Source organism: Muntiacus reevesi, chromosome 5 (genome assembly GCF_963930625.1).
Source record: "Muntiacus reevesi chromosome 5, mMunRee1.1, whole genome shotgun sequence".
NCBI classification, from domain to species: domain Eukaryota; kingdom Metazoa; phylum Chordata; class Mammalia; order Artiodactyla; family Cervidae; genus Muntiacus; species Muntiacus reevesi.
In genome coordinates, this window is record NC_089253.1 from 52,570,128 (window position 1) to 52,635,279 (window position 65,152).

General features: G+C 49.8%; 1 protein-coding gene and 1 pseudogene across 1 annotated transcript; one reads left to right on the plus strand and one right to left on the minus strand.

Annotated features, from left to right (window-relative positions):
• Positions 1–14,246: 14,246 nt before the first annotated feature.
• Positions 14,247–36,828, minus strand: SLC26A9 (solute carrier family 26 member 9). Its single transcript, XM_065936689.1, has 20 exons — positions 36,704–36,828; positions 33,878–34,017; positions 33,661–33,771; positions 32,863–33,038; positions 31,129–31,293; positions 30,186–30,338; positions 29,776–29,858; positions 28,669–28,816; positions 28,317–28,430; positions 28,038–28,115; positions 27,410–27,505; positions 22,036–22,142; positions 21,225–21,294; positions 21,014–21,106; positions 20,762–20,875; positions 19,837–20,106; positions 18,719–18,773; positions 16,991–17,136; positions 15,547–15,618; positions 14,247–14,379 (listed from the first exon to the last, which is right to left on the minus strand). Exons 1-20 carry the CDS (start codon positions 36,826–36,828, stop codon positions 14,332–14,334), a joined length of 2,364 nt encoding a protein of 787 aa, XP_065792761.1. The 3' UTR covers positions 14,247–14,331.
• LOC136170187 (small nucleolar RNA U3) lies at positions 31,967–32,060 on the plus strand (annotated as a pseudogene).
• Positions 36,829–65,152: the final 28,324 nt, after the last annotated feature.

Here is a 65,152-nt window from a genome sequence, read left to right on the forward strand (position 1 = left end):
GTGTGGAGCACCAGGCGGCCCGGGTCCCCATGGCTATTGTCACAGCAACGCGTCGCGGCTCTTGGGGCAGGCCTGAGTCCGAGGGGGGGAAGTGAGGGCCTGCCCGCGCCTAAAGGACCCTCAAGGAAGGCCCTGGGACAGACTCCCCGGAGTTGAACAAAACGCCTTCAGTTGAAGGAAACCGGGTGGGAAAGCTGCCGGGGAGCAAACTAGCTAGACCCTGCTCCTTCGCAATGGCTAGGGCAGATTTCCCGGCGACGCCAGGCCGCGTCTGTTCTCTCTTCATCCTATTTTGCCTTTGTTATCACAGGCAGATGCCTCGCAGACTTCTCTTTTCTGGTGCCCACTCAGCTTTAATTTAAGACGGCTTCACAGACGTGACAGATGCCAAAGGTGAAGCCCGTAAACAGTCCCTCCACAACTAACACCTTCTCCCACGTTTTCTCCGCCCCCGGAGCGAGCGGCGCGCGGGACTGGGGGAGGCGAGCTCCCGCCGCGGCCTCGCCTCGTCCCCTGAAATGATCTTTTTAAAGTGGACATTGACAGAATTTTTATTAAAAGTAGTTTAATTCTTACCAAACTGAATTTTTTTTTTTTTGACCAAGTTGCTGGGCTTGTGGGATCTCAGGTCCCCAACCAAGGATTGAACCCTGCATGGCAGTGAACGCCCGGAAATCCTAACCAGCAGGCCACCAGGGAACTCCCCCCAAATTTAAAAATTTTAATTGTCAACTCAATATACATTTATGCTCCTGTGAACTCTTTGGAAAACACAGGAAAGAGAAAGAAAAAAAAATCAGGTGCCATCCCAATATCCAAAGATATTAACTCATAATATTTTGATGTTGCCCAACTTTTTCCTACGCTCACAAATACTCACACATGAAATATGTATCTGCTTTAAAATGAAACATATAGCCAGAGTTCTATATTTTGCTTCTTTCTTTTGACATTATCATAAGTATTACCCTGTCCTTAAATATTCTTTAAATTCTCTTATCATGGAATATTTAAAAGTTAATGACTGTATGCAATGACTGTGTAAAAGCAAATAATCACGCAACTGTGACCTCCCCAATGATCAATAACACTGAAGGTGTGTATGTGACCCATTGCCTCTATCCCTCAATTCCTGCCCAAGTAACCACTACTTGAGATCGTGTGTGTCTATGTGTGTGCTTTAAATAGTTCTACCATATGTGTGGGCCCTGACATATATGTATATGTATGAGAGGAGAGTTTGGTTTTGCTTGCTTTCATAAAAATGATAGCATAGTCCTATGAAAAGTTTTTTCACTCAAAATTTTGTTTGTGCTATTTATTTATACTGTTATATCTAGCTGTGGTCTATTCACATTCACAATGCATGATATTGCATTCTGTGAACATGCAAACATCTATTGTACTTGTCTCTTGGGCTACAGGTGAAAGAGATTCTCTGGGGTATATCCCAAAGTGGAAATGTTGGGTTGGATTGTATGAGGGTATTCAACTGGAAATTCTGAATCATTTTCCAAGGCTACTGAACGAGTTTATATTCCCATCATTGAGCTGCGTATAGTATATAAGTTCCTGTTGCTTCACTTTCTCGCCAGCACCAGACACTTCAGATGAATAATTTTGCCTGTTTTGTGGCTGGAAAGTGATATCTCATTGTGGTATTAATTTGTACTTCCCGGTTTATTAAGGAGTTTAAGTATCTGTTCGTATGTTTATTTGCTATTTGTGTTTTCCAAACAAAATGGCTGTTTGCTTCTTTTGCCTATTTTTGTTTTGAGTTGTTTTCCTTCTTATTGACTCTTCAGAGTATCTAAATATTGTGGATAGTAATATTCTGTTGGTTATATTTATGTTGCAAATATTTATGTCCATTTGTGTCTTGTATTTTCACTTTCTTTACATTCTTTTGATGAACTGAAGTCTAATTTTAATGTAGGTGAATTTATCAATCTTTTTTGTTTTCTTGTTTAATATCATTTCCTATTTAAGGTTATAAATATATTTTGATATGCTATCTTTTTAAACTTTTGCCTTTTATGTCAAAGATCTTAATCCATCTGGAATTGGTTTTCTATAAATGGTGTGAGGTCAGGTCTAATTTTGCTTTTCTCCAACTAGATAGCAGTTTTTCTGGGATCATTCATTAAACAGTCTATCCTTTCCTCAGTGATCTACAAGGACAACTTTCCCATTTACTAAGTTTTCAGTATGAATGAGTCCATTACTGGGCTTTCTATATTGTGCCATTGACTTTGTTTATTCCTATGTTAATATGACTGTCTTAATTACTATAACTTTAAAATGTTTCTCAACATCTGGTGGAGCATGTTTCTCCTTTAGCCTGTTAATGTAATCAATTATATTTATAAGTTGAAAAAATGTAAACCACCCTGACATTCCTAGGATAAACTCAACTTTGATAAACCCACTGCTGTATCTTCTTTTAGAATTTTTGCAATTCTATTTTTAAGTGTGATTGGTCTGTAATTTTTTTTTTTTTTAATTTGGTATCAAGTGTACAGTAGAAATCTAGTTAGAGGATACTGCAGTGATTTCTAGCTGCCCTATATTTGTTTCTCCTTCCTTCTAAGTAATAAGAACCCTGATGAGCTCAACACATTGACACCCCAATAAAAAATCAAATTTCCCAGACCCACCCTTGTAGCTAGGTTTGCCATGTGACTAAATTTGGAGAATGAAGGATAAGTAGATACTCTCTGCTTAAATCACTTTCTCCAGTTTCACATGTGATGGTTGGCAGCTCCAGCAGGCATGCTGGACCATAAGGATCTGTTTTTATGGGGAGGGAAGGAGGTAGAGAGAGAGGGGGAGAGAGTGGGGGCAGTGCGGAGAGAGAAGAAAGAGGAGAAGGGGAGGGAAGGGGAAAGAAAGGGAAATCTGAGCTTGACTTTCCTTCCATTTGTTTTATTTGTTTGTTTTTTGCATTTTCTGGAAGAGTGTTTATAAAGTAGGATCAAATATCTAAGATATTTTTCTAATAATTCTAAAAAATAGAATAATTTGGACCTGGTGTTTTCTCTGTGGGAAGATTTTAAACTGATGATTTCACTTAATAGTTACAGGATTTTTCAGCTTTCTACTGTTTTCTTGATTCCATTTTTGGTATATTATATTTACTAGCAATTTATTCATTTCATTTAAGTTTTCAACTTTATATTAGCTAAGAGTTTAAACTCTGGAGCCAGATTGTCTGAGTTAAATTCCAAGGTCTTCAACATTCATTGAGTTGTGCTGATGATCTTGGGAAATTCACTTAATCTTTCTGAGCCTCAGTTTCCTCATCTGTAAAATGGAGATGCCAACAGTATGTACCTCTTAGAGTTGTTGGGGAGATTAAATTAGTTTATGTACATGAAGACGAGCACATGGCACATAGTAATCGTTGAAGGGGTGTGAGCAGTTCTTACTGTCTCCTTTCTTTTGTTTTTTTTACATTTGTTTGTTTTCCAGCTGCTATAGTTGAATATTTGACTCATTAATTTTTGTCTTTTTTCTTTTCTGATAAAAGCATTTAGAGCTATAAAATTACTACGATGCACTCTTCCCTGTGTACCATGGGTTTTGATATGTAGCATTTTCACTGTTGTTTAGGTCTAAGTGTTTTAAAGTTTCCATATAATTTCTTCTTTGACTATGAGTTTTTCAGAACTGTTTTTAAAATTTTAAAAAATGGCTCACCTTGGAACGTCCCTGTGGCAAGCACCAAGGACCCTGAGGGCTGGAGGGTAGCTGAGCAGCTGTGCATTGTTGGGGGCAGGGCCATTATGGCTCCCACAGGCCAGGAATCCGCCCGGGAATCTCTGTGCTGGGTGCACTAGGGGTCTCAGCCACCCTGGACTTCACAGACGGCCCCTCTTCCCAAAGCCGTTGATGGAGCTTCTCTGGGATTGTTTGCCAAACCCCACGGTAGACTCCAAGGGTCCAAGACCATTTCCATTGAGCACACTTTTCTTTTCTGTAGGAACTTTTGGTTTTGTTTTGTTTTGTTTTTTTAACCAGCACCACACCATGCTTCCGAAGGCCACGTCTTGTCTTTCCTGGATCACTACAGTGAAGTATTACAGTTGTACAGTTCCCAATCTGGCCTTGGCTTGCTCAGATAAAACTTTGTATGTATTTTGTAAGGCATAGATTCTATATTGTAATGATGTCCTATGCAAAAAGAAAAAAAAATTAACGAAACTGTAAATTTTATTGTTTTAACGTGTATGCATGTTTAGTGACGTTTACATTTTGAAATAAAATTTATGATTCATTAAAAAAAAAGAAAAATGCATACCTTTCTGTTCCCTTTTTGTAACTGATTTTTAACTACAATGCAGTGTCACAAAATGAGGAATGATACCTATGTTTGAAATTTGTTGAGAATTGCTGTAGGGCCTAGTATATGAACAATTTTTGTAAATATTTCATATGTTCTTAAGAAGTGTAAATTTTAGTCGTTGTGTGCAGAATTCTATGTATGTTCACTAAATCAAGATTGTTTATTTTACTGCTTAACTCTTTCATACCTAACTTTTAAAAAATCTGTATGAGTTACCAACAGTATATCGAAATCTTCCATTGTGTTGCTGGATTTGCCATTTTTTCCAGTTTTTAAAATATCAATTTTGCTCTATTTATTTTGAGACTTTTATTGGGTGCATTCAAATTTAGAACTGTTGAAAATTTTATCATGACATAATGGTCTTCTTTATGCTTCATGGTCTCCTTGTCTTAAAGCCAGTTTTTTGCAATTAATATAGCTACCTCATTCTTTTGGTTAATATTTGTCTTGTATATGTTTTCTTTCATTTTTGTGTCCCTATGTTTAACAGGGGCTCTGAATTTAATTTTTAATCTAATCAGACAATTCCTTTTACTAGTGAGATTAGTTATATTTTTTTGTGATTTCTTGTGTATTTGGGCTTATTTTTATCTTCTTTTTATTAGCACCACTTTTTCTATGCTTCTTTCCTGCCATGTACTGGCTTTTAAAACAGCTGATTAAATTTTCATCGTGTGGGTTTTTTTTATTATCCTATTCTCCTCTGCCTCACTGGTTTGGACATTATATTCTTTTCTATCTTATGATTTATTATTGAAATGTTATATTCATACTTAATAAATTTGAATTTAATACCATAACTCTTTTCCTCTGAAAAATAAGAAGACATTTGAACACTTTAACTCTGGTTGCCTTCTCTTTATATGCTCTTGTAGTTCGTTATTTTAACTTTTAAATTTATTTTAAAAAATAATCTAGTTATTGCTATTATTATTATATAGACATTTCTTTATATTTACCAATATGTTTACCAGTTTCCTTGTTTAATCTTTCTTCTTGAATCTCAAACCTTACTTCTGGAATAATTTTTATTTTTCCCAATATTCATCCTTTTGAAGCTACTTGATTGAAAGTTGTGACAGTCAACTCTCTCAATTGTTGTCTATTTGAAAATATCTTTATTTTATACTCATTCTTGCAAGATAATTTTGAGTATACAATTTTAAGTTGATGGTTATTTTAACACTTTGAAGACATTAATTTACTGTTTTCTGGCTTCCATTTTTTTCTGTTGAGAAGTTGTCTGACAATGTAATTATTGATGCTTTGTAGTGAACTGCTTTCATTCTGGCTCCTTTTAAGAACTTCTCTTTGCTTTTAGGGTTCTTAAGTTTCACTACAAGGTGTTTAGAATTTCTTTTTTTAAATTAATGTGTACAATTCAATATGTTCACAGAATGTGCAACCATTACCACAGTCAATTTTAGAACATTTTCATCACCCCCTAAAGAAACCCTGTACCTTTTGACCATCATCCCCTAATTCCGTTCACCTTCCTTCCTAGACCTAAGCAATCACTAATTTACTTTCTGTCTCTATATACCTACCTATTCTGGACATTTCATGTAAATGGAACAATATAATATGTGATCTTTTGTGTCTGGTTTCTTTCATTCAACATAGTTTTCAAGGTTCACCCACATTATAGCCTGTATTAGTACCTCATTCCTTTTTCTGTCCAAATAATATCACATTATATGAGTATACCACATTTTATTTATTCATCTTTCATCTATTGGTGGACATGTGGATTTTCACTGTTTGACTGTTGTGAATAATGTTAGTATAAGCCTTCGTATATATTAAAGAATAGTTGATTTACAGTGTTGTGCCAATCTGCTGCACAGTGAAGTGACTCATTTATACATGTGTAAACAACAAGATACTAATGCATAGCACAGGGAATTATAGTCAATATCCTGTGATAAACCATAATGGAAAAGAATATTAAGAATGTATATATGTGGATAATTCATTGTGGGTTTGATTTGCATTTCCCAGGTGGCAAATGATGTTGATGATGTTGACATGTGCTTATTGACCATTTGTATATCTTCCTTGGAGAAATGTCTATTAGAATATTTTGAGTTGCAAGTGTTTTTTAATGTTCTAGATACAAGTCCCTGCTACCAGATGTATGATTTGCAATAGTTTATCCCGTTCTGCGGGTTGTCTTTTTACCTTCTTGACGGTGTCTTTTGAAGCACAGAAGTTTTAAATTGTGATGAATTCAATGTACCTATTTTTTTCTTTTATTGTTCTTTTATTGTGCATTTGGTGTCCTATCTAAGAATATTTTGCCAAATCCTAGGTCATGAAAATTTACCTCTGTGTTTTTTATAATATCTTATATCTATATTCTTTTAATAGCTATTTCTTGAATAGATATTTCTTAATTTGCTGTTTTCCCTTTTAGGACCATCTATAGAGGCTTAAATTAAGAAAAAAAATGTTACCAGGTTCACAGGGGAGCTGGTCAATGTAGTGCCTCACACCGTCATGACAGACATTGATTTTTCTCGATCCTTTTGTGATAAAAATGTGAAAAAAATTATAAAGCATATTTTCGAATACTAAAGCCAGAATTATGTTTAATGATAAAAAGTAGAAACTTTAGCATTAAAGTCAGAGAATAAGAGAAGGATGTCTACTTTCACCTCTATTATTTAATATCGTTTTTGCAGGAACTAGTCAAGACAAATAAATAAGAGAAAGAGATTAGAGGTATAAAGGTTTGAAAAGGAGATAAAATTATAATTGTTTGTAGACATAGTATGTATTGCTGGCAAACTTGAAATATTCAATAGCCAAACTACCACAGAGCTATTAATATTGTAAGAATTCAGCAGGTACTCTGGGTACAAAGTTAATATACAGAAATCAGTAGCAAACATCGACCAGCTAGAAAATACAAGATTACATTATATAAAAAAAAGGTTAAAAAAAAAAACTAGGAATAAACTTGAGAAATGTGTAATATCTATACGAGAAAACACTACTTAAATTATCAAAAGGAGATCTAAATAGGAAAGAATATGACATCCTTAAATAAAAAAGCTATATCATAAAAATGTTGTAGGTGGGGACTAACCTTTCCAGATGTTAAAAAATCTACTACAAATCCTCTGTAATTATCTTCTGTCTATCTATCTAGAGGAAATGGCAACCCACTCCAGGATTCTTTCCCAGAAAATCCCTTAAACAAAGGAACCTGGTAGGCTACAGTCCGTAGGATCACAAAGAGTTGGACATGACTGAATCACTGGCAAGAACACCTGAGATCTATCTATCTAGTATTGGTACAGTCACAGTTATTGTTTTTGGTGGTTTAAAATCTGTCTTGTGTTTATTTTGGTGCCCCAATTACCCTACATTTGGTTAGTAGAAGGTGCTTGAATCTGATTCCTGTGTCCTTGTGATATGCGTCCATCATTTTGGGGGAACAATTTCTTGCCTTCTGGCCCAGAAAGTTGTTTCAGATTCATTTCGTCCCTACCCTGCCCTGGCTCTGTAACCAGTCATTGCTCTGAGGGGCCCTGGTCCCTCTTACTAGTGAATTGTACCAGGACCATGTTTAGGAATGCATAGTCTTAAAATACTCCATTCCATGGTAGAATGGGGAGATCATCTTATAGAATTAAAAAATCGAGATATAATTGATGTATAACCATTTATTAGTTTTAGGTATACAATATAATGATTTGGTATTTGTTTATATTGTGGAACAATGACCACAATAAGTCTAGTTAACATAGAAGTTTTGACACTTCTTCCCCAAAGACTGCTAAAGCCATGTTGTAGTTTTACAACTAATGGTAAAAATGTGTTTTAAAGGTAGGTTAAAGAAATGCATCTGATTTAGATGCTGCTTATATGCCACTCAAAACTCTATTTAGAGGTAATAGTTCTGAGCAGTCTTACCTGCTGACCTCTCCTGGAGCCAAGTACATCTCTTCCTTCCTGCCCTGGGGGTCTCCCTGATGCCACAGCAAAGGGCCCCTCGGGACTGCTCTGTGCTCACGTCCTTGCAATCCACATAGATCACCCTTGACCAAGAGAAGATGGGAACGATGGTTCAACGTTTCTCCAGGTCAGTTTGGAGGCGCACTTTGCAGGGCTCCAGGAGGTTGGGGCCCCAGTTACCCTCTGTATGGGCTACCACGGTAACTCATTTTTTTGTGGGTTTTCCCTCCCTGCCTGTTTCACTCCTTCTATCTTTCACTGCTGCTCCCTGGGGTCACTTCTCAAATACCTGTGTGGAAGCTTTTGTCTCATGTTCTACTTTTAATGGTTAGGTTGAGACGGTATCATTAAAAATACATATAAAATTCAGAAGGGAGGGATGCCCATTGCCAACTTACTCAGATCTTGAAGGGCATTTAAATAGCTTAGTGAGGCAAGATTAGTTTATTTTATTTTATTTTATTTTATTTATTTATTTTTTTTTGTTGGGTATTTCTTTTTTTTTTTTTTTTTTTTTTAATATTATTTTATTAGTTGGAGGCCAATCACTTTACAACATTTCAGTGGGTTTTGTCATACATTGACATGAATCAGCCATATAGTTACATGTATTCCCCATCCCGATCCCCCCTCCCACCTCCCTCCCCACCCGACTCCTCAGGGTCCTCCCAGTGCACCAGGCCCGAGCACCTGACTCATGTATCCCACCTGGGCTGGTGGTCCGTTTCACCATAGATAATATACATGCTGTTCTTTCAAAACATCCCACCCTCACGTTCTCCCCCAGAGTTCAAAAGTCTGTTCTGTATTTCTGTGTCTCTTTTTCTGTTTTGCATATAGGGTTATCGCCACCATCTATCTAAATTCCGTATATATGTGTTAGTATACTGTAATGTTCTTTATCTTTCTGACTTACTTCACTCTGTATAATGGGCTCCAGTTTCATCCATCTCATTAGAACTGATTCAAATGAATTCTTTTTAACGGCTGAGTAATATTCCATGGTGTATATGTACCACAGCTTCCTTATCCATTCATCTGCTGATGGGCATCTAGGTTGCTTCCATGTCCTGGCTATTATAAACAGTGCTGCGATGAACATTGGGGTGCACGTGTCTCTTTCAGATCTGGATTCCTCAGTGTGTATGCCCAGAAGTGGTATTGCTGGGTCATATGGCAGTTCTATTTCCAGTTTTTTAAGAAATCTCCACACTGTTTTCCATAGTGGCTGTACTAGTTTGCATTCCCACCAACAGTGTAAGAGGGTTCCCTTTTCTCCACACCCTCTCCAGCATTTATTGCTTGTAGACTTTTGGATAGCAGCCATCCTGACTGGCGTGTAATGGTACCTCATTGTGGTTTTGATTTGCATTTCTCTGATGATGAGTGATGTTGAGCATCTTTTCATGTGTTTGTTAGCCATCTGTATGTCTTCTTTGGAGAAATGTCTGTTTAGTTCTTTGGCCCATTTTTTGATTGGGTCGTTTATTTTTCTGGAATTGAGCTTCAGGAGTTGCTTGTATATTTTTGAGATTAATCCTTTGTCTGTTTCCTCATTTGTTATTATTTTCTCCCAATCTGAGGGCTGTCTTTTCACCTTACTTATAGTTTCCTTTGTTGTGCAAAAGCTTTTAATTTTCATTAAGTCCCATTTGTTTATTTTTGCTTTTATTTCCAATATTCTGGGAGGTGGGTCATAGAAGATCTTGCTGTGATTTATGTCGGAGAGTGTTTTGCCTATGTTCTCCTCTAGGAGTTTTATAGTTTCTGGTCTTACATTTAGATCTTTAATCCATTTTGAGTTTATTTTTGTGTATGGTGTTAGGAAGTGTTCTAGTTTCATTCTTTTACAAGTGGTTAACCAGTTTTCCCAGCACCACTTGTTAAAGAGATTGTCTTTTTTCCATTGTATATCCTTGCCTCCTTTGTCAAAGATAAGCTGTCCATAGGTTCGTGGATTTATCTCTGGGCTTTCTATTCTGTTCCATTGATCTATATTTCTGTCTTTGTGCCAGTACCATACTGTCTTGATGACTGTGGCTTTGTAGTAGAGTCTGAAGTCAGGCAGGTTGATTCCTCCAGTTCCATTCTTCTTTCTCAAGATTACTTTGGCTATTCGAGGTTTTTTGTATTTCCATACAAATTGTGAAATTATTTGTTCTAATTCTGTGAAAAATACCGTTGGTAGCTTGATAGGGATTGCATTGAATCTATAGACTGCTTTGGGTAGAATAGCCATTTTGACAATATTGATTCTTCCAATCCATGAACACGGTATGTTTCTCCAACTGTTTGTGTCCTCTTTGATTTCTTTCATCAGTGTTTTATAGTTTTCTATGTATAGGTCTTTTGTTTCTTTAGGTAGATATACTCCTAAGTATTTTATTCTTTTTGTTGCAATGGTGAATGGTATTGTTTCTTTAATTTCTCTTTCTGTTTTTTCATTGTTAGTGTATAGGAATGCAAGGGATTTCTGTGTGTTAATTTTATATCCTGCAACTTTACTATATTCATTAATTAGCTCTAGTAATTTTCTGGTAGAGTCTTTAGGGTTTTCTATGTAGAGGATCATGTCATCTGCAAACAGCGAGAGTTTCACTTCTTCTTTTCCTATCTGGATTCCTTTTATGTCTTTTTCTGCTCTGATTGCTGTGGCCAAAACTTCCAACACTATGTTGAATAGTAGTGGTGAGAGTGGGCATCCTTGTCTTGTTCCTGATTTCAGAGGAAATGCTTTCAATTTTTCACCATTGAGGGTGATGCTTGCTGTGGGTTTGTCATATATAGCTTTTATTATGTTGAGGTATGTTCCTTCTATTCCTGCTTTCTGGAGAGTTTTAATCATAAATGAGTGTTGAATTTTGTCAAAGGCTTTCTCTGCATCTATTGAGATAATCATATGTTTTTTATCTTTCAATTTGTTAATGTGGTGTATTACGTTGATCGATTTGCGGATATTAAAGAATCCTTGCATTCCTGGGATAAAGCCCACTTGGTCATGGTGTATGATTTTTTTAATATGTTGTTGGATTCTGTTTGCTAGAATTTTGTTAAGGATTTTTGCATCTATGTTCATCAGTGATATTGGCCTGTAGTTTTCTGATTAGTTTATTTTAGATACATAATTGTTTTGGAACTCAATGGCTTCTCTGCCTCTGCACCGTATCCTCTTCCTGCTTCACCTATTCTCCCTTTTCTAGCTCTCTTGATGTCTTTGTTTCCATACGTTTATCCTGGTCATCTTCCTTCCTTCTTTGCTTTGTCTTATCTCTAGTCTTCCATCTCTTGCCACTTCATCCTATTTCTGTCTCCAGACAGAAGGAGTCTTTGCTCTTTTTCCGTGATTCCTCTTATTTCCTACAGTTAGCAAACAAAGTTCTGGATCAGCCAAGCTTGTTGGAGTCCTTTGGTCTTTTGCTCCCTGCATTGTCTCACAAATAGGGGAGGGAAATGTGGGATTAGGCTGTGTGCTGGGGACTCTGAAAGCTTTGCTGAGTATTGATAGGATTGGCCCTTTCGAGAGACATCTCATGAATGCTGAAGAATTAGCACGTGAAACAGTGGAAGTCTGACTTCCTTGATAGCCACAGAAACCACAAAGTTGGCTCTGGGAACTGTCTTGAATTGGAGGATCCCTTACACCAGGCATTTCACCCTATCTCTGTTCTTCAGCTGTATCATGGGAGTTTATTCATTCCCAGGAGTGGAAAACCAGACCCCAGAGAGGAGCTGGGAGACTCAAGGAGAAGTCTTAGCTTTCCGTTTCTTTCCCCCGGGGGCCTGGGCAAAGCAAGGCCGCCTCTTCCTGGAGGTGACTTGTTTGTCTCTCTGTAAAACCACCTGAACACATGCATTTGTTCACATTTCAAAACCACTTTATTAGCAAAATGAACAAAAGGAGAATGGCGTTTAAATTAAATAAATTACACAAATATCTCAAGAGTCCTGGTTCCCGGGAACCACATCAGTATCCCTAAGAACATTCAGAAGTTTTGAAATCCTGGATGCTTTCACTACCTTCCCTCCTTCCCTGCCTCAGTCACGCTTGGTGAGTGGTCTGTGTGAGCTTGTGTTCTCGCCAAGGCATTCCAGCAGTGAGTTCTCTTCTGGCTGTCTCTCTGCACCCCAGGTGTTTCCCACCTTACCTCCGCCGTGGACTCAGGTAGTACTTACACTCTTGGACGTGGTGCAGGACCCCTCCCTGAGCCCCCACTCGAGGCCACTGTGCGCCAGCAATCCCCTTTAGGTCTGGGGCTGGCCTGGGGGTTTGTGGTCACTTCAGCAAGTCCTCAAGGGTTCTAGACACTTGATTCCCAAGGCACCTGTGACTTGGGATGTCCTGAGACTCTGTGATCTTTCCCCCACCTCTTGGGCCTGAGCTGGACTCTGCTGGAGGTGGAGCAGGGGAGGTTGACTTTTCATTGGCCACGGTTCTTGTCCTCTCGAAATTTGGCACTTCGGGTGCTGGGCACAGTGAATCCCAGATAACATTGGCCTCTGCCTTCCAAGTTTTGAGTTCCATTGGCAGCCAGATGGCATAATGAATTCACAGAGAAGCAGTGCTTGTAGGCCAAGAATCTGTTGGCTCTTCACCAGCACCCCCTCCTTTAACTCTGTAAAGACTTGCTCGCTGACCAGCTCACGCTTAACAGACACACAATGCAGGTCAGGCTGAAATTAGGAATTCGACGTTTTTCCAGGCTGGGCCAGCCCAACCCTTTGGGCAGGGATCATTCATTGAAGGAGCTCAGGAGACACAGTGGGCAGAGGCCAAGGTGTTTTCTGTGCTCTTCCATGGAAAATTTCCCAAAACACCTGCACATGGAACCTATTTATTTTCAAGTCAATAGTGGGTTTCTTCTATGTTTTTTTTTATAAATATGGAGAACTTAACCCCTCTTCTCATCTTTCCTAGAAGGAAGTGGCCTCAGATCCTGAATTTGTCACGGGATCCCTGTGGGGGAAGACTCAGTCTGCATCAGCCCTTCTCCACGCCGGGCACCCAGTTGGGATATGACCTTGGAGCCATCTTCCCTCACATGACTGAACCACTCAGGCCTCGAGCTGAGAAGGGAGGGTTAAAACCATCGGCGCTTTGCCAGAGAAGAGGACAGACAGACTTCTCCAGTGGGGGAGGCGTTTCTAAGGTCGGGGAGCTGTCAGGGCTTGGGCCCACCAGTTGGCCCTGGACTGATGGAGCATCCTTTCCCTCCATGTCTCCAGAGCAGGGATTGCCCAAAGCTTTTGTGCGGAGTAACTGGTATCTGTTGCTAGGCTGCCAGAGGATTCTGCCAGCTATCCCCTGTTCCTCCTGGGTTTCTACCTGGTCTCAAGTAGAGGGGAGCAGCCCTCGAGGGCAGGGGGATTGAAAACGTTTCAGGAGGCTGCCCCTGGGGAGGTAGTTCTGGTGGCTGCTCCCCAGGCTAGAGTCTGATGTGCCAAATAGCAGTGGGGGTCTCAGCAGCCTTGAGAGAAGGAGAAAGGGGGCATAGTCGCCAAGACAGAGATTCCTGGGTGGCTGGAGCCCATGGACCCAGGAGTACAGAGCTGCTGGGACGGACTTGGGGCAGCGGGAGGGGATGAGCCACAGAGTCATGGACCGGTTTGTCCCTGTGTCCTGTGACAGCCTGACACCGAGGCGTGCGGGTCTCGGGGCACTCTCGAAGCTTGCACGCTATGTCAGCACAGCTTTCCCTCCATTCCTGAGTCAGTCTTGAAGCCTGGCAGTCAAGGGTCCCCTCAGCTGCCACAGGCAGGGTGTGGGCGGGTGCAGAGCAGCCAGCAGGAGGCATGGTCATTGCGGGTTGGGGCCCCGTGGGTCAGTAGGAGTGTGAAGAGGTGTCTCTGCCTGCTGCTGAGACCGGCTAGCTCTAGAGGTGCCTGGGGGAACGTCAGAGTGAGAGACGTGGAGGACGCAGAGGCACCCAAGTTCCGGCAGAGGTGTTCTCGGCTCTCCACTCCCGGCGATCCCAGGCTCATCCTTCACGGGGTCCGAGGGGCTCTGGAGGCAGCCTGGGCCCTCACAGGGCAGTCAGGGTCTCTGCATGAAACATGCTTCCGAACATCTCCTGCAGCGGCCACAGGAAGCGGGGGTGGGGGAGAGAGCGTTAGATCTGAGTAGTCACAACTGCCGGGTGACCCTACGAAACCCTGGCCAGTAAGAGGCGTTATGAGGGAGTGAGGGTGAGTGTTGTGCATGTGTGGGTGTGAACAGTGGAGGGGCAGGGTCAGCCTAAGAGGTGAACTGGTATAGAGGTGACGAGAGAAGAAACTTGAAATCTAGTTTTGAATCACCTCTGCTGTGCTGTGTGACTGTCACAGGCCCCTCCCTCCTTTTTTTGCTCTCCTTTCTTCATTAGATCAGGTGACGATTGAGATCAGACAAGTTCTAAAGTCATTTCTTGCTCCGACAAGCTATTTTGTCCTAGCCAGGTGTTTGGAATGGGCTGGAGATTCTGTGGGGGCCCAGAAATCAGTGTGCCAAGTCTTTGCGGCCCTGGCTCTATTCCCTAATGCCTGCTGCATGCCACCAGGACTCCCAGAGATGGGCTCAGAGGACCATTGGAACGCATGCCCAAAAAGATTGGGAAGAGGCACCAAGTGAGTTGTTCTTTCTAATAGACCCAGAGCTGGACTTCTCTAAAGGTTTGGTTTCTTTTAACTCAGGGCATTGGGGGTAGGGCTACTTTTCATGTCAGGACCATAGCATTCTATATGAAGTACATGCCACATCTGCATGTCTCTGAAGGGCTGCCCACCGGCAGTAGTATTTGCACCCCTGGAATTCATCTGATCTGATGTGTGCCCACCCTGGGACAGTGTCAGGCAAGTAGTAGACACACCATCAATACCAGTTGAATTAACAAAAGAACAAAAGCATCCCTCACTAATCTTGTTAGGTGGATGGGACAGGCATTCCTTGTATTTCCCTTATTTTACAATGATAAACACTGGGGGCCCGGTGGTATCACATGGCTTGCCCAAGATCATGTGGCCAGTGCTTGGAGAGTTAAGAATAGATGTTGTTTCTCTAGGACTTGATCCAGTGACTCTCCCTTCCCCCATAATGCCTTTCAAGGAGTAAGAATTAAGATCTGCTATTAAAAGAAAGGTGAGAAAGAAACATTATTGCCTTCAAGGTGACTGTTCTGGCTTCTGGCGGGAGAGCGCAGCCAACACTTTGGGTGGGACAGAGTCTCCTTCCTTCCCCTTCTGACCCCCGCTAGTCAGCTCACCTGCTCTAAATCCCAGTAGCTGGGGCTGTCCTCCTCCGGCTCATACAGAGAAAGCTCAGGGTCCACGGGTGCCTGGGTGGGGGAAACCAGTGCAGAGTGAGCTGCAGTGACTGAAAGATGGGCTGGCACAAATGACAGGGGTGGGGGGCATCTTGTGTTCTGACGCCTAACTTGGCCTCTTGTCCTTGCCCTCCCCTCCCTCATTTGCCTCTCAAAACACAGCACAGTCGTGGTTTCCCTCTTCCTCATAGACAGGCATGCATCAGCGTCGGCTCCCTTGGCAGGCACTTCAGAAGCAGGAAAGGCTTACCTAGCTTACCTAGCTGCCTGACCTGGGGAGTCCATCTCCCTTCTCTGTAAAAGTAGGATGATCACAATCACTTTGCTGGCTCTCTGCCTTACCACGCTGTTGAAAACAGTGTGTGTGTGTGTGCATAACTTACAGATATGAATATATTCTGTAACATGTAAATATATATTTGGTATAACATACATCTGTAAGAATACTTAAACTGTAAAAACGGCATTATCTGTGCAGTTACGATGATGAGGGTTTTCCCAGAATCCCCCTCTCTTTGCTCTGCTGGCAAAGGGCAGAAGGCCAGGAAGGCCACTGTTCTCACAGTTGCCTCTGTGTGGCGGGCGGGTGCCTGGCCCTGTGTTTCCCTGGACAGGCTTTCTGCACCCAGAACAGATGGCTCCAGCTTCATCAGTCTCAAAATGCAAAGAGCAAATGGTTGCTCTAGGGCCAGAAAAGCCTTTCTTATGATCCCCTGATGATAGAAGGGGCTTGCATCATGGACTAGGGCACAGAGGCTTGGCAGCCCGAGGGTCGAAAATGAGCGGGCAGGGCAGCTTGGAAGATGGGGCTGTCTGGGGAGGCCTGGGCAGGGACCCCAACGGGATGGGCTTTTTCTGCCTCCCCAGCTTTCTGGAGTGTTATTTGTAGCTCATTTGCATACCATTTACTGAGCTAGTAAATTAAATGTCAAGAAGCTGAGACAAAACTCTGATCCACACTCTTCATCCGTCACCAGCCTGAAATCTCTAAGCTTGACTAAATTAAAACTGGCAGGCTTACTCCCCTCCCTTCTCCAAAACGTCTTGTTTCTAGGGAAGGAATACGTTGGTTGAGCCATGTCAGAGTACCAGGCATAACCTACTGTGCTTCAGGTGTTTGTCTGATCTCAAAATTGATAATAATAAAGATTCTGTAATATACAAAGCTCTTTCAAGTGTCACAAAAGATATAACTATCAGTTAATCCTGAAACCAAAACAAAAGAAAGATCCTGTGAGGTAGATAATGTTACATTAAGGCACCCATTCCACAGATAAGAAAACAGATTCAGGAAAGTTAATTGATAGAATAGGTGTTGGAACCCAAACCGTCCTGTTATTTCAACGCCCTGGGGCCTAGGATTCCCCAGGTGCAGAGATCTTACCCCTTGGAAGTCGTGTCCTGGGGCCACTTCCCTGGCCTGTGCCTGGGCAAAAAGGACCGCGTCATGTATGCTGGGAAAGACGTGGCTGCGCTCTAGACACCCGTCTTCAAAGAGGCCTCCCTGGCTGATGTCATTGTACACCTGGGCTGCAAGGAGGGAAAGGTCACCTTCAAAAGTCGATGCCACTGTGGCCTGGAGCTGGGGGTGGGGGAGATGGAGGGAGGGCCTTGGGGTTGAGCCCTCGCTGCGTCCGGGGGCCCGGGCCTTGGTCTTGCAGTACCAGTTCTGGACAGCAGAGGGTAACGTGAGCTTGAGGATGCTGGACCTTCAACCCCGGGCAGAAGGAAACAGCTTGATTCAGGGAGTTGGTCCTTTGTGGTGAGGGAAGGCCGAAATCGTGGGCCAGTTCTGTCCCCTGAGGGTCCGTTCTTGCCCCTGCTCACCTAGACCTTTCCTGCAGAGTCCGGTGTTGGCAGAGCCTTACTCCTCCCCAACCCTGGAGCACACACACTGCAGAACCGTGCGGACTCTGCCTGAGCGGGGCTTGCACAGTCCGGCGCTGAGGCTGGCTGGTCCTGCCGGAAGGCGCTGGCCCTCTGAGGGAAGCGCGGCGTGCAGACGCGTGCCTCTCCCTTTCTCCGGCGCGTCTATGTGCTCTTGCTGTGTCCACATCCTTGTACTCCGCACACTGCCAGTGTGGACAGGGACTGGGGGCTGTGTTTGTGGGCCCCTCGGAGACTGAGTCTGTATAACACTGCGTGTGTGTCTTCCCCGGAGAGTTATGGTATATCTGTGCTTTCTGCCTATTTATGGACTTTTGGATTTGGAGAAGATTCCCCAGTTCATCTAGTCAGCCTCTTCATGTTATGTAGGTGGCAATTGATCCCTAGGCAGATGAAGTGACTTGGCCAAGGATACATGGCAAATTGAAAGTGAAAGTCAAAGTCGCTCAGTCGTGTCTGACTCTTTGCCACCCCATAGACTGTACAGTCTATGGCATTCCCCAGGCCAGAATATTGGAGTAGGTAGCCTTTCCCTTCTCCAGTGGATCTTCCCAACCCAGGGATCCAACCCAGGTCTCCTGCCTTGCAGGTGGATTCTTTACCAGCTGAGCCACAGGGAAGCCCAAGAATACTGCAGGGGGTAGCCTATCCCTTCTCCAGGAGATCTACCTGACCCAGGAATCGAACTGGGGTCTCCTGCATTGCAGGCAGATTCTTCACCAACTGAGCTAAACGTGGCAAATTAGTGGTGGGCAAATCAGAATCCTAGTTGCTTCTCCTTAACTCCACAATCCCCACCCCCACTCTTTTATTGGGACCCCTAGTGGTAAAGAACCTCCCTGCCAGTGCAGTAGATGCAGGTTTGATCCCTGGGTTGGGAAGATACCCTGGAGGAGGGCATAGCAACCCACTCCAGTATTCTTGCCTGGAGAGAATCTCATGGAGAATCCCATGGTCAGAGGAGCCTGGCAGACTACAGTCCATACGGTCACACAGAGTCAGACATGACTGAAGTGACTTAGCTTAGCATAGCATACAGGATGTTATATAACCCGGCCGTGGTCTCTTCTGACTTGTGCCTGAAGTTCTCGTGAGCAGGCAGTAGTTTAGGGGAACAGGTGCTGTTCTGGTTTCTACCCCCCTCACTATTCAGCCTCCCACCCACCTAGTCCCACCCTAGCCCCTCGTCAGCCTTCCAGTCCCGTAAACATCCTTCTTCTCTTACCGTGAATGTTCGCCAAGAAGACCGTCACCCCGATCTTCTCATAGGTGGAGCTCAGCTGGAGGAGTCAGGAGCGTGTTGGGAAGGGAGATAGAAGGAAAGGAATGTTCTGAGTGGGCCTCCAAAGTGATTCACAAAATGCACTTGAGAGGGAAGCCAAACAAATAAGCAACCAGGAGAGCCCTGGCAGCCCAGGATAAAAATAGCAGCAGGGCACACCACTCCTCCCTGGAGTGTTGGCTGACCGCTTCTCTGGAAAGCGGGGCAGACGTGGGGCTTTGCCAACAAGGCAGCCACTTGGTGTCCCCATGGCCCCTTCCTATGGGGCCAGACCTTTTCTTTCGCTGGCTTAGAATCCCAGACCCCACCTCGTACCTGCCTTTGAGGCTTAGGCAGAAGCCGCGGGGGAGGACCACAGCCCGTAGCAGCTAATGCCTCAGTCACCTGGATCTTAGTAGATCCAGGCTGCGGGAGCAGGCTGAGCCCTTGTCTGGGGATGGAGCCGGCTGTGCACTGATTGACGAGGCCATCAGCCTCTGTGCTCTCTCTGTTCCTCGGTTTCACTATGCTGCCTCTCTCTAGCCCAGTCCCTGAAATGACTCTGCCATCAGAAGTGGCCGCTGAAAAGCTATCAGATGGATGCATTTATTCAAGCTGCCCTGTGAGCCGTCTGTTTGGCCTAAAGGTGAGGGACGCTGATATTATTTCTTCTTCTTCCCTCGGTTGGCCAGACCCGGCTGATGCTAGGGTGTCTGGGTGAGTGTGGGAAGGAGCAGTAGACCGTGAACCTGGGCCAAAACGAGCTCTATTCGGAGGACCCTGGGCCGGGTTCCTGTGTCTGCTAGAGAGGGGTGCTAGGACGGGGTGGACCAGCGGGGCCCGGTCCTGGGGTCCCTCTCGGGCACGCACTGTTCTGTGCTGTCTGGGCCTGCTCTGCAGGCAGCATTCTGTCCTGGTGGCATCTGGGAAAAGGGCTTTTAGGAGAGGTTAGGTTCCCTGGTGAGCCTCCTCACTCAGTCGGTCGAAATGAAGGCTCCAGGGAAAGGGAGTGTGGGAGGGTAGGGGTGAGGGGGTCGGGCTGAGGGTGCGCTGGGGCTCCCTCCACCTTGGGGCTCCCTCACCTTGGCTAGGGCTTTGATGCCCATCAGATCCACAAAGCTGACCCCACTCATGTCTAGGACGAGGGTGTGGAAGGTGACAAAGGGTGGGACGCTGGCCAGCATGTCACTGGGCTTAGAAGAGGCTGGGGGCTCGCGGTGGGCAGCGGTGGAGCTGTCAGGGCTGAAGGTGATGTAGGACACACTGGCACCATTAGCAGGTGTCTGGTTGTTGTTGGGGTCGGTCGGGGAGCCGTTCTCAAAGTCCTGCTGGAGCTCCTGCAGGGAGACAGTCTGGAGGGGGGAGTGGGAGGGCGGAGTCAGATCACCAGGCTCAATCAAACTTCCCTGTGGCTGAAGCTGAGGCAAGGTGCGTGCAGGTGGAGGTAAATAACCAGACTTCATGGTGGGGAATCCAAGCCCCTCTAATCCCTGAGGACTGGTGCCTCCCAAAGCCTCCTCCTTGAGCAGGTCGGCACGTTTGGTCTCCATAACGCAGGCAAAGTTAGAGGGCCCTTCTAAGAGAGGGGCTGAAGCTTCAGTGCCTTCAGAGGAAGCCCCTTTGGAAACAACGGAGACCCTTTTTCGCATTTACCCGTGGTTACCTTTTTCTCTGCAGAATTCCCACATCCACATCCACCTTGCTAGTTCTAGGTTGGCTGGGGACCCCAGGAAATTCACTGCAACTCTCGATCTGGGTTTGCTCTTAAGTCCATGGGCAGATCCCATCTTAGCCAGAAAATGCGGAGGGGGCTATGGGAGTTTAGTGGGTACCCTGGGAGCTGACGGCTCCTTATCCAAGGAGAAGATGCCCACCAGACAATGTCACCCAGCAGTGGCCACAGAGGCTCGCTGTCCTTGCCTCCGAGGGTGCTGGGAGGTGGGCACCAGCTGGCAAGGTCAGAGAGGGCAAGGGAGAGGGTGTGGGCTGTTCCTAGCCTCAGTTCACCTTGGTTTTCATGAACAGAGACTTCCTCTGTTGCGCGGGCATCGTTCTCCCCTTCTCCTGCTTCTTGAGGTGCTTTTGCTTGGCCAGCAACACTTTCTGGGGGTCCACACCTGTCTGGAGGAAGAGGGCTGAGAGAAGTCTTCACCTCTGCCCTCTCTGAGGGTGGCCGGATCTTGGCTCCCAGCTCCCTTTCTTGCCTCGGCAAGGCACGCTCTGTCCACTCCCTCTGGCCACTAGGAGACCGAGCCTTACCTTGGCAACGACTTTTTGCCTGAAGATCTCTGAGTTAGCGAAGTAGAGAGGAGAGCAGTAAGTGACGATCCTTATACCTTGGATTTCTCGGACCTGTGGCAGGGAGAATCAGCTTAGTCAGCAGCAATATCTTTTATTGGTTTTTCATAAAACCCTTTTATGTGGGGTGATGTAGGGCGAAAGAGGGCGGCCATGAGCTTGGATTACCCACCCTATTGTAGGTCTTGGGATTCACGTAAATGTCAGTGTCCGTGACTTGGGCCAAAGCAGAGCCATTACGACTGGATGAAGAAGGAAAAGACAAACACAAGAGAATGCTATTAGCAGACAGGCCTGGAGGGACGCTTGGGCTGGGGGCTAGGCAGAGGTAGGGCAGGGGAGGGTCCCGTCCTGACCCTGGGCTTTTTCTGCTTGTCTCTCTGCACTGGAGACACACGCCTGGTGGCCTGAGGCTGGGCTATAATTAGAGGGATGGTGGGCGGCTCCCGACATAGCTCCTGGGGGGCTCAGCAGGCAGGAAGGTGGAGAATACAAGTGTAAGTGGCCCCAAAGTCACCACTCCTTGGCTCTGAGTTCTCAAGGAGAAGACAGGTCGCTGACTTCAGGATCCTTCCTGCCCTGGACTGGACTCCCCGTCTGCTTCACTTCACGTTTTCATGGGAGACACCTAGCTGTCCCCTGGCCCACGACTCCCTCAGGCTGGGCTGCAGTCTGGTCTGGGGTCTGACGCGCTCTTGGAAGGACACTGAGTCTCACCCGCCTGCCCAACCCCGCTTCCCCTGGGCCCCCAGCCCTCTATGACCGTGATGGATTCCCCTGGGTTTTCAGGACATGGGAGTCAGACAGCCGGTCTGTGCCAATGGTCCTGGCTGGGCCGGGCTCTCCTCGGGTCTGGCAGCCCCTCCAGAGCCAGACCCCATGGGTAGCGGGGCCCAGGAGCTGCACCAGGAGCCCCCCGTGGCTGCCCCTGCGGACCGGCTGGGGCATGACGGCTGTGCCTTTAGGGAGGGACCACTACTTACAACTGGGTCTGGAAGACCACAACCAGGGCGGAGAAGGCGACCCCCACCGCCACACCGTAGGGCAGGCTCAGGAAGAAGGCGGAGAGGAAGCTCACCACCCAGATGCACTGTGAGGAGAGAGATGTCAGAGCAGGCCGGGGGAGACACCTGCCCCGCTGGGGAAGTCTTCCAGGGTCACCGAGGCCCTTCTCTGCTAGCCCAACCTCAGACCACCCTTCCCTCTTCATGGCAGTTTGGCGGTATTTCACGTAGGCGAGCTTTGGTGACACTCACCCATTTCCAGGGGACAGAGGGTGGCTCCCTGGTCTTGTCTGGTTGTTAGTAGGCAACCCCCGCACCCACTGGGAGCTGGCGTGGCACAGTCAAAGACTGTGGGTCTTGGGACAGATACGCCTGGGCTCCAAGTTTCATTGTCCTACTTGTGAATATTCACTTACTAACTGTGTGAATAATAATACCAGCTTCATGAAAGGATTAAAGAATTAAGGAAGATAGGGTCCTACCAAGCCTAGTGGTGGGTGCAATAATGTGAGTTTCATTCCTCCATCTGATAGTAACCTGTGTACTTGACTGGGTCTCAGCTGTGCTTCCTGACCTGATAGCCTGGGGCCGGGTTGTGCGTGCAAGGCAGGAGGGTGGGGGTGGAGGGATGGGGGGTAAAGTGGGAACCCAAAGCACGATGTGAATACCAGGACTATTGCTGTTGTGGGGTGATGGTTGGGATGCAGCAAGAGCAGACCTTCGGGGTGGGAACTGGGGCCTTGTTTTTCTCCCCATCCTTGTCCTTCACGCGAGGAGGACCCCAGATGCACCATTCACTTCTCAGACTTTAAGGATTTCCTTCCTCACCATGTAAGTGCCCTTCCCTCCCAGAAGACAGTACAGCTCAGAGGTTTGGAGTCTAAGAGTTGGGGTTCCAGTCCTACCACTAACTACTTCTGTGGCCTTTGATGAGTTACTTAACCTCTTTGAGACTTCAGTCCTCATCTTGAAAGGAGGTTAGGAAACCCTCTCTCACAGCTTACACTGGGCTCAAGTGGGGTAAGCAATGTCTTTGATAGCAGTAACCTCATTCCTATCGCCCAGTGGAAGATGTGTTGGGAACGTGACTAATCAAAGTGATGTCATGTTTGCTAAGGGTTTCACGGTTACATGCTGCTTTCCAATTCTGATCTCACTGAAGCCTCAGAACCACTGTATGGTGCAGCCATGAATATCACCCCCATCACAGATGGGGACATAGAACTCCACAAAAATCTTAACCTGCCTAAGATCCTGGTCCACTGGCTTTATCTTTTAGGTTTTTTGTTTTTTAAAACCACAATCACAGACAACTAGCCAATCTGATCACACGGACCACAGCCTTGTCTAACTCAATGAAACTAAGCCATGCCGTGTGGGGCCACCCATGACAGACACGTCATGGTGGGGAGGTCTGACAGAATGTGGTCCACTGGAGAAGGGAATAGCAAACCACTTCAGTATACTTGCCTTGAGAACCCCATGAACAGTATGAAAAGGCAACTGATAGGATACTGAAAGATGAACTTGCCAGGTCAGTAGGTGCCCAATATGCTACTGGAGATCAGAGGAGGAATAACTCCAGAAAGAATGAAGGGATGGAGCTGAAGCAAAAACAATACCCAGTTGTGGATGTGACTGGTGATAGAAGCAAGGTCCAATGCTGTAAAGAGCAATATTGCATAGAAACCTGGAATGTTAGGTCCATGAATCAAGGCAAATTGGAAGTGGTCAAAAAGGAGATGGCAAGAGTGAACATCAACATTCTCAGAATCAGCAAACTAAGATGGACTGGAATGGGTGAATTGAACTCAGATGACCATTATATCTATTACTGTGGGCAGGAATCTCTTAGAAGAAATGGAGTAGCCATCATAGTCAACAAAAGAGTCTGAAACGCAGTACTTGGATGCAATCTCAAAAATGACAGAATGATCTCTGTTCATTTCCAAGGTAAACCATTCAATATACAGAAATCCAAGTCTATGTCCTGACCAGTAATGCTGAAGAAGCTGAAATTGAATGGTTCTGTCTCTTCTCTGGTGGCTTAGAGGTTAAAATGTCTGCCTGCAGTGCAGGAGACCTGGGTTTGATCCCTGGGTCGGGAAGATCCCCTGGAGAAAGAAATGGCAACCCACTCCAGTACTCTTGCCATGAAAATACCATGAACAGAAGAGCCTTGTAGGCTATAGTCCATGGGGTCACAAAGAGTTAGACACGACTGAGTGACAACACACGTGAAAACCTATAAGACCTTTTAGAACTAATACCCAAAAAAAGATGTCCTTTTCATTATAGGGGACTGGAATGCAAAAGTACGAAGTCAAGAAACACCTGGAGTAACAGGCAAATTTGGCCTTGGAGTACAGAATGAAGCAGGGCAAAGGCTAATAGAGTTTTGCCAAGAGAACAGACTGGTCATAGCCAACACCCTCTTCCAACAACACAAGAGAAGACTCTACACATGGACATCACCAGATGGCCAACACTGAAATCAGATCGATTATATTCTTTGCAGCCAAAGATGGAGAAGCTCTATACAGTCAGCAAAAATAAGACCTGGAGCTGACTGTGGCTCAGATCATGAACTCCTTATTGCCAAATTCAGACTTAAACTGAAGAGAGTAGGGATAACCACTATCTCATTCAGTATGACCTAAATCAAATCCCTTATGACTATACAGTGGAAGTGAAAAATAGATGTAAGGGACTAGATCTGATAGACAGAGAACCTGATGAACTATGGACGGAGGTTCGTGACATTGTACAGGAGACAGGGATCAAGACCATCCCCATGGAAAAGAAATGCAAAAAGGCAAAATGGTTGTCTGAGGAGGCCTTACAAATAGCTGTTAAAAGAGCAGAAGTGAAAAGCCAAGGAGAAAAGGAAAGATATTCCCATTTGAATGCAGAGTTTCAAAGAATAGCCAGGAGAGATAAGAAAGCCTTCCTCAGTGATCAGTGCAAAGAAATAGAGGAAAACAACAGAATGGGAAAGACTAGAGATCTCTTCAAGAAAATTAGAGATACCAAGGGAACATTTCATGCAAAGATGGGCTCAATAAAGGGCAGAAATGGTATGGACCTAACAGAAGCAGAAGATATTAAGAAGAGGTGGCAAGAATATACAGAAGAACTGTACAGAAAAGATCTTCATGACCCAGATAATCACGATGATGTGATCACTCACCTAGAGCCAGGCATCCTGGAATGTGAAGTCAAGTGGGCCTTAGAAAGCATCACTACGAACAAAGCTAGTGGATGTGATGGAATTCCAGTTGAGCTATTTCAAACCCTGAAAGATGATGCTGTGAAAGTGCTGCACTCAATATGCCAGCAAATTTGGAAAGCTCAGCAGTGGCCACAGGACTGGAAAAGTTCCGTTTTCATTCCAACCCCTAAGAAAGGCAATCCCAAAGAATGCTCAAACTATTGCACAATTGCACTCATCTCACACGCTAGTAAAGTAATGCTCAAAATTCTGCAAGCCAGGCTTCAGCAATACATGAACCGTGAACTTCCAGATGTTCAAGCTGGTTTTAGAAAAGGCAGAGGAACCAGAGATCAAATTGCCAATATCCGCTGGATCATCGGAAAAGCAAGAGAGTCCCAGAAAAACATCTATTTCTGCTTTATTGACTATTCCAAAGCCTTTGACTGTGTGGATCACAATAAACTGTGGAAAATTCTGAAAGAGATGGGAATACCAGACCACCTGACCTGCCTCTTGAGAAACCTATATGCAGGTCAGGAAGCAACAGTTAGAACTGGACATGGAACAACAGACTGGTTCCAAATAGGAAAAGGAGTACGACAAGACTGTATATTGTCACCCTGTTTATTTAACTTATATGCAGAGTACATCATGAGAAACGCTGGGCTGGAAGATGCACAAAGCTGTAATCAAGATTGCCAGGAGAAATATCAATAACCTCAGATATTCGGATGACACCACCCTTTTGGCAGAAACTGAAGAAGAACTAAAGAGCCTCTTGATGAAAGTGAAAGAGGAGAGTGAAAAAGTTGGTTTAAAGCTCAACATTCAGAAAACTAAGCTCATGGCATCTGGTCCCATCACTTCATGGCAAATAGATGGGGAAACAGTGGAAATAGTAGCTGACTTTATTTTTTTGGGCTCTAAAATCACTGCAGATGGTGATTGCAGCCATGAAATTAAGACGCTTACTCCTTGGAAGGAAAGTTATGACCAACCTAGACAGCATATTAAAAAGCAGAGACATTACTTTGCCAACAAAGGTCCGTCTAGTCAAAGCTGTGGTTTTTCCAGTGGTCATGGATGGATGTGAGATTTGGACGGTGAAGAAAGCTGAGCACCAAAGAATTGATGCTTTTGAACTGTGGTGTTGGAGAAGACTCTTGAGAGTCCCTTGGACTGCAAGGAGATCCAACCAGTCCATCCTAAAGGAGATCAGTCCTGGGTGTTCGTTGGAAGGACTGATGCTGAAGCTGAAACTCCAACACTTTGGCCACTTGATGTGAAGAACTGAATCATTTGAAAAGACCCTGATGCTGGGAAAGAGTGAAGGCAGGAGGAAAAGGGGACGACAGAGGATGAGATGGTTGGATGGCATCACTGACTCAATGGATATGAGTTTGGGTAAACTCTGTGAGTTGGTGATGGACAGGGAGGCCTGGTGTGCTGTGGTTCATGGGGTCACAAAGAGTCGGACACGACTGAGGGACTAAACTAAACTGAACTGACTGATTTTGCTTTTTGGAACTATAAAAATAATAGCTAAGTTTTATTGAACACAAGATGCAATTCAGAGAATGTGTTCCTTCCTTGTATTACCTTGTTTCATAAGCATCCCTGGGGGTGGGGGTGGGGCGTTGGAGAGTATAAAATACCTGTGATCACAGATGAGGAAGCTGAGACTCAGAGAGGTTAAGGGACTTACCATTGGTCACAGAGCCGGTGAACAGTTGAGTTAGGATTTGAACATAAGCTGTCTCACTCCAAAACCTGACCTGTTAACACTTGGTTATGCCAATTCGGGCTTCCCAGGTGGCTCAGTGATAAAGAATCTGCCTGCCAATGCAGGAGACACAGGAGATGCTCGTTCAGTACCTGGGTTGGGAAGATCCCCTGGAGGAGGAAATGGCAACCCACTCCAGTATTCTTGCCTGGAAAGTCCCATGGACAGAGGAGCCTGTTAAGTTACCGTCCATAGGGTCGCAAAGAGTCTGATCCAACTTAGCGACTGAGTGCATGCTAATTAGGGAGCAACTGACCAGAGGGATCACTGACAGAAGTGACAGGCTTGTGGGGCTGGAGGAGGCAGTACCTGGGGTACCAGGCAAGGCAGGTACCCAGGGGTTGCCTGCTACTTACGCAGTCCAGCTTGCTCTTCTTCCACAGGTAGTAGGGGTCGGCGAGTTGCTTGAGAGAATTCTTGAGGTTGACAGCAATCAGGGCTCCTAGCACAGACTAGGGAAGCAGAACAGTGCTGCCTGTCACCTGGGGTGTTCCCTTCTTCCTGCCCTTCCTACAAACCCCTGGCTTTGGGGGTAGGACAGAGTTGCAGTTCTAGAACTGGCAGAGTCCCCAAAACTGCACTCAACCTTAGGGTTGTTAAGTGCAGGTGCTGGAGCCAGAGGGCCCTTGGGCCTGAATTTTGCCATCCCCCCCTTCCTTCATCCCTGGACAGACTGTGCCTAGGGCCCTCTGAGCCAGGGGCCCACAGACGCTGTAAACGCTGACTCGGGTGTGGACCCTGAAGTCAAGAGGCTGGAGTTTGAGACCAGCCCTGCACCTGTGAGCCTTGTCACCGCTTCTCAGCCTCAGTTTCCCTCACCTGTAAAATGGCAAGAGTAAAACCTACGCTGACTGCTTCGCAGGTTGTGGCCAGGACGAAGTGTAACAGTGATGGTACTCTGTAACCTGTGAGGCATCACACAGCTCCTAAGGCCTGCTCTTACTGGAGTCTCTCACTGCCTTCTGCTCTGAAGCTCTGTCTTACCTTGGGGAGAGCGTAGAGATAGGACCCCAGGACCAGCATGGTGACCATCACCACCAGGGACACACACAGACTTGACACCTATCCAGAGAAAGAGATGGAAACAGGGTGTGGGTGTGAAATTCTTGCTCTTGATATTTTTTTTTTCCCCCAATAAATGCCTTTGGTGGAGTGGAGACTGAGGAGAGGAGAGGGAGGCTGGAGACCTGCTGACCTGGATTCTCTGGGGCAACTGTGCTACTACACCCAATCCCTTTCCCACTCCCCTGATCCAACGCTCACCTGGGACTTTCCTCCAGCTCCGTCCACAGCCAGAGTGACAGAGAGGGCACAGCAAATGACATGGATCTTAAAGAAGGAGCCGAAGAAGTTGCTGCAGCCCAGGGCGATCATCTCCTGTGGGCACAGGGGCAGGATTGGAAACTGGGGGTGTGTGGGGGTGGGGCACACAGTACAGACCAAACATAGTCATTCAAGCTAGCTGGATCTTGAACTCGAGAATGACCCAGCTGCTATAAAGCCATACACTCCCAGCCAAGTAGAACTCAGCCAAAGAGCCCCTGGACATCCCTCACCAGGCCTCCGTGGGCCCCGGCCCGGCCTGCTCAGCCCTGCTGGGAGTGGCTGGACCTACCTGGTTAGCGTCCACATCATAGCCGTGCTTGTTGGCCAGGGTCCGGCCCATGGCCAGGTTGATGACATAGCCCACGATGGCCAGGGAGAAGGCCGTGCCAAGCATGTCCTTCCACTGCGAAACCACAGGCGACACCGGAGTGGGGAAACTGTCAAGGAGCCAGAAAGGAGGCAGGGCCCAAGGGTGTGAGGAGGGCGCCTGCAGCGGGCAGCAGGGCCCACTCCACTCCAGGGCCTCTGCATGAATCCCTGCTTCCAAACGGGGCGCTCAGAGCCCTGCTGCAGGGCAGCTACCATCCTCCCCTTGAAACAGCAAAAATCGAGGCTCAGAGAACACAGTTTGTCCGAGGTCACCACGCTAGTAAGCGGTAGGGCCTCATTTGTTCACATCCAGAATTTGGACTCCTCACTCTTCCTGGTCCAGAGCCACAGCCCCCAGTGCTCTGAGGCCTTTTCTCCATTGTCTGCTCTAGCTCTGCTGTATAAACACTGGTCCTCTCCTCCTAGGGCTTAGCATAGTCCCTGGCACAGAGTAGACACTCGGTGAATCTGTTGATCCTAATAGCTTTTTTTCCATGTGGATAGAAGAGCCAATGCATTAAATCAAGGCAAAGAACCAGAGAATGACTGATCAGAGAGGTTTCACCCATCAGATGAAACTTTTGGGGGGAGTGAGGCAGTCAAGGGGGCTTCCCAGGTGGTGAAGAACCAGCCTGCCAATGCAGGAGACATAAGAGATGTGGGTGCAATCCCTGGGTTAGGAAGATTCCCTGGAGGAGGTCATGGAAATCCACTCCAGTATTCTTGCCTGAAGAATCCCATGGACAGAGGAGCCTGGTGGGCTACAGTCCATGGGGTCGCAGAGAGTTGGACATGACTGAAGTGACTTAGCATGCACACACACGGTTGTTAAGACTCACTGTTCATGAAACAGCCTGCATTTGCATTGCGTGACTCTTCTCCATAATAAGTGATAGTAACCATTCATAGCTGGTCAGTGTCAAGGAGTTTATAATACATTTTATAGAGTTCATCTCATCTCTGACTCTGGACCTAGGTGGGGAGGAGAGTGGGGGTGGGGCCAGGCTGCCTAGCCACCTGGACTCACCCAGGTTGGATCTCTCCCACGATCTGCATGTGGTACTTTTTGGGCATCTTGTAGCTCCCGGAGATAGCTGTTGCCACCACTACCTGCAGAACCCAGAATGGAGAATGGGGATTAGATCTAAATTAGGGCCAGGGTAGGGGTCCCTCTCTAGTCTCCCTTTTGTCTGGGGACCCCAAATCCCCCTCCCCTGAATCCTTGAGGGGGAATCAGCCTGAGGATCAGGAAGAGGGGGAGCCACACACAGCGGGATGGAGTGGATTCACTCCAGACCTGTCCTACCGGCTCATAGGGGGCAAGCTGGTGGGGGAGGGATGCATAGAAGGACTCTCTTCATTCCGGCTGGAGCTAGATTCCTTGTCAACAGCCTCCTGCCTGGGCCCCAACACCCCAGCCCTGGGCAAGGTCCTTACCACAATCATCTCTGTTGGGATGGGGAAACGGATCCTGTGCATGTAGCGGGCATTGAGCTCCTTCACCAGCACCAGGACCACACCGCTGATGAGAGCGAAGATGAGTGAGGCGATGTTGGTGTGAGCCAGGTTTTTGCAAATGTCAATGAAGGTCTGGGAGAGACAGCATGACGCTCATGGGCTCCCACCCCTTCCTCCTGCACCACTACCACCCAGCATCTGAGCCAGTCGAGGGATGTTGCCAGTGCTCTGAGAGGCACAGCAAAGCAGAATCCAGACCCTACTCACAGTCCCACTTCCAACCCCTGTCTCCATGCTGGGACGGGAAGGCTGATTCCCTTCCTTTTCCTCTAGGAAGTGTTCAAGCTAATGGAGGAGGGATGGAGATTAGACATAAGGAAGAACTTTCCAGGTAGGGAGGGGTTGAGGCACTGGAATGGGGAACTGACGGAGAGTGTACATCTCCTTTTCTGCAGCAATTAACCACGGAGATTTAACCATACTTTGGCTACCTGATACAAAGTGCTGACTCATTGAAAAAGACCCTGATGCAGGGAAAGATTGAAGGCAGGAGGAGAAAGGGGCGATAGAGGATGAGATGATTGGATGACACCACTGACTCAGTGGACGTGAGTTTGAGCAAGCTCCGGGAGTTGGTGATGGATGGAGAAGCCTGGCGTCTTGCAGTCCATGGGGTCTCAAAGAGTCAGACACGACTGAGTGACTGAACAACAACCACAGAGAACGTCAGCCAGCCTTCAAGGTCATGTGTTTGACCCTCCCTCCCCAAATGGGAACCTCTTGAAATCCACTCTGAACAATGGGTCAGATGGCCTTTGCTTGAGAACATCTCATAACGAGGTGCTCACAACTTCTTAAGACAGTGAACTCGGCTCACGTGTCTGCTCAAGACCCTCTTGCAGGGGTGCACTCATAGACTCACAAAGACGATGGACCCTGGGCCTGCGTAGGAGGGGACGGTCAGTCCGAAGATATACTTGAGCACGGAGATCAGGATCTGCAGGCCAGCGGCCGTCATGAAGCCCCGGATGAAGGACTCAGAGAGGTAGATGGCCACAAAGCCAAACTGCATGAAGCCCAGGCCCATCTGAGAGCAGAGGGGTGGTGGGGTCAGACGATGATGGGCCAGCCACTCTCACACCTGCCGGGCCCAAACCCAGGACTGGAGTTCATGCAGCCCTGAGACAGTAGTAGCTCTAGGAAAACAAGTCCCTTGTGACCTTGTCCTGCCTTGTACTGACAGAGAAAATTAGTCCCTCGGGGCACAGGCCTCTGACACTTGACCTCATTGGCTCCAGTTTCCTCCGCTGTGGAATGAACCTGGTACTCGCCGGTGTTTGCCCTCTCAGTAATTGACACCCCGTCCGCCCCGTTGGCCAACCCAGAACTTGGAAGTCATCCCCCCTCACCCTTCATTTCTAGTATCCCAAGCCCTGTTTATTTTGTTCCTGGCAAAGCATTCTCCCAGTCTACCCCTGCCTCCTTGCCTGCCACTCTGGTCTAGGCCCTTATCACTCTTGCATATGGGCCTCTTCACAGTTTCGCAACTGGCCCCGTGCTTTGATTCTAATCTACTTTCCATCCACCATCGTGTCCAGAGTCTGAGTAATCCCATCTGACTGCCAAATAGGAACCAAATTTGCTGCTTAGGGGACAGACCTCAGGCTTGACTGTCTGGCCCTGCCTGCTCCTCTGGCTCATTCTCCCAAGGCCTCCTGACCTCCAGCCATACCGAGTGCCCTGTTTTCCATCCCCTGGTCAAGACTATACTTTCAGGGATCATTTCTATAGTTTGTCACCTGATCAGTTCACGCTCTGTTAGGCCTCAGTGCTTTGGGGTGTTGCTCCCTCTGATGGGACTGTCCTTCTGGGCCTCTGTCCTTTGGTTACCTACTGGCCAACTTCTACTCATCCTTTTAGACTGAGGTCAAATGTCACTTCCTCTCTTTGAGGAGAGGTCTTCCCTGACTTTCTCTTTGATGTTTCCAAAGCTACTTGTATATAGCTGTATTCTGCTGCTTATCTTACTGCCTACACATTTATTTGTTGATTTGGCTACTTCCTCCGCTGGGCTGCGAGCTTCTGGAAAACTGGGACTCTCTCTTACTTATCTTTTATCCCCAGAGCCTAGCCCAGTTCCTGGCATGGTGAAACAACCAAAAAACATTAACTGAATGGATCACTGAATGAAACTTCTGAGGCCCCTTCCTGCTCTTACATTCTGTCCTGCTGCATTTGCCTGCATGAAGCCTAGCAGAGTCCTTTGCATGTGGCGGAAATGCAATTTATCTATGCAGGAGGTACTGTGGCTTGGAGCAGAGATGGCTGGAGGGGGATAAGGGGTGTTACAGAAGTGGAAAACTGCTGGCAGAGAGCTAGGCACTGGAGAGGGTATCGGAGAGAGGCCATGAGTCCTCTAGATAGTCATTAGCTCCGGACACTTTTACTAAGTGTGGATGCTGGTCTTATGCACCTGCTGAGGGCAGGTGAGATATTCTGAATTTTTAAGGTCATTTGTGGTCTCCTAACAGGGAAGAGGGAGGATGGAAAGGCCTAAATCAGCTTTAAGGTCAAGGCTGGGCCTCTGTGGGAAGGGCAACATGAGTCGATGCCTTATTAAGGGGGGCATGGCAGAGATGGAAGCCGAGCCTTTTACCTGGATGACGGCCGTCAGGCAGGCTAGTGTTGCCGACACGTGCAGCCTTTCAGCCTCCATGGCCCCCGTGTCCACATAGCTTTCATTGGTGGCATTGTTGAAGATCCGGAATTTTGACTCTGGGGCCAGCTGCAGACAGATGTTACCCACCAGGATGCTGATAACGGCAAAGGTACCTGTGGTGCCCCACCCCGCCAGCAAAAGTCAGAGATTTGGACCGCACCCATGGAAACCAGAAGGGGCCCAGAACGCTCCCCAACCCCGCAGGGATGGCGCTCCATGCCTCCAGGGTCCTCTCCAGCATCACAGTAACCATTCGTATCTGACCATGATGTACACTCTTCCAGGTGCTTTCACCCCAACTGTTAATATTCCTTTATTGGACACGTGAGGAAATAGGCTTGGAAATATAAGCAGAGCCTGCGTCAGAAACAGGCTTTTTGACCAGACCGTTTTCCTCCATCTCACTTTGCACCAGAGAGCTCCGAAAGTCCCTAAAGTGGCCTGATGGATGATGGCTGTCGGAAGGCCATTTCTGTTCAGCCCTTTATGGCCTATCTTGTGCTGCCAAGTCTACCCCACATTCCAGGGTCATGCTAACTGAGCTCACGGAAGCTAAATGGCTTCTCCAAGGTCACAGAAGACCTGGAATCGACACTCACGGTGACAGTCCCTCTGGGGCCAAGCAGTGCCAGCTAGAGGAGAATGCAGATGGGAAAGCACCCGAATCCCCTTTGCCACCCATCACCCATCCCCGCAGTCCAGGTCACCTGCCTGCTAAGAGGGGAGGGGCCTTACCTGGCACCATCTGGTGGATACCCCCCAGGAAGAAGTAGGTCAGGAGGGGGAAGAAAGAGGAGTAGAGGCCGTTGACTGCAGGAAGGTTGGCCAGCAGAGCGAATGCCATGCCTGCACAGGATACAGAGAGTCAAGGCCTTGGGGCACAGTTGGGTGATGGAGGTCACAGAAGATGGACTGGGAAGGGGAATAGGCTTGGCTTAGGGGACCCCCTGACCTTGTGGGACCTGGATGCATCCACCGCTGAGGCCGCCAAGAAGGTCGGGGACGATGTAGTCTTTGATCTTGTACTTGGGGAGCCAAGAGAGAATGGGGAGCAGCCCGAACACTGTGGTTTTGATCTTGGCTGAGGAACATCTGGAGGGGAAGAGGGCAGGTTTTCAGTCAGCACTGCATTCAGAGTGGGGATTTGATTATAATATCCTGTTCTTGGTCATTCATTCACGCATTCACACAAAATTCAGTGAGCATGCACACTATGTGGCAGAGACTCTCCTCTTGAGCACCATCACCTTGCTCTGGGCCCTGGTTGGAGATCTTCTGATTGCCTACTGCTAACCTGGGAAGTCTGCAAGACTTGTCATGCAGAAAGGCATGGATTTTGTGGATGCCTAGCATTCCGAGGTGTCAAGTCCAGCTCAGACGGCCATTCTCTGATCTGACTGAAAACAGGCCCGGTCACCCTCACCTGGGCTCCTGCAGCAGTGTGTGTACCTCAGGCTGTAATTTCTTGCTTTTCATCTACCTCCCCCACTACACAGTAAAACCGGCATGGAAAGAAGTCTGGTCTCTTGTCCAGCTTTGTATTCCTCACGCATCACACTGGGATGCTTAGTGAATATCTGTTGAAAAAATGAGCGAATGAACAAGTGAAAGAATGGACCTGATTCTGATTCAGAACTCAGTCTGAATGGGGGCTGCTGCTGTATTTTTTGGAACCTCCCCCTAAAGGGAGGCTCCTTGTCCCTGCAGGGTGTGCCTCTGCTGACCCACCATCCTTTGTGTGTGACGATTCCAACGCTGGAGTTCTTTCCCCTGTTAATTCATCAAAAGAGGGAAGAATGGGGAAACTATTTGTTGGTCAGTGCAGGGTGGGGAGCATTGATCCCTCCCCTGTTTGCTGAACACCTTGAGGTCCTTTCATCAGAAACTCAGAAGCGGTAAAAACAAGGGCCTTCAATCTCAAGGATGACAGCTGGTGGATTGATGACCAGAAGAGGTGGGGAGGCCTTTGCTTTTCTTCTCCCAGCTGAGGGAATTCAAATACTCAGGGCCCATCTGGTGACTCACTGGCTTGCTGTGATTAGGCCTCCTTTCCTGCCCAGCACCGATTCCTGTTCTTTACTGTTGCTCAACAATAGTTTCCCTGACACTGGGTCCCCTGGATGTCACCCAAAACTGAAATCAACACAGACAATGCTTTGTACCCTTTAAAATCTGGGTAGATTTTCTGTCCCAACCAGCACTTCATGGAACAGTATCACCACTGCCTTTGAACTCCCCACTCCCCTCTGCAGTGGGCAGTGCCTCTCCCATCCCTGGGATGATGGACAGGGAGTTGGACTGGAAGTAAGTAGCTTAAAGCATTTCTAAAGGCTTGTCCTAAGAGACAACCAGGCCCCCAGGAACTCCCTCAGGTTTGTTCATGGCAGGGAAAACTGGACTCATGAATGGAGAGCTGGCTGGGGGAGAAAAACAACCCACTCAAGGGCTTGTACATGTCCAGCCTCACTTGCAAGCCTGCCATAGTTGAGCAAAGCAATCTGACTTCTCTGAAGTCTGAGAGAAGATCTGGAAACAGATGCTAAACACCTGTAGAGAGGTTCCAGAAGCCAGGTGGGAAGTAGATAGCGGGATTAGTTTTCTAGACATTCATTCACTCATTAAACAAAAATTTATTGGAGTACCTTCTGTGTGCCAGGCACTGTTCAAGGCCCTCCTGCCAGCCACATGGGAATTGTTAGCTCCCTATGACTTTTTGTGGTTTCCATCGTTCTCATCTTTTAGGAAAACAGCAGATACCCTCATCCCGCCAGAACAGAAACAACACAGACTTAAACTCCTTGGCACAAATGCTGACAAGGTCTTTATATAACCAGGCAGAGATGGAGCCTCCCAGGAGAGGTAGGGTTGGGCTGGTGCTTTTAGTGAAGACTCAAGTGGGTGATCCCCCAGCCTGAACCAGTTCCACCTGCACCTCCACTTCAGCCATTGCCAGTGACCTCAATTCAGGTAACTGAATCAGCTGTTTCCCCAGGGGAGTGGGGAAGTGACTTCTGCCATGGACCACAGCGAGGCCTGAGGGAGGTCTACCAGATGTCTGCGAAGGGGGTGGTGCGGTAAAGTCCATAGCCTCAGCCTCCTGGAGTGCGGGTATAAGTCACCTCGCAGAGTTCCCTCCTTATGGGTGTGGTTTCACTACCCACCAACACAGTTCCAGGGATCTGAGAGTGGAACAAGCCCAGGGGCTGGTCAGACCACATCCTGGTAAATATCATTTAGGGGAGCCCAGGAGTTTAGGGGCTACCTTTGAGCATTGTCTGGACCTGGGAAAGGAAGGAGCATCCGGGAGAGAAAGAGGACAAAGTCCACGGGGCAGGAGAGGCTTCAGATTTTCCTTGATGAGGAAGGGACAGGAGAAGGGACAGCAGAAGTGAGGGCTCTGACCTGCTGTGATGACACACCCTTCCCCAGCACCCTTGAGAGCCCAGGAGGTACTCACGTGGGCTGAGAGCATGGTGAGACCTCAGGCAGGGGTCCGGACGCTGGCCAGCCCCTCTGGACCTGTGAGTGGTCCTTGTCCCTGTTCTCCATTTCCTTGAGGGCCTCAGTAAAGATGAGGTGTAGGATCTCCTGTTCCCCATTTCCTCGAGGGTCTCAGTAAAGATGAGGTGTAGGATCTCAAATTCAGGGTTCAGAACCTCACCTCCCCAAGGCTTCCCAAGTCCCATCTGAGGGACAGTGGTATAGAAGCCGTGCCCTGGTGCGTGCAGGGTTGGTGGGGAGCAGAGGAGAGAGGAGTCTGGGCTTCCAGCCATGTTACCTGAAAGTGTTGCTGAGTTTCTTTCCCAATGGGTACGTCCGGTCCTTCTTCTCAAACTCGTCATCGAAGAGGGTGAGAGAGTATGCATCTCTGTCTACCACGTAGCGGGGCCTGGGCTGGCTCATGTCTGGGGCATTTACAAGCTTTGGGAGACACAGAGGAGGGAGAATGAGGGGCATCCCTTCTCAGTGCCGGCCTGGGCCATCTCTCTCTGGTCCTAGCTCAGCAGGGTTTTATGCTGTCTTCCCCGCCCCCAGCCAGCAAGGTGCCTCCCTTCCCTCTTTCAAGTCTTTCCACCAGACTCACTTCTTCTGGTGGCCTTCCTTCCCAGGCACAGGTGATGCATACACTTGCCCTGGCTGTTTTGCTTGGCACCCAGCACGTGGTTGGCACTCCACATCTATGATATCACTGTCACCCCCGCTGAACACCAGGCAACAAGGAGGCGGGAGTGCAAGGGCAGGAGTCACGGCTCGGATTCAGCAGGTTGATCCTCTCACTCCTTTCCTTGCCATCCTCGCCCCAACCCACGCTGGTCCCTGGTATCCTTGCAAGCCCCTTTGCCCCGTCCCGCCCCCCCTCCCCGCCCCCCTGCCAGACTTCAGTTTCCCGGGCGGAAAGGCTCATACCATCCTGTCAGTCAGCTTGGAAGAAAGAAAGCAGGCTGCCTGGAAGCAAGGGGATGACCGCGGTGACCTTGGGAGGACCTTCTTAAAGGAGTCACCTAGGAACAGGTTTTCCCAGGGGGACAGTCGTGTTTGGGGAAATCAAGATGGTCTGTGCTGGCTGGCTCTCCTACGGCTTCCTGTGTCTAACCTTTCCCCCACCCTGTATACTGATGTCTCTCTCCTCCTTGCTTTTTGCGCAACCTTGCTGACATTCCAGGAGCTGAGCAGGGCAGAGCTAAGTGCTGGGGCCCTGAGGCCCAGAGCTCCTGGTAGAGATCTTTCCTCCTCATCCTCCAACTGCTGGTCCCCACTCCTGTCCCCTGCCCACCCTTACACCCCCCCCCCCCCCACCAGAGCTGGGAAAAGCCTGCCTGGACGACCTCAGAGGAAGAAGGAGGAGAGGAAAGAGATGTCATAAGCTTAGGGGGAGATGATGTCTCACAGGTGGAGAGTGTGGGATGGCTGTAACCAGTTTGGCAAAAGATTCGAGAGAGAGTTAAAAGTGAGAAACCACATGGGGGACTCAAGATGCTCCTCCACAGGCTTCCTGGGGGAGAACCTGGGTGAGTGACAGGTTGTCAGAGGGGAGCAGGCTGGTTGATGTTTTTGTGGAAGAGCACCCTGGGGGAGAGGAGGGAAGTGCATTAGCTACGGGCCCAGAAACTTGGGTTCTAGTGCTGCCTTTACTGGTGAAGTGGAAGGGGCAGCATTCCTTTCTGAGACTCAGATTCCTCATCCACAAAACTGGGGGACCATAGATACCTCACAAGGTTGTTTGAGGACCAGATGAGTAAATGGACAAGAAAGGCTTGTGTGAAGCGTAGGAGTGAGATAAATGTGAGTGGCTATTGTGGATAAGAGTGTGTCCAGGTGGATGAAGGTCAGGTTGCTGCGCCTCGCTCTCTGGGCCACAGGACCCTGAGTTCCACTAGGACCGGTAAGCATGGTGCCCTGCAGATCCCCCCAGATGCTGCTCAGCTGGCAGGGCAGCTGTGGGGTGAGCCTGCCCACAGTGCCTGGGCCCACCCAGCCCTTTGCCTGGTGTTTACTGTGCACCCAACGAATGCTTGTCGAGTGAATCAATAAATGTTCTTTTGGAGAACACATGGGTTGAATTGAACAAGAGTAAAGGCCTGTAAGATATTTCAGTGGGACAAGTGAGAGACTGAGTTGCATAAGGAAAACAGCACAGGTTTTGGAGCCAGGATGACCTGGGTTGAAAGATTCGGTTTCTTCATCTGTAAATGGGGATAATAACAGTCCCAGGCATTTGCCATGAAGACTAAATGAGATCATGAGTGTGAAGTCTGGTCTTCCAAGGGCACCCAGTGAATGGTAACGGCGATGATTACTATGATTAAGATGGGAGGGTGCTTCCTTCCTCTTGGGAGAGACTGTTCAGAGGCTTCCAGCCCTTCACCTCCAACAAGGCAGGGTGGCCTTGCTCCCCCTTCCCCGCCCCACCCTCTCATTGGGCCTGGAAGGGTCTGACCTTCCCAGTACTTTGCCTGGTGGGCTCTATGGCAGAAATGAGTGGGGGTCATGACCCTCTGGAGGGACCCCAAACTCCAGCTTGGCTTCAGAAGAAGACTCATAGACTTAGGGAGTCTATGCCTGGCCACCAAATGGACCACTTATAAAGGAATAGTTGGGATTTTCAAGGGAGCTGCACCAGGAGAGGGAAGAGGGGGCAATGGAAGATCTTGTTTCCATGCCAAGCAGCACACAGTGATACCAGAGGCTCTGGGTTCTAGGGATGTGTGTTGGGGGGAGAGAGGGTGGTCAGTATCTGATCCCACAGAACCAACTCACCTGGCTCCCTTGCTTGGCTCCCTCGTGTCCTCAGTGGCACCTTTTGCTACCCAGCATTCTTGTCCCTGCCCTTACCCTCCTGCAGCCTCCACATTCAGCAGCCCATCAAACCCCATCGCTGTTTCCTTTCGGTGTCACTCCCAGATCTTATCTCACACCTGGATTATTGCATTAGCCTTCTGACCGATTCCCCAGCCCACACCCCCAGCTCAGAAACTCTCAGCTTCCTCATGTCCAGGAGCGGATCAAGTCCAGACTCCTTATTTTGGCATGTTTGTCTGCGCATCACCTGACCCTGGTTTGGTGGACTCAGTAGATCTGTAGGTTGCACCTGCCCACTGTATCCGGGCTGTCCACTCACCCCCACTGAGCAAGCTTCCTCAGTTTTCCCTCTGGGGCTCCGTCCATACTTTCCACCTTACTTGAGATGCCCTGACTCATTCTGCCCTCACTCAGCCCTGCCCAGTCTTAAGACCTGCTAGGTTCCTCCTCCTCCCTCTCTTCCTTCTCCCTGCCCTCCTCCTCCTTTTCTCTGATGCCTTTCCTGATCACTCTGGCCTGGGATCTCTTTCCCCTCAAAACTCCTTTCTTTGGACCCCCCAACCTGCACACCACTATTGGCTTCTGGCAAAGGGAGGCAGGAAAAGGGGCATTGATGCTGGAAATCCTTTCGAGAGCACAGATGAATTTGGATGACATGGGACTGTTTCCGCCCTTGTAGGCAGGCTTTATAGAGACAGGGCTTAGATGCTAGGGGAGTTCCCACTGACAAAGAGAGAAGATGCCTCCCTTGACTGGAATGTAAAATCTGCCTCTCTCCCCATACATTGGTTGTCTTCTTCTAGACATGGGGGCTGAAGGGAAGAAGGCTCTGGGAGCTTTTGCAACCCTGAGTGTGCACTGTGTATAAAAATGAGAACCCAGCAGCCGGCCAGCCTCAGAAAGCTTTGTTCAGAAGGGGACCTGAGGACCAGGCAGGTCCAAATCTCTCCTTTTGTGGATGAGGAAACTGAGCCTCAGAGGTGGGAATTTGAGCCAGGCCTTTGATGCTGACTCAAGGGCTCCTGTTGAAAAGGTCTCAGACCTTCCAGAGATGACTCTGGCTTCCCTGAGAGGCATTGGACACCCCGTGACCTTCCATCCCAGCCAGTGATACAGGATGTCCAGGTTCTGCTCTTCCTCCAGAGGGCTCTGTGGGAGGTTGTGGTTCCTCCCCGGACCTGGACTTTCCCAGGACAGGGACAGACAGAGCGGCAAACCTGCAACCACACGAGCTGCCCCAGCTCCTGGTGAGGAGGTGCCCCAGTCATACTTCCTAATTCCAAGACTAGGGGTTGAGGCTGGGTGGGGCTTCAGAGGGGAGGTTACTTCATCCCCAGCCAGTCCTTCAGGCCTGGAGGGGGGGGGGGGGATGGGACAGAGAGGCGGAAAACAGTGAGCTGGCAGAGTGGTGGGAGGCACCACCTCTCCTAGATGGCTCCCGGGGTTCTCAGAGTCCAGGGCCTCCCAGGGACCCCCAGGAAGTGCTCCTACAGTGCCCGGTTAGGGGCGCAAAGGTGAAAGAGGGAGCAAAAAAGGGAGGGGGTGTAGGGAACACGAAGACTTGATCCCTGGTTAAACAAACACACAGTCCTGCCAAATGATGTCAGCATGGCTGAAAAAAGTCAAGTGCTCTATTGCCATAGGTGTGTATCACCCAGCCTGCCTCCCATCAAACTGTGTGGGCCCCTCCAGAGTCCCCCATCCCCCACTGGATCGGGGACAAACAGCAGGTGCCATGTGACAATATGGAGGAACAAAAGAGTGCCCCGCCCCTCCCCAGTGTGGAGGCAAGGAGGGAAGGTCCTGAGTTGCTGGAGAGAACTACAGTGGGGCGTGGGGCTTAAGGGCAGCAGGTGAGAAGAGAAGAGAGAGGGCAGGAGAGGTGGGTGTCTGGACAGTCCCCAAGGCTTGGCAGGGGACTGAGGTCACATCTGGGGCAAGTGGGGATCGGGGGTTTTACAGAGCTAAGGAGCTGGGGGTGGGGACAGGGGGAAATGGACTCTGTCGGGAGGACACAGACATGAGCAGACACTCCTCTTGGGTTCTTCCTCAGAATCTTAATCCCCCTGCAGTGAGCTCATTCGAAAGAAAGCCCACTGCAATCTCCTCCCAGTTGTATTTCTGACAAGGTCTGTCTACAATGCCCATGAGAATGCTGTGGGCAAAGATGGGCTTGGGCATCGTGCCCGAGTGAAGACATAGAAAGGCTTGGAACGGTGCCCAGCCGCGGTATGTAAGCAACAAATTTGCACTGTGATTATTATTACTCCAATTACCCTGGAGGGGTCTCTTCATCGTGCCTCTGTAACCTCAGGCAGGTCATTCTGCCTTTCTTGGGCTTCTTTTTCCACTCTGCTCTGACTTGCCTCCCACCCACTCTTCCCCATGCCCTTGTTCCTCCAGAAGTTTCCAGGACTGGTGAGAGGAGGACGGAGAAGTCATTTCAGAAGGGGCAGGACACCTGGGGAACAGAGAGCTGCAGAGCCCCTCTGTGGGGTGTCAGTGGCCTGGGGGTGATCCCATCATTGTGGCCTAGGCTGACTTCCTCCTCAGCCCTGCGGGGTGTGTGTGTGTGTGTGTGTGTGTGTGTGTGTGTGTGACTGGGGGGGAGTCCTTTGATGTGCACACGTGCCAGGCACGGGAACAACCCCAGCTCAGCCAACCCACCTCGGTCTTCTTATCACTGGTCCCTACCCGGGCGATCGCTGTGTCCTGGGCAGAGGAAAGGTCACTTTCAGGCTTCCCCTTTGCTCTAGCTGCTGGCTCCTCCCTGTCTCATCCAGGGTGGGAGTCAGAGGGAAAGGATAAGTGCTGGGGTGTGTGGGGTGGGAGCTGGGGACAGGAGAGGAGGGCTGGGGTCTCAGCTAGCGACCGTGTCTCTGGCATGAAGGAGTGTGGGCGGAGAGGCCTGTGAGTTTCCAAGACCTTTTATCAACACTCCTTTTATCACTACTGCCTCCATGTTTCTTGGGCAAATTTCCCACCCCCTCTTAACCCCAGCCCAATTCCCTCACTGGTAATGCCAGGGAAGAGCATGAAATCTCTCTGTGTTGCCTTCTTGCTTTCCAGCTGCTCTAGGGCCTGGCATCCCCACCAGGGGGAATCCCTGCCACCCACCCCATCCCACTGCTTATCTCTAAGCCCACGAGCCCCTCTCTGCTTTCTCTGCCCAAGACAGCTGCTGGGCTGAGGAATCAGCTCCAGCAGGAAGCACTTCCCAGCAGTGAGACCTAACCAAGGTCATGGGTGCCTGAAATACTTCATGTCAGGCTCCGGGAGGTCTGCATGGAGACTGGGGTTAGTCTTGTGCACCTCTTGGAAGCAGCTGGGTGTCCAAGGACTCCAGTGAGGGGCCCGCTGCTCTGGTTTAAGAAATCTGGAGCTTCCTCAGTGCTGACCTGGTCACTCATTCCCTCGGGGACTTCCCTGGGATCAGATGTGGGTTTGTTTGATTTAGCTCAACACACATTCACTAAATACCTGCTTTGTGACCATCCCTTGAAAGACTCTGGACACCAAGAGATAAAAATGAATTCTCCTCTGTCCTCCAGGCTTTCATGAAAATGAGTCTTCAGGTCAGTCGACCAGTCTCTGGGAGGCACCCACAGAGCCCATCCTGGTGCTGAAGGAGCAGTGTGTGCCAGCCTTGGTGCTGCCCGGGGAGGTTCTTCCCGGGTGCTGAACACCAGGGCCGAGGGAGGCCAGGAGGGCCGTGCCAGAGGGGCATCAGTGGGAGTGATGCTGTTGCTGGGGAAGGCCTCTCTTGATTTGCCCTGCTTGGCATGCTGTGCCTCCCCAAGAGGCACAGCCTTAAAGCTGGTCTTTCTCCTGGTCCTCAGACTCAGCACGGTCAAGTGTAAGTGGGGGAGCTTGTGCTCAAATGACAGGTCGGCTTGGCCGAGCCTGGGGACCCTGTGGGCTCATTGGGAGGAGTGGGGGTCCTGCCTGAGGGTGATTTGGGCCCCCTCCGAGCTGTCGGACGAGGGGTTAGGAGCTGGTCCAACCCTCAGGTGGCTGGGTCCTGCTGCTGCCTGCCTGCCTGATGGAACCCTGCTTGCTGTCTCTAAGTCTCACTTTGCCCTCCAACCTCCCCCAACCTCTCAGGACTCAGGGGACACAGGGAGCAGGAGGCAGGTGCCTTGAGCAGGTGGAGAAGCAAACAAGTGAGAGAGAACGTCTCGGGGCAGAAGGACAAGGAGACAGCTGCAGAGAGACCGGAGAGCCAAGCATTCAGAACTTGTTGCTTCCAAGACTTGCAAAGAAGGGGAGAGGTGCAGCCAGCAGCCTCGAAGGCCGGTGCCCTGGGAAAGGTCCAGTATTTTTGTTCTTTCCTCTGCAAGGGAAGAAGCCCGTGCAAAGGAGCCGGCTGTTTCTCCTCACCCCATCTGGGGGTCTGGCAGGTCTCTCTGCTGGAGCTTCTGTCCTGCATGCTCCCTTGGCCCCCGGCCCTGCAGCTGAGACCTTTACATGGAAGTGAGGGCCCCAGGGGTTCCTCAAGGCTGAGGGGCTGGGCGCTGTTCTCAGACCTGGGGTGCCGGCGCCTGCTCCCCACCAGTGCTCAGGTTGGCAAACAGCCGCTGCTGTGGCCGGCTGGTCCCTGTCATCCCTCCCCTCACGGACCCCCGCCCTCCTCCAGGGATGACCCCAGCCCAGCGGGCGCCTGGCTGGTGCTTACCGGTGGGTGAGCAGGGCCGTCTGGGCAGGGCTGCAGGCGTGTCCAGGGAGCGGGCAGCTGAAAGGTGTGCGAGGTGTGCGAAAGGGCTCTGCTCAAATAATCCAGGGAGGCGTTTATAAATAACTTTACCTCAGGGCCGCGGGGTGAGCCCCGGCTTCCGATTGGCTCGGAGGGGAAGTGGTTTTGAACACTACACCATAGCTAAGCCTGGGGAGATAGGAAAAGGAGATAAGCGAAGAAAGGTCCCAAATGAACAGCCCTTTTTTTGTTTTGCCCAAGGAGCAGGGCTGTTTGATGGGAGCTTGGCACTTCCTAAATCCACCCCGGAGACAATAGGTCACATTCAACGGCCCCGGCCCCACGGGCTCCCCCAGGGCCAGCCAGCCGTGGCTGAGGAGGGGTCGAAGCAGACCCCTCTCCAAGCTTGCTGTCCTGCTGCTTCTGGGGTCAAGCTGCCTGGCCTCTTGGACAAGGGGACGCATTGAGGCCACCCAAGGGGAGGGGTGCCTGGGGCTTCTTGCTCTGAAGGTTGGAGACTCGGGGTGTTGCAGCGGGACGGTAGAGCTCTGAAAACCCCCGAGGAAGACTGCAGGCCATTTGTGGGGAGGCCTGAGGGCCCTTGAGAGGTTTGGGGCAGTGGTGGAGACCTGGGTCCCAGGTCCGTCCCCAGCCTTAAGTCACTCGTAAATTCTGTGTCTTGACTGATGCCCTCCTAACTTCCCAGGTAGGGTGTGCGGGGTGCATGGGAGTTTGGGATATGGTAAAGGCACTCAAGAGACTGGAATGCCAGCAGATATGTGTAAGGTGACCCAAAGGCCCGCGTTATCTCTGTCACAGGCCTCTGTCACCGCCATCAGTGAACGCCCCTCGGCCGTGGCTTGGCTCAGGTTGCCACGTGCCTGCTGGGTTAGAACTGCCCACCCACTCCATGCTCACTCAGTATTGTGAACCTCAGAAAGGGCAGACGGGTGGGTTAGGGGAGTTTCTTGACATATTTCCTGAGAGAGGGGGTCCCCAGCTGGTGCCAGAAGCCCCTTCCTTCTCATATCTGGGGCAGTACTGTGTTAGTCTGAATTGTCCTCTCATCTCTCCAGAAGACAACAGAGGCTCTGAGATGGGTTGGAATCAGTACAGGGGGTTTCAGTAAGTCCCCCTGGAAGCTAAGGAGAAAGTCCCACTGAGAAGGTGAAATGAGCTATCTTAAGCACATAATAAGGGTTCAATAAATTTTTTTTTTTTTTTTTTTGCTGTGCAGCATGTGGGATCTTAGTTCCTTGACTGGGGATTGAACCTATGCCCCTGCATTGGAAGCAGAGTCTTAACCACTGGACCGCCAGGGAAGTCCCACAATAAATATTTGTTGAATGAATGAAAGAATGAATTGTCTGCAAGCCAGCCCAAGGGAGAGTTTGCAGATGCATTGCTTGTGGGGATGAGGGTAATACCCAAGGTCACTCAGAGTTGTCAGGGTGTAGCCAGGGGCCTGAGCGAAGCTGGCTCCAGGATGCCCTGCCACTTGCCGAAGGCTGGGCATGTGCATGGGCACTTCCTCCAGCAGCCCTGCCCCAGGCCCCTGCACAGGCCTAGCTGTCCTGTTCCACCACTCCCCCTGCTTCATCATAGTAACAATGCACTGGTCACAGCAGATGGAAATCATGTGTCCAGTCACTGTCTTTCTCCAAGGACTGTGAACTCCACAAGGAGGGTAGGGTAGTGCCTGTTTCATTCACTCCTGCATCCCTACCGTGTAACTCAGTGCCTGCCACTTAGTAAAAGTTCAGTATAGATTTGTGCAATGGGTGAATGACTGTGTGATGAAATCTTCAAACAAAGTAGAGCCAGAGGTCCAGAGCTGGTGCATCCATCTCCAGTATTGCCCAGCGGCATGGGTAGCATGACCTGGTCTAAACTTTGCACAGATGAGTTATCAGTGTTAGTCACTCAGCTGTGTCTAACTGAGACCCTGTGGACTATAACCTGCCAGGCTCCTCTGTCCATGGGATTCTCAGGCAAGAACACTGGAGTGGGTGGCCGTTCCCTTCTCCAGGGGGTCTTCCTGGCCCAGGGATTGAACCTGGGTCTCCTGCATCTCAGGCGGACTCTTTACCATCTGAGCCCCTTTATCAGACTCTCTCAATAGCCAGGTGACTGTGAGCACCAAGATCAAACAGCTAAGTTCCCTTGCTGGGATACCATGCCTGCAAGGGAAATCTTTCTGTCGTACTTTGGTTCTTTGAGAGCAGAGAATGTACTGTCCAATTGTCTGGGGCATCTAGTACTGCCTGCAGGTACATTTCTCTCTTTTAAATGACCCGTGGGCATTTTGGTCTATCGATTGATCTAGTATGAATTTTGTTAATGTGAGTCAGTCTGTCCTGAATCTGATTGACTTTCGATAGTGACACTGGGTGACAGACAGGTTATCTGATTTAATTCTCATAGCAACCATGTGATGTAGTCATGTTACTGCCATTTTTAGGAGGAGTAAACTGAAGTTGACTGAAGTGAAATAACTTGCTCAAAGTCACAAAGGCCTCGATTGAAGAGGCAGAAATCCAGTTTGTATATTATGGCCTCAAATTCTATGCTTAGTTCATTTTACCACTTTAATTTTTGACCCACAAAGCAAAGGATGACAGCCACCTTTTAAGACTCCACCTTTTATACACTTTCAGCCTCCCCATCAGGTATATCTTCCAAGATAACTTGGGTAAAGATGGCTGAGGCCTACAGAATGGGGCTGGCAACTTGTTGATGCTCCTCCCTAGCCCTTCTCCAACCGTCTTGGCAAAATTCCGGGAAGGCTGATCTTGTATAATAGTGACAGGAAGCATAGAGCCTGGAGGGTTCTCTGAAGGCACCAAGGGAAGTAGACAGAGCCCTCAGAATCTGGGGAAAGGCAGACCAGAGGCCAGAGAGGCAGAGGACAGGAGGGAGAGGCAGATGGGTCAAAAGGACATCTTAGGGGTATCTTGGATAGAGTTAAATTATGGGACGGAGGGTAGGTAGAGAGAAAACGAAGGCGGGGAGAGACAGATGGCAGGAATGACAGCAAAAAGAAGAGGCAGACTCAGAAACCAAGAGCAAGGGGCCAAGAGCAAGCACATCAGCCTCCCAACAGCTCGCAGTTTTGACTTTGTTAAATCATTGTCTGCTTTTCATGGTGAACACATTTCAGCGTTAACTCTGTACTTTCCTGGAGCGTACAGGTTCTCTGTTGGTAACAACTTTACCCCTAGAGTTGAAAACTGTGTTCATCCATCCATCCGTTCATTCACTTAACTTAACCATCACTCAATGCCAGGATGCTGCACTGGGAATACTGAGATCCACAGGGCCCACCCCCTGCCCTGAGAAGATCTCACTCTGGGGGGAGGACAGCGAAGTGAAGAGACCCTCATCACATGCAGTCACAGTGCTATAGCCATGCGGAGGAGAGACTGTGGGGATGGTGGGGGGTGGTGGGGAAAGGCTTTCCCCAGGAGGGGACACAGAAGGGCCTATCGTGGCCAGAGCCTGGGACTTGAGGTTTAAACCCCAGGTGGTCACTCACAGGAGGAAGTGGGACAGGGACTGTCCTGGAAGCACTGTTTTTATAGGGGAGGGGTCCCAGCATGTCTCCAAGCCTCTGACCCCCGACTCCATCCCAGGTTCTCCCTTGATATCCTAACCCTGAGTTTCCATCTGACCAGAGCTCCACCCTATTCTTTAGCAAATCTTAGAGTGGTACGTGTACAGACACACATACGCTCATACCAAACAATTTGGGGGATTTACTGAGTTATGCAGGTAAAGTCAAAGTAGTCACAAAGTACCCTTCTGACGATGTCACCTTGGAGCTGGTCCAGCTAAGGAGCAGCTAGTTTCCACACTAGTAAACTGAGGCTAGACCTCAAGAAGATGAATCCTGCCACCTCTAGCCTTATCTGCACCTGCTGGCTTCTTGTACCTGTGCCCTGCGTGGGGCCTGGGCCAAGCGTGCGGGCAGGGTCATGTTTTGGGCAACGCAGCCCAGCAACTTAAGCAAACACCTCAAGGCTGGCATCAGAAAAACCTTCAGCACCTTGCCCTGCGGTGGCAGGATCGGACCTGGCCCTGCAGGTGCCAGCTTCCTGCGTTCCCGGGAGCTGGCAGGGCTGCAGGCATACCCACGGAGAAGCCAGCTCGCACCTCTTTTCCCAGGGAAGCCAGAGCACAGAACGGTGAGCGTCTGAGACAGGTCAGGGGACAGGGTAGGCCAGGCGAGCAGCAGGGGCGCCAACCTGTGTCTGGCCTTTTAACTCAGGGCACCGGAGCTTCTGCCGTGCGCCTGGCACTGGGCTAGGCGCTGGCGACTGAGACCGAAGGCAGCCAGGCCCCGTGAGGCCAAGACTGAAGAGTCGGCAGAGGGAGGCTGCCTGGAGCACACACGGCTGGAGGGCAGTATGTTGGAAGGAAGCTAAGGGGGGCTCTGAAGGGTATAGAGTGAGGACAGGGTCTGTCTGGAGAGAGTCAGATCAGCGCTGGCCAAGACCTCCAAAGCATCTGGGGCCAGAGGAAGGAGCATGTCGTTGAACCCTCGGATGAGGAGCAGAAGAAGGGGTCTCAGGGTTCCGAGTCCTCTCTCTCATTTTACAGGTGAGAGAGAGATGGGAGGTCCCAGAGAAGGGAGGGACCTGCCCAAGGTCACCCAGAGAGGCCATGTCAGAGCCCAGGTTGGGTGCGACCCAGGACCTCAACCTGGCCCTCCAGCCTGGCCTCTCTCTCCACAAAGTGGGTGGGAGGTGGCTTTGTGACCCTTCCTCCCTTCTCCGCGGCACCCAGGGACTCTCCAGAGACACCAGGTATCCAGGGTGCTACTGGCTGCAGAGGACTCCCTGCTCGTGGGGTCCAAACACTTTGCCGGGAGGTTTAGGACAAGTAGGTTTACGGCTTCGGGCCCAGGAGCCCAGGTATGCTGGTCCTGCAGCTTCCAGACAGGGGAAATGAGTCTGCTCAGGCCAGACCTTGGTGGACTCGGTGAGGGTGTTCAAGGCACTTCAGCCTGCCCTGGGAACCCTGTGGATGACGCTCGAGGTGAGGAGGAGGGGTTCCACATCTAGTCACGTTGACCACAATTCTGGCTTTGGGCCCTTAAGCCAAGTGTGTACTAAGCTGGTATAGGGGCTGCCTCCAAGAGGGGTATAGAGGTTGCGGTATAAGAGGACCTAGACCCCCTCCCAATTCTAGGAGAACTGAGATAGCTGGAGAAACATGGCATTGACAATCTTGGTTCCAGGGTCTCGCCCTAGCTCCAGGGTCTAGCTTGGGCAGTGGGAGAATTTGATCACAAGAGGGACTTGACCTAGCAAAGAAATTGGAAATGATGCCTCCCCATCTCCCCTTTCTTATCCCACATTCTCCAGGAAAGAGTAAAACTGGAAGGTGCCTATCACTCGCCAGCCAGTCCAGTCCTCCCAACTCTTCCTTCCCATCACCCCTGACCACACGGGCCTCTCTCCTCTGAGTGCTGACAGCTGTGCTCTCTGAACCCCAACTGGCCAAAGGTGAGGTGGTCTAGGTCTTCTAGTTGCTGTCTCCCCAGCAGCTGTTTGAAGTCAGTGACTATGTCATGAGTACGTGAGAGGCATCGGGATGCAGTGGGAAGAACAGAGACTTCAGGCTAAGAGTCTGGCTCTGGGTTTGCTGATCATGTGATCTTGGGCCCGTTTGTTCACTTTGGAGGCTCAGTCTGTTCACCTGTCAAAGGGGACACATGGCGAAAAGGAAATGGCTTTTGTAAGGCAAGTTCCTTTCCGTGGGGCATGACCGCCTGGCCTTTTGCCCATATCCATCAGCTCTCCGATACCTGCTACCCTCAGCCCTTCTGCCACACCCCAGTCCTTGACACCCTTTGCCACCCTGCACCTCACTGGCCCTGCTCCCTCATCTCAGGAGTCAGGAGTGCTGGGCTCCCACTCGCAGGCCTTGCCCTCCTGGCCTCCCAGGGATGCAGCCGAATGGCAGACTGGGTTCAAGAAGGCTCTCCTCCCGAGTTGCTGCAACTAGACATCAGGGCATTGTCACACCTGGGCCTTGGAGCCCCTCCCACCTCTGGGAGGTGCCAAGCAGGAGGGTGTGAGTGTGAATGTCGGTGTGCACGTGCACGATGTGGGCGCTGAACAAGTTGCTTTTCTAAAAGGGAGTGGGGCTCGGGGCATGTGGACACCCCTACTTGTGCCCCCCCCCCCCCCCGCCCCACCTCATAAGCTCCCCAGTGACTTTCTGTCTGTGGTCTTTGCCTCACCCTGCAGCCTGTGGGCTGGTGGGTGGGGGTGAATCCCCTCACCCTCTGGGTCCTGGTGCCCTCCTGCCTGAGGAACCCGCCCTAGGTGAGGGCAGTCCTTGCAAGAACAGAGCCTTGCAGCTGGGACTCCCCTCGGTTCATGTTGGAGAGAGGGACGGTAAGGGGAAGGTGTCTCCCTGAGTTTTCCCCCAGGGGCTGTGTTGGGCGATAAGTCCAGAAAGTTATTCCCCAAATAAGCCTCCCTTGCTGTGTTTTCTCAACCCTCCAAGGTCAGGTAACTGAGCATCCTGATTCCACCCTCTCCCTGCCCAGAACCAGCCGTCACAGGCTCGGGCAGAGGAGGGAGCATGCTGGGGTAGGTTTTCAGCCCCAGAGAAGAGGTTGTCCACTCTTGGTAGGGGACTGGGACCAGGTCAAGGCTTCAGCCTGGACACACTCAGAGCTCCTCAGTCCTGACCAGCCTGAACACCATTCTCCCTCTGGGAGTGGGGGGGTGGGGGCGTAAGATATGCATGGAATTCCCCGAGATTGTGGGAGAATGTGGTCCCAGCGTGATGGATGGTGCAGGAGGGGACCTAGGCCAGTGTGCTGGGACCTCAGCTGGGGCCGCTTCTCTGGGTCTCCCAGCACAGCAGGCAGAGGCGGGTATGACGGAGGTTGGCCGCGAGGCTCTGAGGTCCAAGGCTCGAGAAGCACGTGTTCCAACTCCAGAATGCGGGGAGCAGGCCACAGGTCGGACGGCTTTGGAGGAGTCCTCAGGACAACTTGGTCCCTTGGGGCTAGCTCCTGGCAGCTGTCCAGGGCTGAGCTCCGGCCTGGGCCACTCACAGAGCCGCTTTGTTCCCCGGGAACCGCTTGGGTGTTTAGCTCGTCTCGTCCTGCTGGTACATTCGTTGGCTGTGATTCCCACTGAGGACATCTTCAGAGGCAGGCAGGGCGCCAGGCTTGCGGGCAGGACCTGGACTGCTCCGTTGAGCAGGGAGCTGGGAGAAGGGGCGCTCACCAGCCTTCAATGTGACCCTTGAGGCTGTTTGCCAAGGGCAGTGGCAAGTCTGCCTGGGAAGTTCTGATGCCACTGTTGGCCCTGCAAGGAGGCTGAGAGCAGAGTCCGCTGCCAGCATGTCCTGGGACTGGCTCTGGCTCCCTGGGAACAAGCTGTGTGACTAGGGGCAAGTTACTGAACCTCTCTGAGCTCTTGTTTTCCTCATCTCCAAAATAAGAGTGATAACAGCACCTACTTCAGAGTGATGTTGGGAAGATTAAACAAGGTAATTCATGAACCCCTTGGGCAGCATGGAGATCAAATCAGGCAATCCTCAAGGAAATCAACCCTGAATATTCACTGGAAGGACTGATGGTGAAACTCCAATACTTTGGCCACCTGATGTGAAGAGCCGACTCATTGAAAAAGACCCTGATGCTGGGAAAGATTGAAGGCAGGAGGATAAGGGGATGACAGAGGATGAGATGGTTGGATGGCATCCGTGACTCAATGGACATGAGTTTGAGCAAACTCAGGGAGATGGTGAAGGACAGAGAAGCCTGGCGTGCTGCAGTTAATGAGGTTGTAGAGTCAACTCAGACATGCCTTAGCAACTGAACAACAACTCATGAAAAACATTTATCACAAGATCTGGCGATTTCCAGAGGGCCCACCCCACCCACCTGGTCCTTCCTCTTCTACTCTGTCCCCGTCCAGCTTGAAATGCTCTCCCTTCCTCTCGGTTCTCCAAGTCCTTCAGCTCAAGCCATGTGTCCTCCAGGCAGCCAGCCTGTTTGCTCCGATTGCATTCAGAGTCCTGTAGTTCTCTCAGGTGATAACCGCAACTAGACACTCGATCATGTGCTCTTAGGGATTTGGCTTTAATGGTTTACAAGGGACTCTCTTCCTGGTTCATAGGATTTGGGTGTTTTGCTTCTGTTGTGTCCTTCACGGACCAAAATGTCCTAAGCTCATCTACTGACTGACAGCCTATCCTGTGTCCTGCCTCAGGGCGATTATAGAAGGACCATCGTTCATTGTGGTTTCAGCCTTGGTCTGTGAGGGTCCAAGCTTTCCAGAAGGTGCTTCATTTGCAGCCACATCCCAGCAGCTGACAAGACCCAGTCAAGGATCACGACTGACCCCCATTTTGCCTGCTTGTGCCCCATCCTTCTGACTGACGATCTACTTCCCCTCCGGGGCTGAGGTTCCTGTGGGCAGGCTTGGGAGTCTCTGGGCATCCCTGGGTAGGTTTTTCGGCTCTTAGCTCCTTCTTGCTCTCCATTGCCCACCGGCCGCGGAGAGAGGGCCCCTCTGGGAGTTCTGCTCTGCTGCCTCCTGGAGCTCCCACGCTCGAGGTCCAGCGTCTCAGGGCACCCCGTGCGTCCCACAGGAACGCGGTGGGAGCCTCCCTCCAGGTTGTGTGAACTGTGGCAGCCCAGCCCCTCGAAGCCATGCTGCAGACTGCTAGCTCTCCACCACCAGTGAGTGACAGCATTGCTGTGGGCACGCGGTGGCACACTGGAGTCCATTCCCCAGCCTCCCTCACTGTGTGATTGAGTGCTCATAATGCAACACGGAGCCAGAGGAGCCCCGTCCAGGTCTGGGCCTTGAGATGCTGGCTGAGTCTCCACGCTCTTCCTCCTCCCGCCGTGCTGACGACCAGCACCAACCGTGCACAACGACAACGGCCTGGCAAACGGGGAACAACAGATGGAAAGGCTCTGGGCTCATGAACGTCTTAGGAAGCCGAGGGCTGCAGTAGCCTTGAGCCTGCTGTAGGAAAAAGAGCGACTTTATTCTGCAGTCCACGGTGCTGCGGTCCTCTCCATTGAGCTGTAGTCTAGTTTTTAACCCACACATGGGCCCCGAGTGTGATGAGAACACTGCCCCTTCAGCTTTTGCTTATAGTCACCACAGCTTGGCTCGGGAGAGAAAACGTAGACGCCCATTTCCTGGGTTCTCCTCCTCTGCCCCGGAGACTTGACCACAGGAACTCTTCCTTTCCTGTAAAGAGAGGTCTGGAGGACCTCTGATTCACCGGCTTATCAGTCACACCCAGTCTCTGGATCCCAATCTGGGTCAGCTGGGACTCCCAGCCCTGTGCTTATCCAACAGCAGAATCTTTTTTTTTTTTTCCCTTTCCCTTTCTCTCTTTCTAAAAAAAGATTTTATTGAATTATTGATTTATAATGTGTTAATTTCTGCTGTACCACAGAGTAATTCAGTTCTATCTCTCTATGTATATATATATACATTTTTCATTTTCTTTTCCATTATGGTTTATCACAAGATATTGAATGTAATTCTCTCTGGTATACAGTAAGACCTCATTGTTTATCAGTTTTATATACAGCAGTTTGTATTTGCTGATCTCAAACTCCCAATCCTTCCTTCCCTGACCCTGACTCCTTGGCAACCAGAAGTCTATTCTTTGTCTCCAACAGCAAAATCTTTATAATTGATCCCCCGGTTAAGGTGACCCTTCCTGGATGAGGGCGCTACCTACCTGCTTAGTTCACCTCTGTCTCCTGCTTAGAATGCGAAGATAGGGGAAGGGTGGGGGTCTTAGGGCTGGGGAACAACCCCACGGATTGGTGGTTTCTAGTCTGCGGAGTCTCCCTGGGGTTAGCAAGTGGATGAAAAATGGAGTTGTGTTATTGACTAAGGTTAAGGAAAAATGGCGCTTTGTATTTGTAGAGCAGTCACAATTTATAGGGTGCTTTCCACATGCACCATCTCATCTAATTGTTGGCCACAGCCCTGTGGCGGGGACAGGGGCTATTCATCACTGTTTTGCGTACGTGGAAACTAAGGATAAGTTTCCCACGCCTGGGAAATACCCAAGCTTGCATCAGACCTCAGGGTTCCCGACTTTCTAGCTTTGTGCTCTCATGTTTCCACTCTGCTAGGCTGAAAAAATGATATGTTTTGACTTATGCTCAGGAAGTACCAGGCCTGCATTTCTTCTGAAAAGGGAAGGACTTCCTTTATGTGAGGGTACGGGCAAGGGAGACACTTAAACTGGACTTGTCTAGAGACAAACAGTTGAATGGGATGTACAGTCCCTTCTGGTGAACACCTTGAAGACCCAGGACTTCCCTGAAGTTCCCAGACCAAATAAAGGGTTTGTTGTTTTCCCCTCACATCCTGTCCCCATCCAATTCCTGCCCTTACTCCAAGACTGCAAGGCAAGCTGGTCTGCAGGCCTAGGCTTGTATGGGGGGTGGGGTCTGGGCAGGGGCAGAGATGTCCCAGTGGGGTGAATCCCACTAGACTGGTCCTGGAAAGTGTCAACTGAGAGAATCCTCAGCCTGGGAAGGCTGGGGAGGAGGGGGGCAGGGATCGCTCTTTCACCTCCAGTGGCTCAGTCACACCAGTGCTTGGGCGGAGTGCAGGATAAAGGCCAGTGGAGAAGAAAGGTTGGTTTGACCCCAGTGCTCCTGATTTGGCTGCCCCACCAATTACACAAACAGTGTATGTGTAATGAGCACACCCACATGTCTAGAACCACAGACCCCAGGTTCAGTCCCCGCTGGCCTCTTTAGTAAAGCAGCATGCAGGATTTAAGTTAGACACAAAGGAGAACTTCCTGGGGTGAGGGTATTAGATCAGAGACTGGGCAGTGTGGAATCTTCTGAAGGAAGCTTGAGAGTCTCTGTAAATGTGGAAGAAATGTTTATCTCTCTGATTGTTGGGGTGAGGGTAGGGGTGAGGGAGACACTTAAATTGGACTTGCCCAGAGACCAGCAGATGAATAAGGTGTGCAGTCCCTCCTGGTGAACACCCTGAAGCCCAGACAGAAGGAGAAGCAATAAAGGAACAAAGTAAAGAGGCACACAGAGCTCCCCCACTTGCTTGTTTCTGTACCTGGGAAAGGGAGAGGGAGGAAATTTGGGGTTTGGAATACTGCAGTGGGGGCACTGCTTGACTGCTGGACAGAAAGTTTTCAAAGAAGGACTCTTTGGTCCTTAGAACAGGGAAGTGGTGAGGAGTCTGTGAGCAGGAACATTTTCCTGTATTCAGGAGGCCAGGGACATCTGCAGTTGTCATCAGATCGGCCTGGGCATGTGAATTCAGGGGGGCAGGACGAGTGGGAAAGGGGCGAGGCGGGCCAGAGAAGTGTTGTTGGGTTCTCTGCTCACTCAGCCAGACCAATCAAGACCTGTGAGAGGGGCTCAGAAGGTCCTAAGGAGGTAGGTTGATTCCTGGATACTCTATTTTTATTTCCGCATTTTATTATGAAAGATTTTAAACACACAGAAAGGTCAAAAGACTTCTCCATTGAACACCGTATACCCACCACCTAGATTCTACCATTAACATTTGCTATATGTGTTTTATCACGTGTCTCATTATCCATCCCTCTATCCATCTAATTTCTGGATGCATTTTAAAGTGAGGAGCAGGCCCTGAAAAAAATGCTAATTATTAGATAAATGCAAATTGAAACTACAATCAGCTCACACCGGTCAGAACGACCACCATCAAAAAATCTACACATAATAGACGCTGGAGATATTGTGCAGAAAAGGGAACACTCCTACACTGTGGGTGGGAATAGAAATTGGTACAATAGCTATGGAAAACAGTCTGAAGTTTCCTTAAAAAACTAAAAATAGGGTTACCATATGATACAGCAATCCCACTCCTGAGCAAATATCTGAAAAAGATAAAAATTCAAAATCAAAAAGGTACATTCACCCCAGTGTTCACAGCAGCACTCTTCACAATCGCCAAGATATGGAAGCAACCTAAGTGTCCATCAACAAATGAAGAATAAAGAAGATGTGAGATATATACATATAATATATATGATATACACAACAAAATATTACTCAGTCATTAAAAAGAATGAAGTATTGACATTTGCAGTAACATGGATGGACCTAGATATTATCACACCAAGTGAAGTAAGTCACGCAAAGAAAGACAAATATTATATGTAGAATCTAAAAAAAAAAATACAACTCTATTACAAAACAGACTCACAAACAGAGAAAACAAATTTATGATTAGCAAAGGGGGAGAGGAGGGGGAGGCATAAGTTAGGAGTTTGGGGTTAATAGATGTACACTATATAGCATGGGGAACTATATTCCAAATCTTGTAATTAATAACCTGTAATAGAAAAGAATCTGAAGCTGCACGCCTGAAACTAACACAATATTGGAAATCAACTATAGTTTAATATAACATAGACTTTTCGAAAGTGAGGTGCAGACATCAGTACCCATTTAGGCCAGGACGTCAGCATCATATCACAAACAAGAGGTCAATATTGTTGCAGCTATTTTTTGTGTGTGTGTGATAAGTTTTATACACAATGAAACACACAAATCTTGTGTGCCAGGGATGAGTTCTGATAAGCACATACACCTGTGCAAATCAACCCCCATCAGGCTACAGAACACGGTGATGACTTCAGAAAGTCCCCTCAGACCCCTTCCTAAGAAGTCCCACCCCCCCAAAAAAACCTCTTCTGATTTCTTTCTCCCATAAATTAGTTTGGCCTTTCTGTAACTTTATTCACATAAGTGAAGTCATACAATAGGGTTTCTTAGGAAGGCTTCTTTCCCTTGACATAGTGGATTCTGCATTCTTTGGAAAAGAGTCTGTTTTATCCAAAGTCAGACTTTTTTTTAACCACCAGAAAACACGTCCCCAAATCTAATCTTCATTACAAGCAGGGACACTGTGTTTACAAAGGCATGATCAACATCTCAGTGCCCATTCTGTGTGTCCTTGACCAGCTAAAGGTAAACAGGTCTGTTTCCACTGGCTCCAGAGATCTGTGAGCAGGTGTGGGGAGGCTGGCAAGATTTCTGAACCCCCAGCCTACTCCTGCTGCTGCGAACGGAGCTGGCCTTTCGGGGTCCCCCAGCCCTTATACCTTTTCCCCACTCTGGGCACTGAGGATTCTGCCTTCTCGCCCTCCCCTCCTCCCTAGCCCCCAGCAGCAGGATCTGATAACCAGCCATTTACACTAGATAACTGATAGTCCGGTTACACTGTAACTGGACCGGTTTCCACAGAGGTGCTGCCTCTACCGGTATTGACTTGTCCCCTCTTTTATCTCCGAACGTGGCCGACAGGCTCCCGGCTCTGTGCCCCTCTGACTCCCACCGAGGCTCCCTAAGGACAGGCAGCCCCTCGGCCCCCACAGGGCTGCTGGGCTCTGACGTCACGGATCTTTAGTCATTCTTGGATCAGTCACAGGTACAGCACAGGAGGCTCAACGCCGTGATGGCATGCAGGCAACGCTTGCGGGAGATGGAGGAGGGTGCAGTGGTCTGTCTGGGGGGGCCAGTTCCACGTCCTCCCCTGGGGGGAGATGGGTCACCATCCAGAGATAACCGCAAAAATAATCATAATAAATAAAGGCTGAAACATACCGAAAGATCCAAAGGTGGCTGCCAGAAGACTCAGAAAAAAAAAAATATATAGGAAAAGGGGCAGTGGGGACCTGAACAATTTCAGGAGAAGTGTCACTGAAGAACCATCTCCTCACAAGTGCATGTGTGTGAGGCATCCCACTACCCACGGGGTCCGGGTTTGTTTGTAATGTGACCCCCACCCTTCCCATCCCCCGCCAACTTCCTGCAGGGTTAAACCGAGGCTCTAGGATCTGCCAGGTTCCCCCTCGCCTGGGGAGTTCTCTGACTGCCCCATCCCACCAGCAGGCCCTGGAGATGAGACTTGTGCAAAGGTGTTTTAGGCACTGCTGGGAAACGGGATCTGAGGGGCCCAGAAAACCACCCTGAGTCTACTCTGCTGGCCCCCAAAGGGAAACTCAAGTCTCTTTTAGCAGGACACTGGTTATGGGAGAGGGTGCTGAGTGGGCTGGAGCCCTCTCTGCAAACCCCACTCCCATGCCCACCCCTCTCTGCCAGAGCCTCTGCTTCTGGGGAGGACGAATGAGCTGGGGACGCTTCTTTCTGAAACAAGTCCGGGTTCGTTCTTGACAGGCTCTCAGCGTCAGGAGGCCACCTCAGAATGGGCACAGGACTCCTTCCCTCCAGGTCTTCCCTGCTCAGAGCTGGGCTCCCTGCACACTCCTGCCCTAGCACAGTGGTTCTTTCCCCCAGCCTCCATCCTCATCTTAACCACAACTAGGTTTCTCCAACTTGTCAAAAAATTCTTCGGCCTTGTCCCTAGATACTCCAACTCACTGTGTTTCTGGGGACATGGTCATGAGTATTCTGTAAACTATTTAAATACTCAGCTAGGTAACGGAAGCCCCACCATACCCCTAACCCTGCCTTCTTCCCTCACTAGACTCCCAAATATGTGTTTTGTCTCCTGGCACAAACGATGTGATTTTGGTCAGTAATTGATGATCTTTCACATCATCACTTTTAAAATGAAAATTCTCTGAAATGTCCCTCTGTCTCCTGTGCTGTTTCCACCCTGATACGGACACCTGTCCTCTCTGTCACCTGTGGTATCACTGAATGAGACTTGTCCCTGTCATTTGGAGGGTTCCTTATCTGCTGAGGCTCAGAAGGCACACCTCCCTCAGGGGAGAGAGAGCGGTTCCACCAAGTTCTAACCAAAGGAGAAGTGGTCAGAGTGGGGATTGGCTCTGAACCAAGCTCCTCCTCTGAAAGCTGACTTCTCCCCTTCTTTTCTTGGGAGACTCTTCACAGTCCCCAGTGGAAGGAGGGCGTAGATAAGGCACACCAAGCCCATACCCCTGATTTGTTCCCAGGCACTCTCCACTTTCTGAGCTTTTTAAACAGTGGAAACAATAATACCAAATTGATCTGAAATCTCTGCTGATAAAAATATGCACCACCAACAAACCTGCATTAAATTTGGGGACTCTAGCTTGATCCTAGCATTTGTAGTGGAGCAGGGGAAAGATAGAATCTTTAGGAAGAGGATGAGCAGTGTCTAAAATAAAATTCCAAACACGAATGAAGGAGATTGGATTGGATTGGATTCATTGCAGCCACTTCGTATAGTTGCTGCTGAATGAATGAACAAACTAAACATGTGTGTGTTTGAATGATACACCTGAGTTACAGCTTGCAAGTTACTTCCTCCTTCTCTGGCGAAGGACAAATAGAGAAAGAGCCTCCTAATACTGAGGTTGTTTAAAAAAAATGACGTCTATAGAAAACCCCGATGAAAGGTCAATAAGATCAAAATATTTCTTTCGTAAATGACCTTGTTTAAAGAGCTTCAGGCATTTTGTCCTTCACTGGTCTAGCCCAGTTCCAGGTCAGGGAGTGAGGTAGTGGAACAGAGACGGGGGCCAAGAGAAATACCCTAATAGGAGCCTAGAGCCCCTGATGCTGCCAGCGGAATCACCTCCCTGCCTGACCTCAGTATGGTTCCCAGCCTAAAGGAAAGTGGGAGCTTTAACTGGGGGGGCACCAGAACCCAGTGCCCTCTAGCAGGAAGACATCAGCTCCAGCTGCCCTGAGCCTTCCCAGGAAAGGACTCGTCCAACGACTGAGCACTCCGCCGTTGCTGAGGGCTAGTCAAACCTCTACTGTTCCAGGCCCTGGAGACTTTTGACAGCTCCTTGCATTTTCTCCCTCAGATTTACACTCGTCAAACGTTATGCTTTTTCAGTTCTATCACACACAAAACATCCTTGCTTTGTGTGTTTTTCTTTTTTCTGCTAATGAAAATAATTCCTGCTCATTGTAAAAATTTCAAGCGAAATAATGTGCAAATAAGAAAGCAAAAGCTTCCATAATCTAATTTTCTGAGATAGCCAGCCTAGCGGCTGAGGCTACACCCTTCCAGATCTTTCTCTAAGCGTGCACAAACAGCTTACACACACCGTGCTATTGTGTCCGCACACCTTTGCTCATGCTGTCTACACCTGCTTCCTGAAGCACCTTTTCTTCCCTCTTGCCAAGCTTACCTCTGCACATACTTCTGAACTCAGCCCACTTTCTCCACCTGTCATCCCCTAGCCTGGACCAAGTGCCCCTCCCTGGGCTACCTGAGCCCCTGTGAGCCTTATCAGAGCACCTACCATGGTGAATATTCAAGTCCTAGTTGATGTGTCTATTCCCCGCCGACCCCCGCCCCCCAACTAGAATATAGATTATACAGGTTAGCAACCAAGAGATGAAGGCCAGCGAGGACCCTAGCCCCAGTAGCAGCCCTGTCCCTTCTGGCTCTGCTGACTGTCCTTGTCGCTTGATCGGCCTCCGTGCCTAGCACCCTGCCTGGCCTGTGGTTGGTGCTCAATAGTTCTGTATCGAATAAGTGAGTGAGTGAGTGAGTGAGTCAGTGGTTCTGGGTCACAGAAGCTGTCCCCACCATGGGCCTTTTATGCACAGGCGGAAGGCTTCAGAGACCAGTCAAGAACAGCACATCTTCACGTTGCCTGGTTCCAAGAGCTACCACTGGTTTACAGTGGTTGTGTAACTTTGGGAACGGTCTTCTCGAGATATTGTGAAGGTTAGAAATTCGAGGAGTGAGGTTTCCTCCCACCGCCTGCAGTGGCCTCTCCCCCACTCCCAAGTAGGAGGCCGAGGGCCCTCTCACCTTATGCCCAGGAGACACAGATAGCTCGGGTCTCTAAAGAGCCTTGTGTGATGGGCTCCGAGGCCGGAGACGCGTCAGCTGTGTGACCTCAGGCAGGTACCCCAACCCCTCTGAGCATCCCTCTACAATATCAAAATTAGAATGCTACTAATTATACCTACCTCACAGGTTGCATGCGTGCGTACTAAGTCACTTCAGTCGTGTCTGACTCTTTGGAACCCCATGTACTGTAGCCCACCAGGCTCCCCTGTCCGCAGGACTCTCCAGACAAAAATACTGGAGTGGGTTACCATGCCCTCCTCCAGGGGACTTTCCCCACCCAGGGACTGAATCTGTATCTCTCATGTCTCCCGCATGGGCAGGCAGGTTCTTTACCACAAACACCACCTGGGAAGCTCTACCTCAAAGGTTAGAGAGACTAAGTGGAATATGAATGTGAGAGTGCTTTGTACATTTTGTAGCTCTTTAGCCTGTATCCCTCCCAGTGGAGTTCAGAGTAAGATCAGAGTGCTAGGAAATCGAGACTTTTTAGCTCTGTCCTTGTCTCCTGAGGAGACCTTGGGGCTTTCTGTGAAGTGGAGGTAGGAAGGGACATGGGACCAGATGGTCCCTAAGACCACTTCTAACCATAGAATTCTATATGCGCTGAAAAGTCAAATGCCCTGGGTCCTCTTGCCACCATTTGGATGTGAACACAAAGGTCTCTACCAGCAGCCAACATGACCAGGGAGGGTCTCTTTCTTTTGCCAAAGCCCCTGAATAGGAATTTTGAAGGGCTTCCCTGGTAGCTCAGCTGGGAAAGAATCTGCCTACAATGTGGGAGCCCCCGGTTCGATCTGATGACCACTGATTGGCAGGCCCCCAACCCTGAATTTCTGTGCTGGGTTGCCATGATACCACGTGGCACTAGAAAATCCTCAGCTAGTTTCCAAGTTTCTAGAGAGGGATGGATTTGGGAATGGCATGTGTGATGTGTCTTTTATGACATTTTTGGCGTCTTTGGAACCTGATTATTTAAGGCTGGGATCAAACAGGTAAATTGGAGCGTTTGCTCTTGGGGTGCATGGGGTCTAGGTGATAAGAGAAGACTGACAAGGAACCCTGATGTGGGAGCAGGCTGGACTCTGCAGGCTTAGAGAGATGATTAAGGTTTGGGTGTGTGGAGGGAGAACGTGGACGTGGCGCGGAGATCGGGCATCTGAGGACAAGGCCAGGCCTGCTGAGACAGGGACATCGAGTCAACCGTACAGGCCTTTGACTGATCAAGCACTCACAGCATCCTCAAGGGCACTCAGGAGGTGGGGATTATCAGCCCCACTTTACAGATGAAGAAACTGGGGCTCAGAAATGCCTGGAGGCTGCCCTAGCTCGACTCTAAATCAACCAGGCTGCCCGGGAGGCAGCAGCTCCCCTGGGGTGCGGTGGGTCTGCACAGAACCGCACAGAATCCCCGGTGGACTGGGCCTGCGGGATTGCGCTGGGGTCAAGGGGTGATGGGGGGGCTTGCCGCTCCCTGTGGGTGGGACCTGATGGGTGGTGTCAGGAAACTCAGGAACCTTGAGCTGGGCCGTCAGTTTCAGGGGCCAGAATGACGCCGAAGGGCGGGGAGGCAGAGACTGGACAGGCTCACAGGTCACCGAGGGGCCACGCACTCGGGGTGGAGGTAGACCATTGCTCCATCCTCCCCCAGCACCCAGCAAGCAGCCTCTGCCTGCTCGCTGCCCTGGACGGAGGAAAGCCTCTGTCGCTGCAAAGGCTGCACAGCATCTCTTCTTCTCGGGGGCCTTTCTGCTCCTGCCTCCGCTGGCTTCCTGATGCTCTGGGCCCCGGCTGGGGGAAACCTGGGAGAGGGTTTCACCTTCCACCGCCAGGACCAGCTCCAAGTTCCTGATTGCTATCCGGCCCCCACCTTACCATTTGCCTCATGCCTGGCATGAGCATCAAGACCAGGTCAGCGCTCCTTGTAGGAGTCACCCATCTCTCAGTCAGCCCTTTGGTCTCCTGGGGAGATGGTCCATGAGTGGTATTCCTGGGCCATCAGCATCTGGGGGGCTTGCTAAAAAGGAGCTGGCTGCGTCTCACCCCAGATCCTTGGAATCAAAGCTGTTGAGGACGTGGCTCGGGAATCTGCATTCTGAATAGGCTTCCTCGAGGAGTGCTGAGGAATGGTGAAGGGAAAGATACAGCGCCTGAGCTCATCACACCCTGCATGGAAGGGGTCGTCTCCCGGGATTCCGGGAAGGAGTCCGGGTTGGCGGTGCTAAGATAAGACTGTTTGAATGAGCAGAGTTTCAGAGACCAGGCAGGGAGGCAGTGCCCTGGCTGCGGGCCCTTGAAGCGGAAGATTGCTCACCTCCGGGTACCCACCCCCCGTCTCAGGCTTCTTCACACGAGAGCTCTCTCCCCGGCAGAGGAATGCGCGGCTTTGGGTCCAAGCAGGAAATCTGAGGAAGGGCTTGGAGATGGGCCAAGCGGAGAGCCAAGGAAGTGATGAAAGATATTTTTAGGATTACTTATTCCAGAAAAGGCTGAGGGGGCACCTTATCACCATCCAAGAGCTTGGAGAGGCTTATTTATAAGACTCTTGACCCAACAATCGGAGATTCAGTGGCAGCTTCAAGGTCTGGAGTGAGATGAGAGGACCGGACTCCTGAGGGCCTGACATAGTCCAGGAAGAGGCCGTGAAAGGCTCCATCCTGGCGTTTTTTGAGGACAGTTCATGCAGTTGTTCCCCGGGTATGTTTTGGTGTTTCCTGTGAGCCTGGCCCTTGCTCCGCAAAGGGTAAAAACCTTGAATGAGGCGGCCCTTGTTCATGAGGTTGGGGAGAGAGTCCCTTCTGTCTGGAAAGCCTTTCTCCTCGTGAAGCAACCGCATCGAGGGCGGACTCCTGGGTGGCAGGCCCCGTCTCCTGACAGCTGCCCTCAGCTCCTGTAGGGAAACAGCCAGAGAGCTGACCGGCTGCCCGCTCTCCAGCATGTTGCCACATTTCCACAGAAGCCTCCTTCCATCTGACTAAAGGCCTGTCGGCAAGTGAGCAGCCCAGGCTGCCCCCGCGCCTGGCAGTCCTGTGTCGGAACCAGTGCCCCTGGCCCTGCTTGCCAGGCCTGTCAGGAGCCCTCCTGCAGCTGCCAGTCACCTGGGCATTGCTGTCCACCTCTGGACGTCCGGGCTCCCAGACAGCCTTGGTCAGCTTCTCTGAGGAGCCCGAGGGGATTAGGGAACCGTTTCTGCTTTGCGGTCCTTCTCTCAGTATGTGGGCCATCTCACTGTTTATTTTTGAAGCGTTCTCAGCACGATCAAGGGGGTAAGAGACACAGGAGAAACCTCTGTTGTTGCCCACGGGGTGGCCTGGATTTATACACACGAAGTAATGCGAGAGTGAGTCACGTTCCAAACCACGAGGAAACGGGAGTAGAAACTGGGGCACCCCAGGTCTTGGTCCAGCCTTCCCTGAGTCACTGGTAGCTTTTCGTAAGTTCCGGAACCGCTCTGGGATCGCCTTCTGCGAAATGGGAGGACGACCTCTGGGCTCCCCCGAGGCAAGGTGAGGGTGAGACGGGGCCAGGCAGGAACAGCGGCTGTGTTTCTGGGGCGACTGTGAGGTGCTGACAGCAGGGCTCAGGGTCTGCCGTCGTCTCGTCCAGGCTCCTCAGCCGGCCTGTGAGGTGGCTCTGTCACTGTCTCTGCTTCACACAGGAGGAACTCGGAGCAAAGGGCAACGCATAACTTGCCCACGAAGGGGCTGCACTCAGCCCCTGCCGCCTGACCAGGCCCCTCGCGCACAGGAAACGGGTGAGCCAAAGGCGGGTGGAGGAGCAGAGCGGGCTGACCTCAGGCTCTGGGGTTGCCTCCCGACGGGCCCAGTCCCAGAGACACACATGCTGCCCCCGACCCGCGGGCAGGCTCCTCGTCTCCAGCCCAGCCCCTACTCCAGAGTGACCGACCTGAAGAGCACTTGTTTCCTCTCGTGAGGCGGTTCCCACCAGGCCCCTCCCCGGCCCCAAGCCAGGGTCTCACATCCCCTTCCTCCCCCAGGTGACACTCAGGTGCCAGGGGCCATGTTTGGTGCCTTGTCCTGCTTCACCTTCCCAACGGCATTTTTCCCATTTGCCAGAAGAGGGGACGGAGGCTCTGAGATCAGAGACTCACCCAGCGTCTCCTGGTTGGTAGACTCAGTCCCGTGGTCTTCAGTAAACAGAGGAGTCTCCACAGAAGGCAGCAAGAGATTCTTGGTCCTTTCCTCCCCAGGCCTCCTCATGGCGCTAAAGCAGAACTCCAAGGACTCAGGACCAGGCATAGCCCACACCTGATTGAATTCATTCAGTCGTTCATTCGTTCATCCGTTTTCCCTTGCCACGCTCTAAGGGCTGTGTGACGTGAGGTGCAATAACGAGCTGCCTTGGGACCTCGGAGGCCTGGGTGTCAGAGGGACGAGGGAAGCAGAGGGTGAGCAAGCAGCTACAATACCCGGTGTGAGCACTGAGGAAGGAC

Bases quoted from the DNA above. Each gene is read 5' to 3' on its own strand.
- SLC26A9 (XM_065936689.1), bottom strand. From the start codon at position 36,828: ATGAGCCAGCCCAGGCCCCGCTACGTGGTAGACAGAGATGCATACTCT. The intron at 20,107-20,761 runs GTGAACTGAGGC...TCCCCCCTCCAG, and splicing joins CTCTGTTCATGAAAACCAAG to ACTGTCTCCCTGCAGGAGCT. The intron at 17,137-18,718 runs GTAAGAGAAGAA...CCCTCCTTGCAG, and splicing joins CTTCTTGGCGAACATTCACG to CCCAGGTGTACAATGACATC.